This window comes from Physella acuta, unplaced genomic scaffold, assembly GCF_028476545.2.
Source record: "Physella acuta isolate Inbredline_101_S28 unplaced genomic scaffold, ASM2847654v3 ptg001040l, whole genome shotgun sequence".
In the NCBI taxonomy this organism is placed as follows: Eukaryota; Metazoa; Mollusca; class Gastropoda; family Physidae; genus Physella; species Physella acuta.
This window is the reverse complement of record NW_026732557.1, coordinates 526,711-578,680: the sequence shown is the minus strand read 5'-3', so window position 1 is coordinate 578,680 and position 51,970 is coordinate 526,711. Positions and strand designations below refer to the sequence as shown.

The 51,970-nt window shown below is 37.4% G+C and overlaps 4 protein-coding genes across 4 annotated transcripts; 3 read left to right on the top strand and 1 right to left on the bottom strand.

Annotated features, from left to right (window-relative positions):
- Nucleotides 1-1,869: 1,869 nt before the first annotated feature.
- LOC131954925 (conserved regulator of innate immunity protein 3-like) lies at nucleotides 1,870-2,418 on the top strand (the record flags this gene model as incomplete). The annotated part of the gene is made up of 2 exons (XM_059318772.1): nucleotides 1,870-1,985; nucleotides 2,019-2,418. Coding segments are annotated over 2 exons (516 nt in total), but the record flags the coding sequence as incomplete, so codon positions are not given.
- A 2,349-nt stretch (nucleotides 2,419-4,767) lies between these two features.
- LOC131954924 (solute carrier family 40 member 1) lies at nucleotides 4,768-13,764 on the top strand. Its single transcript, XM_059318771.1, has 10 exons — nucleotides 4,768-4,846; nucleotides 6,417-6,576; nucleotides 6,785-7,006; nucleotides 9,028-9,243; nucleotides 9,768-9,862; nucleotides 10,482-10,659; nucleotides 11,060-11,211; nucleotides 11,894-12,221; nucleotides 13,234-13,296; nucleotides 13,498-13,764. The coding sequence occupies exons 2-10, from the start codon at nucleotides 6,426-6,428 to the stop codon at nucleotides 13,755-13,757; spliced, it is 1,665 nt and encodes a 554-aa protein (XP_059174754.1). The 5' UTR covers nucleotides 4,768-4,846; nucleotides 6,417-6,425; the 3' UTR covers nucleotides 13,758-13,764.
- An 874-nt stretch (nucleotides 13,765-14,638) lies between these two features.
- Nucleotides 14,639-28,009, bottom strand: LOC131954923 (synaptic vesicular amine transporter). Its single transcript, XM_059318769.1, has 15 exons — nucleotides 27,850-28,009; nucleotides 26,480-26,741; nucleotides 25,098-25,156; nucleotides 24,711-24,794; nucleotides 23,848-23,940; nucleotides 22,257-22,321; nucleotides 21,870-21,933; nucleotides 21,438-21,533; nucleotides 19,992-20,070; nucleotides 19,495-19,546; nucleotides 19,212-19,275; nucleotides 18,634-18,753; nucleotides 16,259-16,325; nucleotides 15,667-15,754; nucleotides 14,639-14,746 (listed from the first exon to the last, which is right to left on the bottom strand). The coding sequence occupies exons 1-15, from the start codon at nucleotides 28,007-28,009 to the stop codon at nucleotides 14,639-14,641; spliced, it is 1,461 nt and encodes a 486-aa protein (XP_059174752.1).
- A 3,049-nt stretch (nucleotides 28,010-31,058) lies between these two features.
- Nucleotides 31,059-51,474, top strand: LOC131954922 (BTB/POZ domain-containing protein 16-like). The gene is made up of 20 exons (XM_059318768.1): nucleotides 31,059-31,362; nucleotides 33,336-33,402; nucleotides 34,272-34,559; nucleotides 37,142-37,145; nucleotides 37,352-37,502; nucleotides 38,152-38,258; nucleotides 38,396-38,416; nucleotides 38,899-39,058; nucleotides 39,805-39,959; nucleotides 40,610-40,724; nucleotides 41,462-41,531; nucleotides 42,316-42,378; nucleotides 42,622-42,689; nucleotides 44,495-44,614; nucleotides 45,596-45,687; nucleotides 45,972-46,054; nucleotides 46,863-46,940; nucleotides 49,886-49,990; nucleotides 50,892-51,080; nucleotides 51,364-51,474. Exons 1-20 carry the CDS (start codon nucleotides 31,274-31,276, stop codon nucleotides 51,430-51,432), a joined length of 2,094 nt encoding a protein of 697 aa, XP_059174751.1. The 5' UTR covers nucleotides 31,059-31,273; the 3' UTR covers nucleotides 51,433-51,474.
- The last annotated feature ends 496 nt before the right edge of the window (nucleotides 51,475-51,970 follow it).

The window sequence follows — 51,970 nt, the reverse complement described above, 5'->3', positions numbered from 1 at the left end:
TGTTTTTTAAAGGGGGTGGGGGGAAGCCCCCCCCCCCCCCCACCCCACCCCCGAAGAGCTGCATGGAAGAAACTCTGAATGTGAAGGTCAACAGTACCGCTTCTTTTAGCATTAAACAAATCTAATGAGTAAATAAAAAAATTAAGGAAAAAAAAGCGAAACAAATACATATTTAAAAGTTGTTTGGCCTTACTTCAATATTCTGCTAAATAGGTGTGTAATTTCTTTTAATTAAATCAGTGGCGGAACTAGAAATCAAAGGCTCCCCCGCAAAGAAAAAACTAGGGCCCCCTAATATATATATATATATATATATATATATATATATATATATATATATATATATAGGAGGCCATATATATATATATATATATATATATATATATTTATATATATATAATCTATATCCAGAGCAATTTAGTCTACTTCCTTGGAATATATAACCATTCTGAGAGAACAAATCAGAAAAAATTTAGTCCAAACTTATTTTGAGCAAAGCGAGTGACATACACATGCTGGTCAAAAATATATAAAGACGTTAGCTTGATTCGTGAATGGTTTCTCGCGTTATGTTTTTTTTTTCATTTTTGGCTTTTTTAATATCAATTTTGAAAAAAATGATTTTTTATATTATACTATTGTATAGTACGTCTTATTTAAGTAACAATTCAGAGAATCAATTGCTTTGTAATATACATAGTACAAAACTATTTAAATGAGCTTCGTGGGCATCCCTGTTTTAAAGAAGGGCAGTAAGTCATGGAAGTAGTGTGAATGTTTGCGTACCTTTCAAACTATAGCTCTTGTAGATTTTAAAATATTTTTCTACGCAACAATCTCTGCTATAGTAGACCTGTTTTTTTTTTTTTCTGTTTTTTTTACAAAACCACTTTCAAGATGCATGAAAAACATAATTTTTTGGTCGGAACTGGGCCCCTAAACGTCCTGGGCCCCCCCCCCCCCCCCGCATTGCGGGGGTCTGGCGGTATGGTAGTTCCGCCCCCTGATTTAAATACAATTGCATCATGAAAAACATTTCCCTTGACTAATGACATTATTGATCGATTATCTTAGTGAATATTAAAAGAATAGTTTTTTTTCTCCTTGCGCATGAATTTCTACAAGAATTTTTAAACCCCATAAAAATGCTCCCTCTTCAACCCTCTGAAGTTTCAAATACTACCTTCCCGCGCAAAACCGTATCATATAAAAAATTTTCAAATAATAATTGTTTTCTCATGAATTTTATATAATCAAGGGAGACAATCCAATACTATGTTAAAAATTATAATAATTTAAAACAAAGACATTTAAGTTTAGCAAGAAAAGTAATTTATATAACATGTTTCTTATTTTACTTAGCATTAATATTTATAATTTTATACACATGTTTGACTTGTATCCATTTAGTTTGTTTTCAGATTTATAATTTGATTCTAATTTAAATAGTCAACGGTAAGCTTTTTGAACACTAGGCCCACTTAATTTTGAGAGATCCTTTACTAGTTATAATAGCTTAGGATCGCTTTAGAAGCATTTTCATTTCAAGAGGAATGGAACTTAAACAATTATGGCAAAAGCATTGAAATTCGCATCTTATACCTCAAAAGTGTTAGCTAATGGAAGTGCTTAAATACTCTCACTTCAAAAAAAACACCTGTTACTCCATTGAAGCAATGTATTTCAAAAAAATAACAGCAGCGTTTCTGAAAATCTATCTGCATCTTCAAGGGCATACAGCACGCTTTCATCAGTTATAAGGCCAGCCTTTCATTCGAAAGGATGCTGCTGTCCTATGTGCTCTAAGACTGGTGTTGCACCTTTCAGTACAGAAGTGGACAAAAATTTTTCCAAATTTTTTGACAAAAGAAAATTGAATACGAACAGTCTAAAGGAAGTACCAGCCTGCCGAAGATTCTAGGATTTGAAATTGTTGCAAACGGAGGTGATGTCACTTTAACAAAAACAAGTGGGAAAGAAAAATTGTAGTGAAACTGAATGTTAATGGTGCTATGGACTGTGTCATGGTCAGAGAATCCCACTGATAAAGAAAATGATCCACCTCAAATGATCTGTAGACCACCCTTTGATATTGAGATCAGTAAGGGGGATGGGAAAAAGTTGGTGATTGAGTGTTCTTTTGCTCAAAATGATAGCTCATACATCGATGAGGAGGCATCTTATGACAAGAGCAGAGAAACAGACCAAATAGATGATAAGTTCGAGATTCGTGAAATTTCTTTCCAAGATGAGGGATCTACAGATGGAGGGTACACTGTTTCAGCCTCAACAATGGATGCTGAGCTCTTTGACCTGCTGATCGATATGCTGGATGAGTGTGGCATCAATGATGAGTTTATTGTCTACTTGGTAGACAACTGCACAGCTTATGAGAACAGCTTATATACGAGAAAGTAAAAATCAATCATTAACAATTAATGAAACCTAGCGAGTGCAGCAGTCACCTATCAGATCAATCCCCACCCAGACGGCAGCTGGGGTGTGCTCCGGACACCAGCACCGCCGTAACAGCTCCGTGACCCTGTACTGCGGTGTGAAAAATGACCCGTCACTTGATACCTGGGAGGTGAATTATACCTTTGTCCACAGGTGAGAAATCTTCTAGGTCATATTAACATTAAGCCACTCTACCTGGTAAGCCTTGTAGTGTATGCATTGTTCAAGGGAGACAAGACAGAATATACTTCATTACGATATTAAAAAAAAAGCCACAGTCTTCGCTTTTTAGCTAGAGAACGCTACAGAACAAAATAGACCAAGAAGTTAGTGTTAGTCTAAACTAAGACCTCGATTTTTGTCAACAACAAAGCCGCAACTTTTGTTAATGTGATGAAGTCAAAAAGTGACACGTAGATGACAAACAGACAGACAGACTAACAGTGGACTAAGACCCGGTCCGTATTGCGGCGTAATGGAGCAGTCTGGTAAAGTGCAAAGTCTGCCGTCCAACTCAGGTATTATTTTGTTTGTAGGCCTATTTATACTGTTTGTTTCGTTTCATTAGATTTATTTATAATATTCAACATATTTTACAAATACAGCTTTAAGTATTTATTTTATGAAAGATTTTAAATATATATGTATTATTATTTAGTGATTTCAAATAAAATATGTGTCAAAAATTGTTGTCGACATTTGGGTTAGTATAAAACATAAATTTGATGTAGATTTCTTAAAATGCTCAATCTACTGAAGTGAAATTCAATTTAAATCGAGCGACTGCGCTATCTTTTTACTTTCTCGTATATACGAAGTATAGAGAAAGTCTTGTAACCGTGCAAAAAAAAAAATCGAGATTTTTTACAAATCTCGACGTTTTACACCTCACTGATACGGAAAAACGTAATTTTGCAATCTTGTCCGTATGTCTGTGTGTCTGTCTGTCTGTCTGTCTGTCCGTGTGTAAACACGATAACTTGAGTACCGTTACAGCTAGGTTGATGAAATTTCATATATAAGTATTTTATCAAAATCGTAGATCCGTATCTTTTGAGCGATTTCCGATAACCGGAAGTGGTACTTTTCCTACTTTGAATTTTTCAAAAGCCTATAACTTGAGTACTATTTCAGATAGATAAATGAAATTTGATATGTAAGTAAAAGATCTAATTCTCTACCTTCTGTTAAATTTTGAGTAATTTCCGTTGACTGGAAGTAGTACTTTACGCTACTTCCGATTTCTCAAAAAACTAATGTAAATTTTAAAAGTACTAATAATATTGCGCACTATTATGCGCTTTTTTATTTGGCGTTCACTTGGTGTGCAATTAATTTGTCTACGAGATTTTATTCTATTTTTAAAACTTTAAGTATTTAAAATGGATTAAAAATCATGTCTATAGCCCGAGTTCCCATCCCCTGTTATTTTATATAAGAATATTCGAGAAAGTTTAGGGGAGATCACTCCCGGTTTATTTATTTTCAATTGAAGTTTTATATAAATCTTGAGACTGCGCTATCTTTTATCAATTGAAGTTTTATGTATATCTAGCGACTGCATTGGCTTAGCGAGGTCGGGTGTCACCCGGTGCGGCACTTAATGCTGTCACCCCCCAGAGGCGTAGCGACCCTTCCTGGGGAGAAATTTTCGATTTGCACCCCCCCCCCCCCTCAAACTTTCGATTTGCACCTCTTAAAAGACTATTTAACACTCGAATTAATCACTTAATTAAGTGGAATTATCATTTTTCTCTATATATTTTGCTATTTTTTTTGCCTTGGTGTTAACCCCTAAATGGTGTCACCCGGTGCGGTCCGCACCCCCCCCCCCCCCCGCCTCCCCCCCACCCCCCCCCCCCCTCGCTACGCCTCTGAGCGACTGCGCTATCTTTATCAATTGACGTTTTATATAAATCTAGAGACTGCGCTACCTTTTATAAATTGAAGTTTTATGTATATCTAGAGACTGCGCTTTTATCAATTGAAGTTTTATATAAATCTAGAGATTGCGCTTTTATCAATAGAAGTTTTATATATATCTAGCGGCTACGCTATCTTTATCAATAAAAGTTTTATGTATATCTAGAGACTGCGCTTTTATCAATTGAAGTTTTATATAAATCTAGAGACTGCGCTATCTTTTATCAATTGAAGTTTTATGTATATCTAGAGACTGCGCTATCTTTTATCAATTGAAGTTTTATACAAATCTAGAGTCTACGCTATCTTTTATCAATTGAAATTTCATATAAATCTAGACACTGTGCTATTTTTTTATCAATTAAAGTTTCATATAAATCTAGCGACTGTTTTATCTCCAACTTGGACATCATGGCTGTCTGGTCCACGGTTTTCAGTGTACAGCTGTCAGTTCCTGTCATCTTGGGTGAGTGTCACTTATGTGTGTGTCAATAGTTCTTCGCGCGTGTCATTTGTCTGTTACAGGTGTCTTATTCAATGGTGTGTCGTTTGTGTATCAAAGGTGTGTTACTGTCGTGTTGCTGGTGTGTCACTCAGTGGTGTGTTACCCTGCAGATTCAGGAAGTTTGACGACACATTTTTTCATTCTAAAACGTATTGTGTGAAATTTTAGCCGTTATTTATTTTACTTTTTTTTTTTAACGGGGACGGAATGGTCTAGCGGTAGAGAGCTGGACTTCTAACCCGTGTGTCTCGAGTTCGACCCGGGTTCTAGTCAGTAGACCGTCCCTGAGTCCACCCAACTATGATGGGTACCTAACTCACGTTAGGGAAAGTAAAGGCGGCTGGGCATAGTGCCGACCACACTATCCCCCCCATATATCGAGGTCAAAGAAACAAGCGAACTCTACTTCACTTGCCCTATAGACCGTCAGATATGAAAAGGGAACTTTTACTTTTTATTTAAAACAAGTTAATTAAAAAGTCTAGTGACATTTAAGCGCAATTTCCTTATGTTATCTAAAAATAGCTCTGTCGTAGCGTAAATCAAGAGCAGGGTTAGTAAGACCATTGGTTAAAATACATGTTTTATTTACAATATAGTTACATGACTAAAAACCATTGCGCGCCTAGCTACTGAACGTGATGACGCAGCCATTGAACGTGATTGCGCCGCTATTGAACGTGATGACGCGTGTGGTGTGGTTGGAAAAAATGCCTACTAATTCGGTCAAAATTTTAATTAATTCAAAATTTTTTTTTGTGACCGAACGAAAGGATATTTTTGAAAACTTTCTTCGGCAATATTGTTCTAAATTATGGCAGGAATCGATTGGTACATGTTTCAAGTCGCTAAGTTGTCTGGTTGCCGAGATATGGACCAAAAACTGATTTTTTTCGAGGTTTTTTGGCTTTTCCGGGAAATCCATGAAAGAAACCCGGAATTTTTATGGCCTATGCTCATCCTCGTAACTTACTTAACATAATTGCTTTTGGAACTAGTCATCGATATTGCTTCGTTGAGGAGGAGATACGACTTAAAGCTGCGGACACACATTCATACATTCATACATCCATCCATTCATCCATCCAGAAATGACGGGTTAATAAACGCAATTCTCCAGAATGGAAATTGCGCTAAAAATAAAAAAATAAAAAGTAATTGTATATCGTAATAGAAATTGACCAATAAGCCCAATGGGGTCGAGCCAAATAAGAGAAACGGTGCTGTTTTAAAAAATTGCAATCTTTAGGGGGTTTGGGTGGTAGGCTCAGTAGGCTGTAGTGTACATCATGTTATAGGGGTGAGGGTGTCTGGCTTTTTGTGACGATGTGTGACGATGGGCATTTGGGGATGTAAATATCGTTTGAAAAGGTGTAACATCGTTTATGCATCGCCTCTTACACGTGCGGCCATTATATTTATCCATGAACGGGTGTGAATTTCAAAAGCTAAAACGTAGGCTATTGCAAGTGTATTTGCTAAAATTGCCAAACATGGAAGTTGAATATTTTTTACTTAATCTTTGTATCAGTCAGGTCGAATGTGGTCTTTTTTCATGGGGCTTTACCTAGCCTCTATATCCGCGGAGTCCACTCAACCTAGCGCTACCTACGGATTAGCAAGAGGTGGCGCTGTTCTACTATGTGGAGCTTTTATTGGCGACTGGGTCGACGTCACGCCTAGGTTAAAAGGTAATACTAAATTACAGTACTCGGTGTTACTTACTTGAAAACGTTGTTGCTGCTTTTCTTTTTTTTTTTTCTTTTTGAAATTATTAGATTTGAACAAATGCGTGCGAAATTAAATTTAAAAAAAAAACATTTAAATATTGTCGAACAAATTAAAAAAAAAAATATTTGTAAATTAAATGTAGCTGTGGTTAAAATGTATCCTGAACAGCTGCGACCATGATCATGATTCTCCAGAATGTGTTGGTGATGGCGTGTTCTGGCACCATCCTGATCACGGCCCTGTGTGGGGGCAGGGAGATGCTGTACCACGTGTACGTCCCCGTGGTCTGTCTGTCCGTGCTGTCCCGCCTCATGAAGGAGGGGCGGGTCCTGGTGGTGGAGAGGGACTGGGTGGTGGAGCTGTGTTCTAGGGAGGAGCATCATCTGGCAGGTGAGACAGTTATTGTGTGTGTGTGGGGGGGGGGGGGGGGGGGGCTGGGGGGTGGAGCATCACCTGGCAGGTGAGACATTTACTGTGTGGGGGGGGGCTGGGTGGTGGAGCTGTGCTCTAGTGAGGAGCATCATCTGGCAGGTGAGACAGTTACTGTGTGTATGGGCTGGGTGGTGGAGCATCATCTGGCAGGTGAGACAGTTACTGTGGGGGGGGGGGGACTGGGTGGTGGAGCTGTGCTCTAGGGAGGAGCATCATCTGGCAGGTGAGACAGTTACAGTGTGGGGGGGGGCTGGGTGGTGGAGCTGTGCTCTAGTGAGGAGCATCACATGGCAGGTGAGGCAGTTACTGTGTGTATGGGCTGGGTGGTGGAGCATCATCTGGCAGGTGAGACAGTTACTGTGGGGTGGGGGGGGCTGGGTGGTGGAGCTGTGCTCTAGGGAGGAGCATCATCTGGCAGGTGAGACAGTTACTGTGTGTATGGGCTGGGTGGTGGAGCATCATCTGGCAGGTGAGACTGTTACTGTGGGGGGGGGGGGTGGTGGAGCTGTGTTCTAGGGAGGAGCATCATCTGGCAGGTGAGACATTTACTGTGTGGGGGGGGGGCTGGGTGGTGGAGCTGTGTTCTAGGGAGGAGCATCATCTGGCAGGTGAGACAGTTACTGTGTGTATGGGCTGGGTGGTGGAGCATCATCTGGCAGGTGAGACAGTTACTGTGGGGGGGGGACTGGGTGGTGGAGCTGTGCTCTAGTGAGGAGCATCATCTGGCAGGTGAGACAGTTACAGTGTGGGGGGGGGCTGGGTGGTGGAGCTGTGCTCTAGTGAGGAGCATCACATGGCAGGTGAGGCAGTTACTGTGTGTATGGGCTGGGTGGTGGAGCATCATCTGGCAGGTGAGACAGTTACTGTGGGGTGGGGGGGGGGCTGGGTGGTGGAGCTGTGCTCTAGGGAGGAGCATCATCTGGCAGGTGAGACAGTTACTGTGTGTATGGGCTGGGTGGTGGAGCATCATCTGGCAGGTGAGACAGTTACTGTGGGGTGGGGGGGCTGGGTGGTGGAGCTGTGCTCTAGGGAGGAGCATCATCTGGCAGGTGAGACAGTTACTGTGTGTATGGGCTGGGTGGTGGAGCATCATCTGGCAGGTGAGACAGTTACTGTGGGGGGGGGGACTGGGTGTTGGAGCTGTGCTCTAGTGAGGAGCATCACATGGCAGGTGAGGCAGTTACTGTGTGTATGGGCTGGGTGGTGGAGCATCATCTGGCAGGTGAGACAGTTACTGTGGGGTGGGGGGGGGGGGGGGGCTGGGTGGTGGAGCTGTGCTCTAGTGAGGAGCATCACATGGCAGGTGAGGCAGTTACTGTGTGTATGGGCTGGGTGGTGGAGCATCATCTGGCAGGTGAGACAGTTACTGTGTGTATGGGCTGGGTGGTGGAGCATCATCTGGCATGTGAGACAGTTACTGTGGGGGGGGGGGGGGAGGACTGGGTGTTGGAGCTGTGCTCTAGGGAGGAGCATCACCTGGCAGGTGAGACATTTAGACATTTACTGTATGTGTGTGTGTGGGGGGGGGGGGGCTGTGCCCTAGGGAGGAGCATCATCTGCAGAGTTTCTTCCAGGCATCTCTTCGGGGGGGGGGGGGGGGCTTTTTACCGCCCCCCCCCCCCCCCCCGAACGAAATGAAATTTATATAATTTATATAGAAAATATATACTTGTAACAGTGTCCGCCCCCCCCCCCGAAAATTTCAAGTGCCCCCCGGAGAAAAAAGTCTGGAAGAAACACTGATCATCTGGCAGGTGAGTGGGCGGGAGTGGGGGTGGTTGTGGTGCTAATCTGTAGAGAGGAGTGTCACCTAAAAAATTACAAGTAAAAAATGTGCTGGTTTTCCATTACACCAACCTCTAAAAACACCTTCGTTGGCTTGCAGTTATATACCACTAAAGTGATCACTTTTCTTTTTTTTTAGAACGGACTAACAGTAGTTAATTTTAAAACACATGACTTAAAACTTTTGGTTGTAGTTATGACGTCATCCTTCCGTCGTATCGATCTCCTGACCAAGATGCTGGCGCCAATTGTGACGGGTCACGTGATGGGGTACGCTGGCATCAACATGGGGTGTGTGTTGATCATCGTCTGGACCTCAGTGTCCCTTGGGGTGGAATATTACCTCATCAGGCGAGTCTACAGCCTCGTTCCCGTCTTGATGGAGAAGAAAAACATTGCTGGCAGTATGGGTAAGCCTTGAGCAAATAAATACCTTCTTAAAATATGAAGTTCATTATTCTTTGTTCTTAATTGTAATATCGTAGGGGATTTTCCCCAAAGCTATTAAGTATTTCGAGCCAACATGTTATGCGCCAGATGGCCCGTTGACTCTGACTTGATCATGATTTTCTTTCTGGGTGAGCTTTCATAACCTGTGTCAAAATTGGACAATCTACAAGGCAGTTTAATTTTGGAGTTGTCGCCCCTAGATAAGTTGCTGTACCCAGCTATTGAGCCTCATCTGTTGGTAGTTCAAATTCGGGAATTTTGGAGTTGAAAACCATGAACAAATGTCAGGCTATATTTGCCTAGGATTGGAACTCGGTGTGTCGTTAACCGAAAGACCAATTCAATGTGTTAAAACTTTAAACTTCATTAAGTTCAATTTATGAACGGAGAGCTTATGGAAGTATATAGACCAAACAATAATTATTTTTAAAAGAAACCTAATCAGGCAACAACTCCAGCTCACGGAAATTGACTTCTTCAACAGGTTTAAATGGTGAGAAGAACCACAGTTTGTTAAATACAGATTTGACGTCTTTGGAGGAAGAAGACACATCATCCAGGGATCTGGCACAAACCAGGGTAAAATATAGACCTACATCTGCTTTTGTAGGGACATGGTGTTTTTTAAACGTAGCTCAATGAACAGATTTGCCAGATTGGGATTATTTGTAAAATAGGGTTCGTTTATTTAAAAAAAAATTACAACAGTTAGTTTAGACATACCCAGAGTACAATAGACATACTTGAGAGTACAGTAGAAATACATGTGGGTGCAAAAGATATTCCTGAGGCTACAATAGACACACCTGATGGTAAAATGAACGTATCTCATGGTACAATAGACATACATGATTGTGCATTAGGCATACCTGTGGGTACAATAGACATATCTGTGGGCATAATAGACATCTGTACATACATTCGACACACCTGAGATTACAATACCTAAAAGTACGTTGACAACATGTTATATAGGAATATCACTAAAATCATGTACCGCGTAATAACCATTACGCAACTGGTTCCCCCCCCCCCCCCCTACAAATGTCACTCAAAGTGAGCAAGAGGGAGCAGAACCATATAATACCATTTTATTCCCCAATGTTTGGCTAAATCTCTCTCTCTAATCGTGATCGTTTTCTAATGTACTGATTCAACTAACCATTCTGTAACATTATCTCTATCAACTATTTGCCAGAATGGAAAAGCTGTACCCAAGTGCAAATGCGCTGATGGCGTCACCAAACGAATTTTCGCCCAGTTTCTTGTACTGTATCGCGGGTTCAAAACTTACGTGGCATATGACGTCGTCTTCGCCGGACTGGCTTTAGCATCACTTTATCTCACCGTGCTTGGTTTTGATGAGATAACCATTGGTGAGTTATGTGATGAGATAACAATTAAAGAGTTATTTAGTTAAATTATCGATTAGAGAGCTCGTGTAGAGTTAGACTTGAAGATGTAGGCATACATTTTAGAGAGGAATATGATACAGAAACGTAAACTCTAATGCCACAAAAATTGTAGGCTCGAGTCCCTCAAACTAGAGTCGACTCAGCTCTAATAGGTACCTGATTCTTGTCGTGGAAAGTAACAGTGGACATGGTGCTGACCACACACTCCCTTCACATAACGAGGTCAGAATCTACTTTATCCGCTTTGTAAACCTGCAAATATAGAAGGGTGCCGTATTTGTTTTTTACTTAGATTAGTTGTGAATCAAATTTAAACACAGAGACCACACCGTTGAATCTCAACAGCTTTGCTCTGTCACAGGTTACGCCACATCACAAGGCTTGGACGAGTCTCTGCTAGGCACCCTGATGGGCGTGGGCGCAGGTTTTGGTATCATCGCCACCTTCACATACCCCTACATAGTCAGGAGGGTGGGGCTACCCTACACGGGCGTCATGGCGCTAGGTTTGCAGGTATGAAGTAGTTTCATTTTACACCTTTCAGTGTGTATAAAAGTAGTGCTAATATGTTTCAGTTACCTTGGTATGTATGTAAAGGGATAGAGTGGTCAGTGTTCTTTGCGCTTGTCGCATTTATCTTTCCCTAACGCAAGTCAGATACCCATTAGAGTTGGGTGGACTCATGGACATCTTATACATTTAAGCGCTGGATCCGAATTCGAGAATTCGACCACGCCGTCACACTAGGTTTGAATAAGGCACGGTTCATTTTGTTTATATTTATTTAGAAATAAGACAAAATGAATCATTAAAGAGGTCGTCTTGGTCTAGTCGGTGAAGCTCACGCTTGCTAAAACGAAAAGTCCCGAGTTCGAACCCCTAGGTCAATAAGGTTCGGTAGCTGGGGACAGCAACCCATCTAGGAGAGACAACTACAAAATCAAACAACTGCTGCCTTGTAGTTTGTTCTTGGGTGGACAAAGGTTCAGAAAGCAATTCTAAAAATTAAAGCAGGCTGACATCGGAGTCTACGGTCTATATGATGCATAACATGTTGTCACGTATCACTTAACTGTGTTGGAGGAAATCACTTCCAACATTACAATTAAGAGCGAAGAAGTAGAATATCATTACATTTATTATTACAGCTAACGAACTTCTTTGGTCAGTGTACCGACCCGCATGTCTGTTTTAGGTCTTGTGTTTAACCTTGTGCGTCATTGCCGTCTGGCTACCCGGAAGTCCTTTCGATCTCACTTTGGAAACCAACATAGACAAAAACACGGAACTGAACTCTTCTGATACAAGATACAACTCTTCCAGTACCGTGTACATCAAGCCAATACATACATATATCAATACAAGCAATGTATCAGTGGACTACCCAATGGATATCTTAGGGAATTCGACATCTCTGAATGTTAGCGCGCTCAACGCTGAGAGAAACATCACGCGGACATACAGAACAGAGGCAACTGTATCTATCTGGGTCATGATGGCTGGGGTGGTACTTGCACGGTTTGGTAAGTTGTTTTTTTTTTTAAATTTAAATCTATAATAATTGGCATATTAGGTATAATCATTTTAGAAAGCTGTTTATATCAAAAGGGGACTTCTGTTAAGAACAAATGACGAAAAGAATAGCGCATTTTGTTTAAGTAAATCATACCAGAACTGCTTATGAATAACTAATTAGTAGCATAAAGGCTTTAGCTTTGCTCTGAAATTGTAAATACTGTTCTTCCCTGAATGGCTGGCATAACTGCCACTCACTTCATGCAAATGGCTTAACTTTTACACGATCCATGTAGGTCTTTGGACGGCTGACTTAATTATAACTCAATTCATGTGGGTCTTTAGCAAATAACTCCGAGGCGTAGCGACCCTTCCCGGCGCCTGGGGACAAACTTTCAATTTGGCGCCCCCCCCCCCCCCCCCCCCCCCCCCGGAGACAAACTTTCAATTTGCCCCCCCCGTCCCCAATATTTTTTATATTTATAATGCAAAACTGCAGCTAATATGTGCTTTTAATTTTTTTCCAACCCATTTGGGCGCCCCTAGAGTCGGCGCTCAGGGACAAATGTACCTCCGCCCCCCCCCCCCTCGTTACGCTTCTGAAATGACTTAACCATAACACGATCCATTTTGGTCTTTGGACGGCAGACTTAAATTTAGTTTTTTCAGGTCTATGGACGACTGACTTAACATTAAACTCCACAGGTCTATGGACGGCTGACTTTAAACTCCACAGGTCTATGGACGGCTGACTTGACTTTAAACTCCACAGGTCTATGGACGGCTGACTTTAAACTCCACAGGTCTATAGACGGTTGACTTTAAACTCCACAGGTCTATGGACGGCTGACTTTAAACTCCTCAGGTCTATGGACGGCTGACTTTAAACTCCACAGGTCTATGGACGGCTGACTTTAAACTCCACAGTTCTATGGACGGCTGACTTTAAACTCCACAGGTCTATGGACGGCTGACTTTAAACTCCACAGGTCTATGGACGGATGACTTTAAACTCAACAGGTCTATGGACGGCTGACTTGACCATCACACAGGTCTATGGACGGCTGACTTTAAACTCCACAGGTCTATGGGCGGCTGACTTGACTTTAAACTCCACAGGTCTATGGACGGCTGACTTTAAACTCCACAGGTCTATGGGCGGCTGACTTGACTTTAAACTCCACAGGTCTATGGACGGCTGACTTGACTTTAAACTCCACAGGTCTATGGACGGCTGACTTTCAACTCCACAGGTCTATGGACGGCTGACTTTAAACTCCACAGGTCTATGGACGGCTGACTTGACCATCACACAGATCTACTTGGACGCCGTGGCACCGACACAGCGTGGGATCGTCAACGGGGTGCAGGGGTCACTGAACCAGCTGATGGACCTGGTCAAGTACGGCCTGGTCCACGCGGCGCCCCACCCCCACCAGTTCGGCCTGCTGACCCTCGTCTCCTACACCTTCATCCTCACAGGCTGGGCCCTGGTGTGTCTGTACGCACTCAAAGCAGCCAGGCGCCGGAAATCCGGTTATTAGTCACTGGGACGTGTATGTGTGTGTATGTGGGGGAGGGGGGGGAGATTTTCTTGCAAACTCACATTTTTTTATCTACCAACTGTATATTAACACCCATATTTTCATTGTCAACGTTGTATCAGGCATACATCATCGGTCTTGGTCTGCTAAGTGTCACTGTAGCTAAGCCTACTCACATAAGGGTATTTGTAATTAAAGTCCAAAACCCTACCCCCATCCACCCTCCTGGCAAAGCACGTAGAAATGTAAGAGTAAGAAATAAAATGTTATGTTAAAATACCCTGTTGATTTTTTGTGAGTCTCTGACGTGTTACTCGCCATGTTTCGTTACTTTTTGCTATGTATGGTTCCCTTAGTTCCAATCGATAAAATACAGTATGATCACAGAAACCAACGAAAAACACAGTTATCCAGCAAGAGAGAGTTTTAATTCGTTAGTCTATCAAATATGTCTTTAGTTTTTGCACAAGTTGTGATGAATACATTTGCGCATGTTTCGTTAAATTTTTAAAGAGTTCTGAGATTTTGAAAATCATCAAAAAATTAGTCCTTTAAAACAGTAAATTTTTTTTTCTTCGTTACACTAAAATTTGTCTTCGGTCAGGTAGTTAGGATTAAAAATTTATTTTTTTAAGACAAAGAATAATAATTTTGTAAAATTAAACTCTAATTAAAATTCGAGTTTAAAAAACGCCCTCCGTTGATAAACGTGAATTGTCTGATCGAAGTGATTCACGTTTTTCTCATCATTAACAACATAATGCTGTATGTAAAGTCAACGGAAGGTAAATATTTCTTGTGTTGTGTTCAATGTCATCAAACAGTAACAACATAATGCCGTAGGTCTAGTCAATGGAAGGTAAATATTTTTTGTGATGTGTTCAATCCTCGTCATCAAAGAGTCTCCCATAAGAGAAACACGCCTCGTCAGCCTCTACAGGTTCCTGTGTGTACGGCTTGTCTTTTCTTGAGCTTTTACTCAGAGACACCTGTGGTGGACATTTTTAAATGGCGTTATGTTATATAGTTGTCATATTCTGTTTACTGTTATGTTAACTTTAAAGGATTAAGCAAGAATTTCGTGGGACTGTAGGCCCTACCATTTTAGAAAAAAATTTTCATCGAATGTGATGACTCTGAGTTGGCGATATTTTTCGATAAAATGAATTAAAACATTTGCTAAATCGGGGAATTTAAACCTTTTTTATACGTGATACCAACAAGTTATTAACGTAATCATTAATATTTAGTCTAGAGAAGATGATTAGCTCTGATCAGACAAGATGGATAACTTCAACAAAACAAGTGGGGTAAATCTAACAAGACAAGAGGGATAAATCCAAAAAACAAATGGGATAACTCCAACAAAACAAGAGGGATAACTCCAACATGACAAGAGGGATAACTCAAACATGACAAGAGGGATAACTCAAACATGACAAGAGCGATAACTCCGACAAGACAGATAAAGCCAACAGGTCAAGAGAGATAACTCCAATAAGACAAGTGGGATAACTCCAACAAAAAAAGTGACATAACTACAACTAAACAAGTGGCATATCTATAACCAAACAAGTGGCATAACTCTAACCAAACAAGAGGCATAACTCTAACCAAACAAGAGGCATAACTCCAACATGACAAGAGAGATAACTCCAACATGACAAGAGGGATAACTCCAACATGACAAGAGAGATAACTCCAACATGACAAGAGGGATAACTAAAACAAGACAAGAGGGACACAAACCAAAAGACAAGAGAAATCCACCAATAAGACAAGAAAGACAGGCGACTCAATAAGACACTAACCAAAAGACAGCAGGAAACATTTAAACAATGGACAATGCTAGACGACAAATGAGACAATGGTAGGTGACAAGAAGGACAACTCCAGACAACCAACTCACATCCTCACTGTGGCCTGTTGGAGCTCTCTTGAGTATGTAGCACAGGGGAGAGAACAAGATGTTGATGATAGCCATTCCCCGCATCAGCCTGTGGAAACATAGGACACACATTTGAAACAAGAGATACGATACGGTGATGAACTCAAAACACGAATAATTTTGGTATCATTTCGAAACGTTCTAAAAAAAGAATAATTACATTAATTTAAATATAAACCTTGAAAGCAAACAACACTAATTCAGTATAACAATAAAATTATAATTTTTCTTTTAAAAGCTGTAGCAATATGTTCATTTGTTAATATAAAGAAATTGAAAGCGTTTGAGTTAAATTATAAAAAGTCCAAAGAATATATGGCAAAGACAGGCGTCCCTTCAATAGATAAACTATTATTAAGATCTAAGAAATACTTGTGCAAGTTAAAAATGTTATCTAGCACAGTTGTAGCATTAAAAAAGATTTTAGTTTATCCTTTGCTTGGCAGTAAACAGTTATGTAGGAATGAGCCATGCTATGACAGAATCCAGCATACAAAAAGCATATTTTTTCTTCTTACGTGTACCAAAATAATACAGCCATAGTTTCACATACTGATTGTATTGACACAATGGGTCTCTTTTGAACTTTGGAAGTTCCTTTGAAAGACCTATTTTGTCTTCTATTAATTACAAGCCAGTCTTTAATTCCAAGGGTAATATTGTGGCGGCTATGGTATGGAACAGACAGTTTGACAGGAATGTAGACAGAACAGTTATGTCACACAACTGGCTTGATGGAAAGCTAGCTACAGAATTGTAGTAAGTTGTGCTTTACTTTTTTTTTAATACATTGTATAACGTCTTTAAAAAAGTCGAAAGAAAAATTTACCAAGGAAATCCGATAGATTTCACAATCAGCCCAGCAGTGAGTGGACCTGGGATGGACATCGCAAGAAAGAAAATATTTTATTAGAGTTTTCATGCTTGTTATAGAATACAGAGTGCTATTCTTGTTACAATGCATTCCTGGCATGTATTACAAGTACCCATTTTTAAACCTGGAGATATCGCAACTCGGCCACCCAACCTCAAACCACTCCACACGCAACTCTCAACTCAACCTATACTGTCAACCCAACCACAACCAAATCTTCACATTCAACATCCACCCTCAACCCTTAGCCTCAACCGAACCTGCACTCTCAACCCCCAACCTTAACCCAAAATACACTCTTCCTAATTGTTCCCCTCCCTACTTGGTACCCTCCCTACTAGGTACCCTCCATACTTGTCCCCTCCCTACTTGGTCCCCTCCCTACTTGGTACCCTCCCTACTTGGTACCCTCCATACTTGTCCCCTCCCTACTTGGTACCCTCCCTACTTGGTACCCTCCATACTTGTCCCCTCCCTACTTGGTACCCTCCCTACTTGGTACCCTCCATACTTGTCCCCTCCCTACTTGGTACCCTCCCTACTTGGTACCCTCCATACTTGTCCCCTCCCTACTTGGTCCCCTCCCTACTTGGTACCCTCCATACTTGTCCCCTCCCTACTTGGTACCCTCCCTACTTGGTACCCTCCCTACTTGGTACCCTCCCTACTTGGTACCCTCCATACTTGTCCCCTCCCTACTTGGTACCCTCCCTACTTGGTACCCTCCCTACTTGGTACCCTCCCTACTTGGTACCCTCCATACTTGTCCCCTCCCTACTTGGTACCCTCCCTACTTGGTACCCTCCATACTTGGTACCCTCCATACTTGTCCCCTCCCTACTTGGTACCCTCCCTACTTGGTACCCTCCATACTTGTCCCCTCCCTACTTGGTACCCTCCCTACTTGGTACCCTCCATACTTGTCCCCTCCCTACTTGGTCCCCTCCCTACTTGGTCCCCTCCCTACTTGGTACCCTCCATACTTGTCCCCTCCCTACTTGGTACCCTCCCTACTTGGTACCCTCCATACTTGTCCCCTCCCTACTTGGTACCCTCCCTACTTGGTACCCTCCATACTTGTCCCCTCCCTACTTGGTACCCTCCATACTTGTCCCCTCCCTACTTGGTACCCTCCATACTTGTCCCCTCCCTACTTGGTACCCTCCCTACTTGGTACCCTCCATACTTGTCCCCTCCCTACTTGGTCCCCTCCCTACTTGGTCCCCTCCCTACTTGGTACCCTCCATACTTGTCCCCTCCCTACTTGGTACCCTCCCTACTTGGTACCCTTCATACTTGTCCCCTCCCTACTTGGTACCCTCCCTACTTGGTACCCTCCATACTTGTCCCCTCCCTACTTGGTACCCTCCATACTTGTCCCCTCCCTACTTGGTCCCCTCCCTACTTGGTACCCTCCCTACTTGGTACCCTCCATACTTGTCCCCTTCCCATTTTGCCCCCTCCCCCTAATCGTTCCTTCTACTTGTTCACCTCCTTAATTGTTCTTCAGCCTACTTGTCTCCCTCCCTACTTGTTCACCTCCCTTGTTTACCTTCCCACTTGTTCCCCTCCCTATCTGTTTCCCTCCCTACTTGTTCCCCTCCCTACTTGTTCCCCTCCCTACCAGTCCCCCCCTACATGTTCCCCTCCCCACCTGTTCCCCTCCCTACTTGTTTCCCTCCCTACTTGTTCCCCTCCCTACCAGTCCCCCCTACCTGTTCCCCTCCCCACCTGTTCCCCTCCCCACCTGTTCCCCACCTGTTCCCCTCCCTACTTGTTCCCCTCCCTACTTGTTCCCCTCCCTACCAGTCCCCCCCTACCTGTTCCCCTCCCCACCTGTTCCCCTCCCCACCTGTTCCCCTCCCCACCTGTTCCCCTCCCTACCTGTTCCCATCCCCACCTGTTCCCCTCCCTACATGTTCCCCTCCCTACCTGTTCCCCTCCCCACCTGTTCCCCTCCCTACATGTTCCCCTCCCTACCTGTTCCCCTCCCCACCTGTTCCCCTCCCCACCTGTTCCCCCCCTACCTGTTCCCCTCCCCAACCCTCCCTTACCCACAGAGTAGGCCAAGCAGACAGCCAGCTGGGCGATGGCGTAGACACACCCGTAGAACGCCTCGTGACGTACATCAACAAGTAGGGCTAGGAGAGGCATGATGGCGGAGTCAGTTATACCTGAAATATGGGGGCGGAGTCAGTTATACCTGAAATATGGGGGCGGCGTCAGTTATACCTGAAATATGGGGGCGGAGTCAGTTATACCTGAAATGTAGGGGTGAAGTCAGTTATACCTGATATATGGTGGGTGGAGTCAGTTATTTTCTAACTATAGAAACTGAGTGACTGAGTTTGCTATAAGTAAATTTTGTGGGTGGGGCAGATGAGTGAATAATTTATGGCATATAATGGGTGGTGTCAGTCATTTCTAAAATATAGACTCAGTGGTTCAGTTAAACAGAAAGAAAATATGGGGGACGGAGTAGAGTAAGTAATATATGAACAAGGTGGAGGGCGTTAAACTCACGCGCCCACACACAAACTCCCCACCCCTCCTCCCACACACACACAAAATCACTGCTCACACGCAATAAAAAAAACCACCCACACACTCACTCCCCCACACGTTCTCTTACCCAGGCCTAGACCGAGGCCAAAATGAGGTAGAATTAACTGCGGAACTGCTGTGGCGAACGGAAGCTGAAATTAAATAACAATTGACAAGAAGTTAGTTCATTGTTAAAGGGCGTCAATGCTAATCCATTTTCGTTGAGTTAATCAAGATTTAAATAAAAATCTCTTCGAACATCTTAACACTCCAAGGATGGCTATCATTAAACAGCTATAAATAGAGGTCAAATTTTTATTTATTAACTTTTTTAAAGCTATTTTAGGCCTGGCAAAAAGGCTGTGACTTACACAGAACTGGCATAGCGCTATGAGCAGCATACAGGCTAATGAACATGACCATCTGTAGGAGAAAACGAAAAAAAATTCTTGGGCCATTTTTAGGTTTTGGGTGTGTGGTGGGGGGGGGGTGAGGCGTCGTTTTAAACAAAATATCATTTGAGTTGAGAAATAAGAATTCAGTCTTTTAAAAAAAATTCCATTATATTTGCTTCTTCTGACCAGAGTTTCTTCTGTGTACCTCTTCCGGGGGGGGGGGCTTTGCTCCGAATAAAGTCTAACGCCCCCCACCCCCATCAAACGAAATGGAATTAATATAAAAAATAAATACTTTTAACAGTGTCCGACAACCCCCCCCCCCCTCCGGAAATTTTAGTCCCCCTCCCCCCCCCCCCTGAAAAATTCAAGTGCTCCCCCCCTCCCCCCCCCCCCCCCCCCACCGGTGATAAGGAACACTGGTTCAGACCGGACGCATGTTAAAACGTCGTTCCCTAGTTACACCCACTTACCTTCCAATGTTTCTGGCCACCACACCGAAACAGTTCGTCCCTATGAAGTAGCCGATGCTATCCGGTAGAAAGATCAGACCTGGGGTTTGAAGAACAATTTTTAAAAATTGGAGAGTTCTTCATAAAAAGATAAATAAATAACAGACTCGTCTTAAAACGGTGTCACAACATCCCACCCATAACATTTTTTAATTCACATGAAGTGATGGGTCGTTTTTGTTTTAAAACACCTCATTATAACAACTTACAATTGCTTGTATCACCCCCCGCTCCCAGTGGGTCATAACGTTACATAGGCCAGTACTCCCCCTCTACCCTCACCCTGGGTGTTTAGAGTCATTTAGGGTAATCCCCTACAGATAACACTAAATCTAGCTAAAGTATTACGTACCAAACAGGTTTTTACATGTTGGTCATATTTTCAGAAAATTCTAATGTTAGAAAGGTGTTTAAAACGTATGGGAAAGTCAACTCTCAATAGGTTGGCGAAATACACTACGTCGTCAGCAGGTGTCGATACGGGGTTATACCCAACACCTGTCACCACCTGCCACCATTGCCACCACATGTCACTAACTGACAACACCTATCACTACCCGACACCATCTGTCACTAGCGGACACCACCAGTTACTACCTGACAACATCTGTCACAACCTGTCACAACCTGTCACAACCTGACAACACCTGTCACTACCTGACAACACCTGTCACAACCTGTCAACACCTGTCACTACCTGACAACACCTGTCACAACCTGTCACAACCTGTCACAACCTGACAACACCTGTCACTACCTGACAACATCTGTCACAACCTGTCACAACCTGTCACAACCTGTCACAACCTGTCAACACCTGTCACTACCTGACAACACCTGTCACAACCTGTCACAACCTGTCACAACCTGTCACAACCTGACAACACCTGTCACTACCTGACAACATCTGTCACAACCTGTCACAACCTGTCACAACCTGACAACACCTGTCACTACCTGACAACACCTGTCACAACCTGTCACAACCTGACAACACCTGTCACTACCTGACAACACCTGTCACAACCTGTCACAACCTGTCACAACCTGACAACACCTGTCACTACCTGACAACACCTGTCACAACCTGTCACACCTGTCACAACCTGTCAACACCTGTCACTACCTGACAACACCTGTCACTACCTGACAACACCTGTCACAACCTGTCACAACCTGTCACAACCTGTCACAACCTGACAACACCTGTCACTACCTGACAACACCTGTCACAACCTGTCACAACCTGTCACAACCTGTCACAACCTGTCACAACCTGTCAACACCTGTCACTACCTGACAACACCTGTCACTACCTGACAACACCTGTCACAACCTGTCACAACCTGACAAGACCTGTCACTACCGGACAACACCTGTCACAACCTAACAACACATGTCACTCACCCAGTTCCCAGTTCTTGACGTGCATAGTGCTCATGGCCCAGAGCGGTACGGTCGGTTCTAGAACTGACATGGACATAGTGGTCAGCATCACCACACCTGGGGCATGCAGGTAATGGCATCATAAACAGGAAATATGAGAGACATAATCCACAGGTAATACAGGTAAGTAATGCTATACAACACAAGCCAGCTCAAACTCACTCAATTACTTTTTTTTCGCATACAGATAGGGTGGTATAACTAGCCTAAAGAAATGTCACACAAAACAATATTGAAAAGGTGGCTAATTCATCAAATGTTTTGATTTTTTCCTCCTACTTTGGATGCATATACTACAGCAACACAACAAGCAGAAAACACGTTAACATAAATAAACGACATATTGACACCCCACCCCGTCCCCACGTGTCACACCATCCCACCATAAAGTACCTGTAGCTATGATGATGTAACGATCCCTCAACAAAACATGAAGGGGAGTGATTTCTGCTTGAGTCTGAAAAAAAAAACACATTGTAGTTTCTTTTTAGGTTTAAAATTGCACAGTAGCTTTTGCTAATGATTTCCAATGTGTATTAATGAAGCCAACAATCTATACATTCATTCACTCTTTATATTCAGACACTCTATCGTATGCATGTGAACCAGTTGAGGCATGTATACAAGAGGCTTGTAATATACAAGTGTGAAAGTACTCACTTCTTTATGGGGCTGCACACCAAACACAAACCACTGCAGAGCTTAAAAATAGTTTATGACAAGTTGAAAAATAGTAGGCCTATATGATAAGTTGATTTATTCTGAACTAAAAGATATTACAAAAATTAAAGTGCCCTGTAAGACGAGATAGTCTATGGGGCGGGGGAAGTACGGTTCATCTTTTCCTGTACATTGACATAGGGTGTGTCAGCATTATGCCAGTTGTCTTTACATTTAAATATTTGTGCCAACAAGCTATTTTTTATGTTGGGTCAGTGATATATTGTCACGATAGTTCAGTTGGAAAATGGCTGCTAAAGTAAGTAGATAAAACAGATTGAAACGTTGAGTTAAACGAAACAATTAACGATGTTTCCATGAATCAATTTTCAGGATTTTATTTTAAACTCATGAACTATATAGGCTTAGTTTTAAAACAGCAGGTGTAATCCATAACCTTATCCATTCTAAGGAGAGGAGATGAGCCAAACGAAAGAATAATTAAGAGCTGGGGACGCTCTCTCCATCTTTAAACCCGTGGTTCTTAACCTTTTGGTGGTACCTACACCACTAGATTCGTATGCGCATTCACAGAACTCTTCTTATACTCTATCGTCCGCACTGACTAAATCCGATCGTGATTTATTTGAGACAGATGTGCGTCTTGATTTTCGCCGAACTCCTGACATTGACTCATCGAGCCCCTGGGGTTCGATCGAACCACTGCTTTAGATAATGACGGGGGAGGATACCAATATTGAGGATCCAACTACATTTCCTCACAGCTAAGCGATAATATCTCCCCTGTCGTTACAAATGCTGAGACCACAATTAAAAAACCAAAACAAAAAGCTGAGAACAAATTAAGACGACGTTCATCATTAACCTACCGACGTCCAGTAGTATCACCCCACCTATGTGAGAACAAATTAAGACGACGTTCATCATTAACCTACCTACGTCCAGTAGTATCACCCCACCAAGTATCAGGAACACTGCCGTCTTGCCAACAAAGGAGTACATCACTCCACCAAACGGGTAGCCTACTGCAGATATCCAGCGGAAAAGAGATTTGAAAATCGTAGGTTTTTTAATACGTTTTTTTTTCTTTTTTTTTCTTTAGATTTAAATCGTTCGTTTCATCACACTTTGAAAATTTTAATTATAAATTGCTATAACAAAATTAAATTTGTATCAACGTATTTTAAGACGTATTAAAAAAGTAAAGTTCCCCTTTAAAACCTAACGATCCATAGGTCAGATGAATAAGAGTTCATGTTTCTTGACCTCGGCATATAATGCGTGGTGTGGTCAGCAATTAGCCCAGCTGCCTTTACATTACCTACCCCGAGTCAGTTACCCATCAGAACTGGACGGACTCAATGACGTTCTACAGTTACAAGTCCGAACCAAGAACCGAACCCGATACCTTTTGAGTAGCAGTCGAGCGCATGTTTGCGATGTATACAGAGATTTTTCAACCAAGAAAAATCCAATTTAACGTCGGGAGGGGGGGTCGAGACTTGGGGGGGGGGGGGTCATTTTAGGCGCCGTGTGTCGTCTTATAGGGCTGGGCTGGTGTACCCCAAACTCTATATTAATTAGTTTGAGAACTTAAAGGTTTTTTTGCCGGAATATACGTTTATTACAGTCTATGTTTTCACTTGATATGCCGGAATATACGTTTATTCCACTCCATGTTTTGACTTACTCAGAACACCGAAGGCTCCACCTCCCATGGCAATGCCCATAGATCTGCTCCGGCTTTTGTCGTCTTGATATCGTCGAGCTACGATACTCATACCTACACCAAACACAAGGTAGCTGTTAGCAAACTTTCAAATCAATTATATTAAATAAGGTTTAATCTATCAGAATTTGCTATTTTTAAACGATTTATGACGTTTTTCTCAAATTTCGGGTGTTTTGGTTTGATGAAAATTAAACAAATGAAATATTTACCAAAAAATTAAAAAAATAAGGCTTCATTATTTAAACGTGTCTTCAAAATAAATATAATAAATATAGGAAATTAACAACAAAAAAAGTAGCAAAACACATTATTTAGTTAATCAACTTTTGAGCCATATCGGTGATCATTATTTTTGAAGAAAAAAACTGTTTAATTTCAAATTTAAATAAGATATAGGCCTAATAATTCGATTTTTATCTTTCAGCCGGTATCGTTACGTTAAGCCCTGCCATAATCTTAATCCTGACCCAGAGGCGTAGCGAGGGTGGGGGGGGGGGGGGCGGGGGAGATATATGTCCCCGGGTGCCGACCTTAGGGGGGGGGGGCGCCAAAATGGGTAGGAAAAACAAATTGAAAGTTTGAGGAGGGGGGTGCAAATCAAAAGTTCGAGGGGGGGGGGGCGGGTACAAATGAAAAAAGTTCGAGGGGGGGGGGTGCAAATCGACAGTTTGTCCCTGGGCGCCGGGAAGGGTCGCTACGCCTCTGTCCTGACCCTAACCTCAACAGCTACAGCCGGCTGTAAACTTTATTTCGGGTTTGATTAGCCAGTTCAACTTTTTAAGCAGATGAGAATGTCACTACCATATCAAAGTTGGGAATACCTGCAATAACAGTAGCAGCAGATCCCAGGCCTTGAAGAGATCTTGCAACCAGCAAGGGGATGTAACTCTCCGCAAAAGCAAACACTGAACACAAATTAAAATAAGATTAAAAGAAAGAAATAACAATTCAACATATGTATATGTACCCTTGAATACTTTTTTAAAAAATATGAAGAAAAAAAAAAACCTGTGATATTATTTTTAAAATTTCCAGTTAACAGTCACATGTCGATTGTAATGGTACCAGAAACGCTTGAGCGTTTTTTTGGAAAAATGTTTTAGTAAGTTCTATTACAAATTAAATACGGTAGAGGGGAAAAGTCAACGCACGCCCCCCCCCCACACACACACACACTGCTTGTGTCCAATGGCTATCCATATACTTACCTAAGGAAGATATAAATAACACAATAGATCCACCAAACAGTAGGATAGGATAGCCGACCCTAAGAAAACAGAAACCTCACATGAATAGTTGGAGTTGAAAGGTTAACATATTTTGATTTTGTGTTTTTTGTTTCATTTCTTGAGTACGTGTTACCTTTGTAGACCTAATGGTCAATAGGGAGGAGGATGTAGAGTTCACCTGTTTCTGTGAGCTCTGCATGCACATTAACAAAGTGGTCAGTATCCCGCGTTGACAACTTTTCTTCATAAGCTTGAATTATGAATCCATTAGATCAGAGTTGGATGGACTAAGGTACGCCCTAAAGTTCAGGTACCCATCAGAGCTGGGTGGACTCAGGTTTCTCCTGTTTGGCGTTCTATGAAATGCTCAGAGAGTGTAATTGACTGGGGGAGGGGGGGGAGTCCTAGCCCCCTATATGAGTAGATGGTTATTACAGATGGACACATATTGTAGACAAATGTTGAGAAAGTGCAATAAATGGAAATATTAATACACGAAAGTATTAGTATAGGCCTTACATATGTACGGTGTGGATAATATTGACATCTATACAGAAAAGATAACATTCAGAAAGATAATACAATAGAAAGAATAATATAGAGAAAAGATATAATATAGAAAAAGGATAATATAAAGAAAGAATAATTTAGAGATAGGGGTCATCCATAAATGACGTCACGCTTTTTTTGACGATTTTTAAACATCGATATTTTTCCAAAATCTTGTCTGAGATATGTCAAAATAGAGTATTTTAATCAATTCCTATTATAATTTATTAAAACTGTTTTCTAAAACGCGAAATAACGTCTAAAATTCGTTTTCTAACATTTCCTATCTATAAAGCAAAAGTGTGACGTCGCACCATATGAACCCCCCCCTACCCCTCATCACACATCGTCACAAAATTACCGACCCCCCCTCCCCCCTACCAGTGTGACGTAATTTATGGACGACCCCATAGTATAAATATATCATTTAAAGGAAGAATATTATAAAGAAATGATTATATAAAGAAATAATATTTTGAAGAAAGGATAATATAAAGAAGGATAATGTAAATAAAGGATAATAAAGGATAATATAAAGGATAATATAAGGGATAATATAAAGGATAATATAAAGGATAATATAAAGGATAATATAAGGGATAATATAAAGGATAATATAAAGGATAATATAAAGGATAATATAAAGAAGGATAATGTAAATAAAGGACAATAAAGGATAAAATAAAGGATAATATAAAGAATAATAAAGGATAATATAAAGGGTAATATAAGGATAATAAAGGGAAATATAAAGGATAATATATAGGATAATATAAAGGATAATATACTTATTGCAAAGTGGCCCAACAAACGGATTGGCGAAGAGTTGAACGATGGCCTTGGAGGCCAACAGCCACCCCACTCTGGCGTTCTCACTGTAGGCCATCGAGGTCAAGGAGAATCGTGGATGGCCAGACGAGTCGTTGGCCATGGCCGGGCCTAGCAGGGTCGTGTTTAGGTTTATGTAGGGGTCGCTGCTGTTCTGGTTTGGTAGAAACCTTGTCGAGGTCAAGTTGTTGTGGGTGTAGAACTCTTCTTTGTCAAGACGAATCAGAAACGCCGGGATTATAGGCACTAAAGGGGGAAAATAGCAGAACTCTAAACAGCGAAAATTTGGGTTAGTTCCCATGTTACGAACACTGAAACAAAAAGACGAGTAGAAATCACCACCAAAATAGGGTTAGTTCCCATGTTATGGGCACTAAAAGAAAAAACCCAATTAGAATTCAGTGCCATCAAAGAAAGCTTAGTTCCCATGTTATGGTCACTGAAAGGAAAAAAAAACAAAAAGAAATCAACACCACCAAAACAGGGTTAGTTTAAAATGCACGAAACGTAAGAAACTGAAATAAAAAATCCACGGTAAAAATTTAAACCTAAATTTGTTTGAGATGCATACATCACAGCTTAAAAGAAAACTATAATATACTTTCCAATGTGTACAGTTATTTCGCACGTTAACCCTGTACTTTCATGTTATCATTCTTCATCTTCGTTCATAATTTAAATTTTGGAAAGGATTTTCTCCAACACAATTCAGTATTCTGTTTCATTTTTTATGCGCCATATAAGCGTGAACTTGCTTCCAGAGCATTTTTCCAACCAAGAACAAATTACTTGGCAGCAGTTTTTTTTTGTGGAGTTTTCTTTCCTAGATAGGTTGCTATCATCTACCCGGGGGTTCGAACTCGGGACTTTTTGGTATAGCAGCCAAGAGCGTTACTCACCCAACCACGCTGACCCACGTTATCATCCAAAAACTAACAACACACAGCTGTGGATAACAAAATATGATACTAGACTAAAACACAGAGACGGAAAGTATTCATTGATATACAAAGCAGAGGGGCAGTAAAGAGGGTGGTAACATAATGAGTGCGCCACCTTAGAAAGGGCACCGCCGTAAGTAAGTCGACTGTTTTCAGATGTACAGCGCCCTACGTAAGATGGTAACATAAACTTAAAGGAGCGCGGCGCCTTAAGGGTGCGGCAAAAGTACAGTCTTAAGTTAGTTTTAAAAACAAAAACATTAAAGGGGAGACATATTGAAGACTTGCCGCGTGCAGAAAAAAACATCAATGCAAGGTCCTTAACAAAATGTTTATAATTTTCGGTACGTGGTATTTTTTGTAAACTGCTCTACTAAAATATGTGATGAAGCGGGAATCAGGTCAACACTCACCGACTGACGTCAGCAGAAGGTTATCCAACATGTTGGTCAGAAACACGATGACCAGCGCCACACTGTCCAGGTCCTTGACCTTCTCCCTCATCGGCTGCAGGAGCTCGTGACAGTTGAGCACGCGGTACCAAACGTGCAGCAGCATTTTCAAACACGACATTTTGTCGTCCCGGACAAATTGTCTCTAGTCAGGAGACAAGAGTTAGACTGGCACTGTAATGCTGGCTATATCTCAGTACATTTTAGCACCTACCTATGTTATTTAGTACCTACATTCTATTCAATACACAAAGCATTATATATATATATATATATATATATATATATATATATATATATATATATATATATATATATATATATATACTGTTAAAAAGCTATTGAAATTAATGTAATGCGCGAGTGTAGCATGATGCAATCATTATACAGACTATTATATTACAAGAACTATTGCGGCCAAATTGATTATGAATGAAATAATTCGCAACAACGTTAAATTATAATCCCTCAATAAAACAATAAATAAAGCACATATCTAACAGTACACGACGCTCACACCATATCCTAGAAAGAAAGCGTTCTTTGTCGACAGCCACCAAAAAAAACATCCGAGAAATCCGTCTATGGAAACAAGATTATCTTTACTGGGCTTTAAACACGGCAAGCGACGAACATTGAGGGAACACTGAAGGAACATTGGGGGGAACATCGAAGGAACATTGGAGAAGCGGGCTAATGAAGTTGTCGAGGCTAACACTGGCCACGGGAATCGGAAGGTGGAGCTGATTGGTTTGCGAGAAATTGGGGAGATTCGATACATGATTACACGTCTCCATTCTGCAGGTTCGATTTGTTGCGGGTCAGTGGTTTGTCAAATTTTTGGGGAAGTAGAAGCGTAGGAAGGGATGGTGATCGGGATGGGTGTGAGAGTGATGGAAATAAAGCGAAAAAAGGTGGAGAGAGATTATATATATATATATATATATATATATATATATATATATATATATATATATATATATATATATATATATATATATATATATATATATATATCGCTGGATGTTTGTAAGATGATATTTTTTCTGTGAGAAGTTTTGTCACATACATTATTAGCTCACAATTGAAGCCGCACATTAACTTCACATACCAGCAAACTACATCTACTGTGGATACAGATTAAAGATTTGTGTGTAATGTTGCGCAAACCTAGCTGTATGTTTGGCAGTCTTAAGTAAACTGAACAAAGAAGCTTGACTGGTTGACGGTATACCTTTGAACAGATGGCGAGATGCCATCATAAAAAAAAAAATACAGACGTCATCATGCGACATAAAGCATGACCAGATGACATCACGCAACAAAAATGACACGCTGATGACATCACACAAATTAAATGACAACCAGATGACATCACGCAATATAAATGACAACCAGATGACATATCTTAGCTTTCAATACTAATTCTTTAAATGGTCTCTAGTCAGGAGACAAGAGCTAGACTGTCACCGTGATGCTGGCTATATCTCAATACATATTTGCACCTACCTATGTTATTTAGTATAGACAGTTGTGATATAAATAACAACATTATTAGTACAGCGACGTCTTTTTAATAGCTTTTTTTTATGTGACGTCTTGCTTTTTTGACGATTTTACCCCCCCCCCACCCCCCGCCACCCTCACATCGTTACAAAAAGCTACCCTCCCCCGTTCCATAAATGACGTCACATCTTAACTACCCCCACCGCGTTAAAATTGCAATTTACTTTTTTTTCAAACATTGATTTTTTAAAAAAATATTGAATGAACATGGTCAACATAGATTTGGCCTATATTAATTTATTTCTATTACAATTTAGGAAAAACATTACCAGTTTCTAACAGGGGCGGAACTACAGTGCCGCCAGACCCCGCAATGCGGGGGGGGGGGGGCCCAAGCCATTTAGGGGCCCAGAGCCGACCATAATAAAAAAAATTATAGTAAAAAAAAGTAAATTTTCTTTCATTTTTGACTTGATGGTTGTTTTGTAAAAAATTACCGTAGCTGCGGTTGGATTATCTTTATTCTATAGACACCACCCCACGCTCTTGTATCTTCTTTTTCCCTTTGTTTTTAAACAACTTTGAAAGCCGAGTCTTTCTCCTACAATTAAACTTATCAGAGACAAACACATGTTCAAACCACTTCCATGACTTATTTCCCTTTTTTAAAAATAGTCAAATAGGGGTGATCATAAGCTCCTTTTAACAGATTTGTACTAAACAAATTAAAAAGCAATTACTTCTCTTAATTATTTTTTTTATAAGTAATTACTAAAGAATAATATTGTATAAACAGGAAATGTATTGAAATGTATTAAATAAATAATATTTAAAACATTAATAATATAACTACAAAAAAAAACATAAAAATAAACATAACACGAGACACCATTACTTATACAAAGCTTTTATGTTTTATATTATTTTGACCGACCAGTTGCTATGAGGGCTTCTATCGAAAATTAATTGAAACTGATTTTTCACAAAACACGCTATTGCACTTACACACATGACATGATGTTGAACATTTTTTAAATTGATGTTTTTCAAATCCTGAACAGGACAGCAACGAGTATCCTATGTTCGTATTATGTTATTGTATATGTATATATATATATATGGGCCTAAAAAAATTTTTTGCGGGGTGGCCCTTTTTTTCTAGTTCCGCCACTGGTTTCTAACATTACTTTTTTTAAATTCAAAAGTGTGACGCCTCACTGTTTGAACCATCCCTCCCTCGACATCACACATCGTCACAAATTACGCCCCTATCCCCCCCCCCCCCCTCATTTATAGACGGCCCTTAAGTTGATTAATGATACTGTTAGATTCGCTCGCCCCTGTTATGAGAGAGACGCACATGATAATATTAATAGATAATATAAGGCTCTATCTTTTCCGCATTATCACTGTCCGACTTAATTAGCCTCTATTTAAATTAATAAAATGCATTTATTTATAAAGAGAAATTTCAATTTTAATGTTTAATAGTAGACAGTAATTGAATGTAATAGGCTAAACTTTTTTTTTTAAATAGTAAAATTAACTTTATAAAATATTTGTTTCATTAGAATTCCCTTTACCTATTTACTATTTAGCCTAATTAATAAACGGCTAGATGTACATCAAGTACTTAGCAACGCAAGTAAATAGATTTCTAGTACTAGAATAATGATATCTAAAAGTTATAACATAGATCGATAATGATCCAAAACATAGAAACAAGTTATGAAGAATTTGTAAAATAATAGCAACAGTTTTATTTAGCCTAATTTACAAAATAAAATAAAATAATACGTCCATTTAACACTTTATACTCTTACGAAACTAAAAAAAAATAATTCTACTATTAATAACATAGTAACGAGCTAGCGTCAAAATGGCCGACGATGCCAAAAAAAATAAAGATGCCGCGAATTTACCAAATTTGCCACCGAGACCACCAAATACTGCGCTGATGTATTCTAGGTAATTTAATTTATGCTTTCAGATGTGTTTATTTTTCAAAAAAATATTTTTGATCTACTTATAATTACTCATACACGTATTCCAACAATAACTTATATTATAAAACAAATAGTAATCTATAGTTATTATAGTATAGTCTATCGTTTTGGGCTTTAGGTACGCAAAATCAGCCGCGGCTAGTAATGTGTGACAAAGTTGCCTCATTGTTAAGGCTTTAACAGAAGTATATTGTGATATATTTGTGTCAAATATTATAAGTAATTGAATAATAAACCAAAACAATGGCTAAATATATCAATATTTTTAACTTTAACAGCAGTGTTTAAACTACAGCAGTGTTTGCGAGTAATATTTGCTATATATTATATAAACAGCAGCCATTTGTAAAAAAGAGTGGCTTCCCATAAATCTCCTGCTATAAGTTTACCAAAAAAAAACGTAAACAAGATGGCAGCTGAAGTAAACGAGCTTTGTTGCTTATTGAAAACGTCGCTAGTCTTTACTTATTACTGAAAAGTTTTAATCCAATTGTTTAATAACAGGTAGGCCTACATGAATGAAACTTTGAAACATTTTTTTAACTTTCAAAACATATTTTCCTTAAAATGTGAAATAATTACTAAATTTTAATAAAGAGCCTTCATTTCACATTACTATGCCTCGGCCGATTGTGTGTACCTTAAGCGATAGATTATCAACAAATATAATGCTAGGGCAGGCGACCCTACAATCAGTGTTTCTTCCAGGCTTTTATCTCCGGGAGGTTGGGGGAACTTAATATTTTCGGGGGGGGGGGAGGGGGGTGCACTACATTTTCCGGGGGGGGGGGGGGGGTGGGGCACTGGTAAAAGTATTTGTTTTCTATATATTTTCCATTTCATTTGGGGGGGGGGGGGGGGGCATTATACGTGGCTACAATCAGTACAATGCCACCATTCCCCAATGAGTCCAATGATGATTTTGGACTGTTCCCAAATGACTGAGGAATATATTATATTTTGTATATACTAAACAACTGACAAAATTATAATGAGCTATAAGTATTAGTTATTATAAAAAATACTATTGACAATCATTCTAAAATTAGAAATAAGCCTCAAAGTTTAAGTTTAGAGTGACTTGACATGGCTGTTTGGTATATCAACTTTCAATTTTATGTTTATAAATAATTAATATATATTCAATCTTGTTTGTAAAAATGGCATTAATTTTCTATTGTATCAAGTAGGCCTACATGATGATTAAAATAAGGATTTTATAATAGCTAGCTAATTAAAATTTAGCTAAGTTTGTAAGTTTGTTCCTTTGAAAGAAAAATAAAAGGACTAAATTTGTATGCTTCTTGTCATCAAATAAATACATATAGGCCTGCAATTTAACGAATCATTAAGTGTAAAATATTTCTTTATCTAGTTAGAAGTGACCATGATATTTACATTGTAGGATGCCTTTATGATTCTATTAATTAAAAAAGAATCAATTAACCAAACCAGGAAATGAAAAGGAGCTAGGACAGACTTAGCTGGCATAGAGATAACATTGTTGGCTAAATAACATTTAGCATACGTTTAATAAAATAGCATTTTGTTGCTTTTCAATCCTGGTAACTTTTAGCTATATAATTAATTCCTAAATCTTTCTCAATCTGTATCAATAGTTACTTTATTCTTTTCAATGGGAATAGCCTGTGTAGCACACATCTAAGAGGCCATAATGCTGTAAATTACTGGCCATAATCATCTATCCTAGTCCACAAAGCCTAAGTAGCCCACCTTTATATACCTGATTTACTATTTATTTATTTTAAAAAAATTTGTTTTGATTCATGGCTGATATTGGCCTAGCAATTTTATACTACAGAGTTATGTCTTTCATGAGAGAAAAATTATAACATAGAAATGTATTACATATAAAAAATCAATCTAGTATATTTCATCATCTGGAAAATAATAGTTTCTAATTTTTTAATAAAGGTATTTACAAGAGGCTCCATACAAGGCCCTGGTTGGAGTTGTTGTGGATGCTAAAAAAACAGAAAAGGTTGGTTTTTTTTAAACTATTTGTTGTGAATTCAACTCATGTGAATTTCTTTCAATAATACATTAAACATAACTAGAACATTCTAAGTCACTACTTGGAACTTGATCCCCCAGGCTGGCTGCCATATAGGTAGAGACTTTATGAGAATTTTACCATATATTGAGTTAGTCTAAAAAAGAGACACAGAAGCAAAAATTGTCAAGTGGTTGACAATTTCTGTACCCTACTCTTGTTATGGCAATGAGCTTTGAAAGCACAAGACAGTGTACACATTTAGAAACACTTCTGTAAAAGGAATTTTACAATTTTTTAAGTTAATTGTACTGATACATTCTGAATTACATTAGAGAATCGCTTTTAATATGTGCCTTAAACTGATGGTTTCATCTAGTAAACCCTTTAAAAATCACGCTTTTTAAACTGAATAATGTTTTTAAAAAAACCAGGGTATGTAACTATGCAAAAGGGAGAAATCTCAATGCCTAAATATAATGTGAGCTAAATCCTTTACATCACATGTGTAGCATAATTTGAGAAAGTCCAAAGAGACTTTAAAACATTATGCTATAAAAACTAAAATTGTTTTTGAATTATAACATTTAATATGCATCTTTTTAAAATGTGTTCTTAATTGTGTTTTTTTTTTAAAAGGGAGGGGTTGTGGATACATTTAGATCTAAAAGTGAATGGCAGGTAGTTTTGTAGAGTTTTCAGCTCAATCGAGAGAGAATGGGTGGGAGGCATCATTTTAAATGTGCTTATTCTAATTTAAATTTTAATTTTATTTCAAACAAATCGTGCATAGACAGCCCTTAACTAGTATATCATTAAACAAAAAGTGAAAATAATGGACTTGGCTAAAATTCTAGTTCACAGAGTTGCCACGGCACCGCGTGAGGCGCCAGGCAGGGACAACCAACCGCTGGCGCTTTTCAGATTCCCTGTACAGCGACATGCTAGGGACGACCCAGGCCCTGAAATCTGTCAACATGCCCTTCAGCCAAAACCTGATCAACAACATCCTTGGTACGTACCCAACCTGTAACCCCAACTTACTGTCTTGCAAAGACTTTGCGTACATGAATGATCGCCAGTGGAGCCTGCTGAGAAAAGTTTCCAAACCAACTGCTAAAATAGATGATGAAGAGGGACAGATTTAGAAACATTATCCAGCCTTTCTTACCGTGAATTTTGTACATTTTCATCAACACAACGTGATTTTTTGTTTACATTTTTATCATGGTTTTATACCTTTAAAGAAAAGTGTATGAACAGTATGTAATTGTAATAAAAAAAGGAAGAAGTCATATACATAATGTTATAAGCTAATAGAAGATCTAGAGGCTGCCTTTAAAAAACAATTAAATGTTTAAAAACAATTATTATAGCAGAATTTAAATACCAGAATATAATCACAGTTTAATAGTAATGCAATGATAATAGTATATGCTTGGTGGTTTATTTGTATGTTGCTATAAAAGTAATTATTTTATTTAATTTTTTCTTTTAAAACTAGGAATAGATACATTTTAAAATGTATGGCTGTAAAATTTAGCATCAATATAATATTCTACAGATCAATTAATTTTTTTTTTAAATTTTGATACAAAAGTTTGTAAGCCATATTGAAAACACTGTGTTTGTATTTTTTATTATATATTTTCAAGACACTGTATTGTAGGTTTCTCCACAACAGCATTATTATAATTCAAATTCAAATCAAGAGAAGCTGTAGACTTGTCGATGACCCGAGCAGTTAAATAATCTCTGGCTCTGAACTCAATACAGCAACATAGATACTTGATTCCAACCTGGTGTTAACTGTTCATATGACTTGCAAATTTGCACTAACTTTGCTTCTATGCTATATAAGTTACTGGTCTGACACTTTAGTAAATACAGTTTTCTTTAAACAATTAATGCTATGTTTTTTTCACACATGTTCATCTGATGTGTTATTATTTTTTTCTTTCTCATTTCTTATTCATAATTTATATTTTAGCATGGTGGCCCATGAGAGCCTATATTTCTCTTTTTCATTTAGCCATTAATTTTAATAAGGCAATTTTTTAAATTTTTTGGTCTGATTGTTTTATATTTGGAACCAATTGAATACAGAAAATATAAATGTCATAGAGCTGATTGATCAAGCTCAGCAATTGGGATATAGTGGCCACTAAATTATGTGAAATCAATATGCTGCTGCATCTCAAATTGCTTTTCTATATTTTCTATTATGATAATATTATAGTGTATATAATCATTTATTAAAAAATCTGTAAAACATCACCACCTTCTTCTGTTCTTGTGCTAAATTTTTTAAAAATATTATTATCTTTAGAAATTGTTGTGAATTTAATACTTTATAAAATGTTATGTTCTTGTTATGACTTATGTTCTACATTTTTCAGCAATAAATAAGTTCCTTATAAGAGTAATCTGTGTGATGTAATTCTCTTAAACCACTTAATAAGAAGCCACTTGATTAGAATTAAATAGATTATTTAGTCAACAGGCCTAAACATGACACTAAATGAAGCTATGGAGCTTAGACAAGGAGTTGCTACTAGTCTAGATCTAGGTATTATATAAAAACTAAAGGCCTACCTAGTTCTGTATGCCTAAAAAAAGCAACTCAACAATGTAGTAAAGAACAAGAAAATGAGAACTCAACTCACAGAAAAGGTTGCCCTTGGTTTAAATAATGTAGAAGAAGATATAAGCTACCTAAGAGTTATGAGTGACTTATGTTTTTACTTGGAGATTACACAATGGATACATTAAACAATGTAGTATCAAACTGGAGGTATATTTTTTTGCTTATGTTGATTGTAATAGTCCTACATGCTAGAAATTTGTAACAATGTTATATAGGCTTCTGCTAGCAATATCATGCATGCTACACAGATTTCTTTTATATTTTTTCTACATTTTTTTTAGTTTTCTAGATAAGCTTAAGCTTTTCTAAATCTGAAATCTGCATTGCCCAACAATATCAAACCCCTACCCTAATTGTAAACCTGCACTAAATGCTAAACCTATGTTTTCTCTGTCTTAAGTTTAACTAGAAAGTACCACATTGATAACTTTTTACTTCTTGTTTTATTTCGTTGTTTTTAGAACTTGCATCAAATTCGTATTGATCTTTTTATTTTTAACAAATATGTATATAGTAGCCTGAAATCTCAGTTGCTAGTAGATCTAGTATTTAAAATTATATCTTCATTTATCTACTTGATATTAACAAAAAATAGTTTTTAATCATTATTTTATATTGAATTTCAGCCAAAATAGTTTCTTCTACTTTTTATTTTCATTTTCTTAAATCACTTATTTTTAAAATAGTTTTTTCCTTACTTTTTTATTTATTAATGCACTTATATTCTCCAATTAGTTTTTAATAATGACCTCTCTTGCCAATTATATTTATTGCTTGGCTGTTTTGTATTTTATTACACTTATTTTTACAATTTAAGAAGCTATTTGCTTTGTAAAATATTTTTTGTTTTGTTTTGCTTGAAACCTTTTATTATTTATTTATTATTTATTTTATTATATAATAGTTAGAGGTAGATATTGTAATATGTGTAGTCTAAATCTCTTCTATATGTCTAGGTATTGTTTTATCTATACTATCTCTTTATACATTAATTACTTATATTTAAAAAAATAATACTGTTTAAGCTCCTTTAAGAACTAAAATTTTTAAAATCAGATTTCTATTCAAATATTATTATAGAACAGTAATGGCTTCTTCATGTTTATCACTGAAAAAAACAACTGACAGGGTAATAAAAAAAAATGTAGCTATATCTTGGAGCATCTTAATTTAGTGTTAAAGTTTAAATATCATTATTAGATGTTAGTCAATTTATTTATAACCATCTGCTCCATTGTTTGCATTGTAAAAGGAAAATTGTAAACCCATTACAAGTCTAAAACTTTTCAGAATCTCTTCATTGCCCACCACTTGATGAGAAGTACATCTCTAAATCTGAAAGTCGGCTTGTCTCTAAATCTGCTCCAGTTGAACAGGTCACAAGACAACACCCACTACAGCGATCCTTCTCAGAATTTAATCCTTCTAAAGATACCAAAGTGTAAGTATAGATTTGTTTTATATGAAATTAAATGATTAAATAACTTATTTTTGCTATTAAGATAATGGTGGGATGGCATGGTGGAGTGGTAGAGTTTACAGGGCTGGCGCTACCTATAAGGCGAACTAGGCGGTACTTGAAATTTCTGGGGGGGGGGGGGGGGTGCAGACACTATTAAAAGTATAAATTTTCTATATAAATTTCAATTTGTTTGAGGCGGGTGAGGCGGTAGACTTTCTTCGGGGTGGCTATATATATATATATATAGCCACCCCGAAGAAGTTCTCATATATAGATATATATATGGGGGTCCGAAAAAAAATTGCAGGAGGGGGGGGGGGGGGCGTTTTAATAAGTTTTTGCCTAGGGCACTAAATAACCTGGCACCAGCACTGAGAGTTTATAACTGTTAACCCAAAAGTCTCGAGTTCAGATCTTGAGCATAAGTAGGACGTCCTTGAGTCCACCCAGTGCTGATGGGTACCTGACTCATTAGAGAAACAAAGGTGGCTGGGCATATTTTAATTATTAGAATTTTCCAATATTAAAACCAACCAATTCCTAGTTAAAAAAAAACAACTTTAAAATGTTTCTAACAGCCATCAGAATAATCTGAGTAACAAAAAATAATCTAAAATGTTTCTAACAGCCATCAGAAGAACCTTAAGAAAAAATTACCCAAACACCCAGCTACAGACTCAAACAACCAAATATTTAAAGCTGACCCTAGGAGCAGCTTGAACTACCTGAGACCAGGTAAAAGAAGTGCCCACATTTATTTTTATTTGGTGTTTACTTCCCTTTAGTTTAATAAAATAATGAAATTATTGAAGGTACGTACTCTTTGTATTGTTATATTGTTTATTTATCTTTGATATTATTCACTTTTTCAGGGATGGCTCATAAAAAACATGGTATGTATTTTATCAACTTATCCAAAATGTTTTGACTAAAATGTTATAAAAAATATTTTTAGATTATAGTTTAGAGACATTTCTTTTTAGGAAATTACTTTTAATTTATGTTAGTTTAGAGACATTTCTTTTTAGGAAATTACTTTTAATTTATGTTAGTTTAGAGATATTCAAGAGTTTTCTCAAAGTTTAACACCTGTCACACTGTTACAATTTTTTAGTTATAAAAAACAATGGTTAAATTAAATGAAAGTCTTGAATAAATAAACATTTACATTGTTTTAGTTATTTTTTTTTTAAAGTTTTTAAAAATTATTTTTACAATGTTTTACATAAAAAACAATGGTAAAATTAAATTGTACGATACTTAAGCTTTTATTTTTTAGTGAAAAATAAAAGGGTACAGTTAAAGTGTTAAATAACTTTGAAGATTTAGTAAAAATACAATAATAAAATAAAATTATAGAACTCTTCATCTCCAGATGTTTTACTGAGATCACTAGGCTTAAGTTGGGAGCTGCATTCCTCACACATATACAAGGCCAATGCTCTAGCCCAGCTGTTGATGGAGCATGATGGTGGAGAGAACATGGACACATACATAGAGTCATCAAACTTTACAAATACCAACAGCTTTCAGAGGTGAGATAAATCTTTTATTTAACAGCTTTCAGAGGTGAGATGAATGTTTTTTTAACAGTTTTCATTTATCATTTAAATTTTAAGGAAATAGCTTATTCTTTTTTACCTTTAATAACTTTAACTTTACATAAAACTTAAGATGCTTAGAGGTATACTTCAATGTATATCCAATTTTGTTAAACTTTAATAAAAAGGAACAATGACCTCACATTAACCTCACTGATATTAAATTTAGCTAACATCACTGACCAGTTCAATAGTCACTTCAAATAATGGCTTCATTAAATAGATTTGTAGCTTGGAACAGGAAAGCATAGAAGATTTTGGTTTAGACCCTATGCTCCACAAGGAGTAAAGAAGACTAAGTCTAACGCCTAGGTTTATTTAAATAGCCTACTTTACAACAGCTAAATTCTAAAGAGCAGTGATTCTTAACGTTTTTGGTGGTTTTGGACCCCACCAGTTTGAAACGCACATTCAACGAACCCTTCTTAATGCTTCAATTGCCTGCATTAAATAAATCGGTCATGAATCATATGAACAGAGTATGTTTTGACCTCCATCAAACTCCTCTGACTGACTCACCACATCCCTTGGGTTCACTCAAACCTAGGTCAAGAACCATTGGTATAATGTTCTCATTTGAATTGATCCATGTTCTGTCAAATGTTTCAAAAATCAGAATACTTCTAGCTAAGAGAAACTAACTGTAGGTATTCATTGGAGTCAAAATTTAACTTCCACAGCATAGAGTCTGATTGTGAGGATCTTAAAAAAACTGATCCCGGCTCTAAGCAGACCATGAGTTTTCTTGGACAACTAGGTGGTGTTCCAGAAACTTCTAGGAAGGAAGTGGCTGAGATTTATCTGGACATTGATGATCCTATGGTTACACCAAGAGGTTCTTATGTTTCATTACTTAGTGCACTGTTTTTGTACTCTATTAAGGTCTAAACAGGAAAATAGCATTTTGGCTTATTTATAAATTGAGATGAAATTTGAATTGTAGAAAAATAAGACAGAATTACTTCAGCACCTATTATTTGAGTTAAGCTATGTTATATGATTTGTGGCACAGGTATGGGGGGGGGGGGGAGGAAGAATAGACCCTAAGAGGACTCTCAAAATGAAAGTTGTCTTACATTAAGCTCCATCCGTTGGCTACAGTATGTTGGTGTGGCTTTGTTTTTACAATTTTAAAATGTTGAATTCATAAAATAAACATTAATTTAATCTAAAAATTGTTATGGAACATATATATGATAGATGAATAAATATAAGTATGTATAGGTATGTAGAATACTGTACATGTATGACTTTCAAAATTTTGAAATAGAAAGCAACACAACTGTGCATCACCAACAACTATAGCTTATTGTAAGACAAGTGTTATGGTGTCATAACACCATAGACCCCTCCTGCCCAACCCCCCTCCCCTGTTTGTCAGTATTACTGTAGTATTTTCCTTTTATAATTACTGTTCAGTGAGCCTAGTTTTAAAATAAATCATCATCATCTCTTAACAATTTGATGCCTACATTTTTCTAACAGCAATGGCCATAGCACTGAGCAGCCTGTACAACTCATCTCTGGTGATTTCTAGCTCTGATATCCCAGGGGTCCTTGCTGCAGGGGTGGCATTAGATTTTACACAGCTCGTAAAGAAGTAAGTCAGATATGCGGATGGCACCACCGAGTTAGCTAAATCGAAGTGGGGGCCCACTAATTAAGTCAGAAACATGTGGTACCCACTTAGTATGTCAGATATGCATATGGGACCTCTGAGTTACCTTAATAGAATTAGTGCAGAAACATATAGGTACCCTTTAAGATCATGCTTATGGGACCACTAATTTAGCTAGATAGAATTAGGGACCCACTAATTAAGTCAGAAACATATAGGTACCCATTAAGAACATGCATATGGGACGAATTAGCTAGATAGAAGAAGGGACCCACTAAGAAGGTCAGAAATATATTGTGACCCAGTGACAATGTTAGTTGAGATTTGTAGGGACAGACTTAGTCAAGCAATTGTTTTATTGAATTTCTATTTTCTACTTGCTTGTGGCAAATACATTTAAATTATTAATTAGAGAAAAACATAAAATCATTAATTAATACTTTAAAGCTATCTGTATGGTAGTAATGAACTTGGTAAAAAGATAACACAAGTTAGTTGCTTTTTTGTTTGTACACAAAGTATTGGTTGAATGTGGCGTGTTGGTTAAATTTATATTACAATATTTAATGTAGGTACACTGTTAGAGGATGGAGTGGTGGGGTGGGAGAGCCTATGATTGCTTGCTGGAAAGCCACAGTGAGGCTTGTTAATTTAAACATGTTGGAGGAAATCTACGCTAGCATTACAAATAAGACTGAAAAAATGTTTTAAAATTTTAGATGTCAACATTTGATGTTGAATTCTGTTGGGTACAAGACTGTATGCCAGTATCATGCAGCTGCAGCTAAGGTAGATACTTGACACAGTGTGTTGTTTGATATTTGATAGTGTGTTGTTGGTTTATTGACACAGTGTGTTGTTTGTTTATTAACACAGTGTGTTGTTTGTTTATTGACACAGTGTGTTGTTTGATTTTTGATAGTGTGTTGTTTGTTTATTGACACAGTGTGTTGCTTGTTTATTGATATAGTGTGTTGTTTGTTAGTGAGATAAGGGGGTCACCCATATATAACATAATTCTTTTCTGCAATGTTTTTTCCCCACATTCCCATAGTCACATATCAATCATCACAAATAATAAGACCCCTTCCATCACTGACAATCCACATTATCCAAACCTCTCTTCCAAATTACACTTTTGCTTTTTCAAATAGATATTTATAGTATTGATTGAAATGGGACAAAATAAGATATAAATTATTATTTAAATTTAAGAAGAAATAAGTGCAAAAACCCAGTTTTAAAAACTTTTCCTAATGCCAAAATTTGGTCTCTTTTTTAACCCATTCTCTGAATCACAAGTCTCACAAGTTAATTTATTGTGTTATGTATTATTAGGTTGATATCTTGTATTATGTATGATTATGTTGTTACCTTACATTGATATACACCTATTGTGTTGTGTATCAATATGTTGATATCTTGAATTATGTATGATTATGTAGATATGTTGCATATCATTATGTTGATAAGGTGTGTTATGTATCATTATATTGATACATTGTGTTGTGAATAATTATGTTGGTACCTTATGTTATGTATTATTATACTAATAACTTGCATTATGTTTTAGCATGATCTATCAGATGTCATCAATCTTTGTGAAAATTGGCTTTTTCTAAACTTAATTCCCCAAGTAAGGCACTCTACTTTGGTTTCATAGAAATGACATTAGCCTAATCTAAGTCAAATATTCACACCTATTTAGTTGAAATTATCATTATGAAAATTCATATTATGATACAATGATTTTTTTCTGATAATTTATTTTATCTGAAGCTCCTATTACCAGTGCTTTCCATTTGGTTCTCTTTATTTAAAACAGATATAAACAATTTATAAATTAATTACAATTATTAAAATTTGAATCTAATTTTAGCTGTCTCAGTACATTCAACTAAGGGAGATCAACTGTGATCTGCTGCAGAGTATAATCAAATCTAGCAGGTAATTTAATCAAATCTAGCAGGTAATTTAATCAAATCTAGCAGGTAATTTGATCAAATCTAGCAGGTAATTTAATCAAATCTAGCAGGTAATTTAATCAAATCTAGCAGGTAATTTAATCAAATCAAGCAGGTAATTTGATCAAATCTAGCAGGTAATTTGATCAAATCTAGCAGGTAATTTAATCAAATCTAGCAGGTAATTTAATCAAATCTAGCAGGTAATTTAATCAAATCTAGCAGGTAATTTGATCAAATCAAGCAGGTAATTTGATCAAATCTAGCAGGTAATTTAATCAAATCTAGCAGGTAATTTAATCAAATCTAGCAGGTAATTTAATCAAATCTAGCAGGTAATTTAATCAAATCAAGCAGGTAATTTGATCAAATCAAGCAGGTAATTTGATCAAATCTAGCAGGTAATTTAATCAAATCTAGCAGGTAATTTAAGCAAATCAAGCAGGTAATTTGATCAAATCTAGCAGGTAATTTAATCAAATCAAGCAGGTAATTTAATCAAATCAAGCAGGTAATTTGATCAAATCTAGCAGGTAATTTAATCAAATCTAGCAGGTAATTAAATCAAATCTAGCAGGTAATTTAATCAAATCAAGCAGGTAATTTGATCAAATCTAGCAGGTAATTTAATCAAATCTAGCAGGTAATTTAATCAAATCTAGCAGGTAATTTGATCAAATCTAGCAGGTAATTTAATCAAATCTAGCAGGTAATTTAATCAAATCTAGCAGGTAATTTAATCAAATCAAGCAGGTAATTTGATCAAATCTAGAAGGTACTTTAATCAAATCTAGCAGGTAATTTAATCAAATCTAGCAGGTAATTTAATCAAATCTAGCAGGTAATTTAATCAAATCTAGCAGGTAATTTAATCAAATCTAGCAGGTAATTTGATCAAACCTAGCAGGTAATTTAATCAAATCTAGCAGGTAATTTAATCAAATCTAGCAGGTAATTTAATCAAATCTAGCAGGTAATTTAATCAAATCTAGCAGGTAATTTGATCAAATCAAGCAGGTAATTTGATCAAATCTAGCAGGTAATTTAATCAAATCTAGCAGGTAATTTAAGCAAATCAAGCAGGTAATTTGATCAAATCTAGCAGGTAATTTAATCAAATCAAGCAGGTAATTTAATCAAATCTAGCAGGTAATTTGATCAAATCTAGCAGGTAATTTAATCAAATCTAGCAGGTAATTTAATCAAATCAAGCAGGTAATTTGATCAAATCAAGCAGGTAATTTGATCAAATCTAGCAGGTAATTTAATCAAATCCAGCAGGTAATTTAATCAAATCTAGCAGGTAATTTAATCAAATCTAGCAGGTAATTAAATCAAATCTAGCAGGTAATTTAATCAAATCAAGCAGGTAATTTGATCAAATCTAGCAGGTAATTTAATCAAATCTAGCAGGTAATTTAATCAAATCTAGCAGGTAATTTAATCAAATCTAGCAGGTAATTTAATAAAATCTAGCAGGCAATTTAATCAAATCTAGCAGGTAATTAATCAAATCTAGCAGATAATGTAATAAAGTCCAGCAACATATTCAATCATGTCTAACAGGTAATTTAGTTAATTCTAGATTCTTATTTAATTACTTATTTCGGGTAATCAACTCAATTCTTTCAGGTAATTTACCCAGGTCTAAGTCATTACTTTTATCCTCCACCATGCTACTGTAAGTTAAAATAAGCAACTTCAGATAATAAAACTTCAGATAGTAAAATGATTTGTGGTATTTAACAATCTACATTAACAAAATTTATTTGATCTGTTTTGACCTAGACTGTTCACATTTAATGAGTACAGTGTGTACAAGTGCCTGGCCATGTGGTTGTTCCTTGTTCTCAATCCTCATGTCCACCAGATGCCCCAGTACAGCACTGTTGTTGCTTATTTCAACAGGTAAAACTGTACAGCACTGTTGTTGCTTATTTCAACAGATAAAATGACGAGAGCATTGCACATCTTATCTTTGAATAAATTGTCTTGCCAGATCAATTAAGATTCTGCATGCCACTTGCAATAGCACCCTTTCATGACTTGTGATAAATGAGTAGATGAATTAGAGTTAATCTGTTTCTGTGATAAGGGCATGATGAAGGACTGTGCATGGTCAGCATGATGTTCTGCTGAGTTTACTTTCCCTGACTCAGGTACTAATTAGAGCTGGGTGAACTCAGGGACACCCTAGATGGGCCTCCATGAGCTGGTGAGGTGAACTGAAGACTTTAGGATTCACTCTACTGCTAGACCATGTCTTCCTGCATTCAAATGTAACAAAGTTATTACCATGTGATATTAAATTGGTAATTTTCAAAAATATCTTTTCTTTCTGAAAAATGTTAACTTTTAGAGCTATTATTTAGTAATTTGAGTAAAAAATATAAACCCTTCTTTGATTGTTTCATAAAGCATTCACCTTACTTGCCTGTGACTTACCTAGTAATTCAAGTAGAGTTAATTTGCTTTGTGTTGGTAAAATAAACAAACAAGTCAGTTAATGATGCAAGTTTGGCGGGCAGGATGGTATTGTATGATCCTAGCAAACTCTTTTAGTCCTGGAGCTAATTCATAGCTAGCAGTTTAGCAACATGGAGTTTATAATATCCTGGTACCATACATGTTTTGTTGATTCAGCTTCCCTAAGGCATCACTTAGTGTAGCACCATGGAGTTTATAATATCTTGGTACCATACACATTTTGTTGTTGCAGCTTCCCTAAGGCATCACTTCTTGAAGCTTAGCACCATAGTCTTTATACAATATACTTGTAACACTGATATTTTGTTGTTGCAGCTTCCCTAAGGCATCACTTAGAACTAGTATTGTAGCACCTTAGTATTTATACTCTATACTTGTAACACTGATATTTTGTTGTTGCAGCTTCCCTAAGACCTGCTCCTATCTAGAGACGGAGGAGGGAGAACCATTCACAGCCTTGTTTTCTTATATTAGACTTTGTGGGATCATCAACAGTAAGTTTCAAAAGTTAAATCTGATCCATTTTTTCCCCTCCACGGTTATATGTGATGTTTTGTTATTTATTATTTACTTGCAGTATACTCATAATTGTCAAATTATTATTTAAATATTTAAAAAAATAATTGCAACTTTCTAGCTAGTGTTTATGAAATTATTTGTTTAATTCTTAAATAGTTTTATTTTAAAGCCAGTGTTTATGAAATTATTTTAACATTTTAAAGCCATTCTTAATAAAAAGATTTTGTTTGACATTGCAACAAATAACTTTGTTTTAAAGCCAGTGAGATCCATGAGATGCAGCTAATGAACATCATGCCCCAGATCTGGCTGGTTGACCTACTCTCACAGCACTACAGGGCGGTACGTCTGTTGCTGTCTATATTACCTTATGCATGTTGTCCTATTATAGTTGCATTAGAGAAGTCTGCATGTTGCTGTCTATATTACCTTATGCATGTTGTCCTATTCAAATTGCCTCAGAGAAGTATATATGTTTTTTATCTACATTAAACAATACATGTTAGCCTACCATGAAAATTGCTGTCTGTTTTTTTTATCTAAATTAAACAATGTTTGTTAGCCTACCATAACAATTGCTTAGAGAAGTACATCTGTTTTTTACCTAAACTACACAATACATGTTAGCCTACCGTGAAAATTGCTTTAGAGGAGTACGTCTGTTGTTATCTAAATTAAATGATGCTTTTTAGCCTACCATTTAAAGTATCTTTAGAGCAATATGTTTTTTCTTTCAAAGATTAAATTATGCATCTTATTCTACCAGAAAATATAGCTATAGATCAGCACATTTTTTTCTATCTAAAATTAAACAGTTAAATAACCTTAAGGAGAGGGCCATTAGACTGGCATGCAAAATAATATAAGATTCCTCTTTAGATCTAGTCACCATTGGCCAGGTGAAGTAGTATTCATATGTTCTTGATGTTGGCATACGAAGGGATGATGTTAAGCTAACATGCATGATTAATTTTTATTCTTCTAATTTTTTTGAGAGTTTAATTTTTTTAAATGCTTTTATTTTATTGTACACCAATATCTCTCCACTGTCAGTACATTTGTAGACATTTTATTTGAATAGTTTTTATAATAATTTTTTTTAAAATTGTGTTTCACTGTGATTGCTAATAGTTTACAAATATTTCATCAGCTTCACTGTGGGGGTGATATGGCAGGAATGAAACAATTTGACTGTGCCTCAATCAGGCAGGGCTTTGTGATAGATGAAGTAAGGACTCAAATCTCCTAAAAAGTTAACATTTCTTTCATCTATATATATAAAGCAAAGTGGTCAAGTGCCCGATAGGGCACTTCCCGGCGCCGCAGGCGCGTCAAATTTGGCACGATGGTGCCTTGGGGCAATAGAACACGAGGGCCGGTGACGGTTGGCGGAAAAGTCCACGGAGAGGGGGTCAAAACTGACCTCGACTGACCGGCGCCTTATATGAGCTCTATTACGAAAAAAAATTTCCTCCGACGACCCCCCTTGAAATTTTGTGAGGTGGTAGGAGAACGCCTTGGGGTGTCACAAAAAACTCGCCATGTCCGGGAAAATTCGTTAAATGGGTCAAAACTGACCAATCTTATTTCCCTATATAATCTTTGTATTTTATGGGAAAAACAGAGGGTGATTTCAAAACGGATTTGAGGGCACTTACCCTCTTTACATCTGGCTAATTTTTTGCATGCTCTTAGGTAAATGGCTTGACCTTTAGGGAAAACTGTCGGTTTCACTCAAAGCCCTCGACGGGGGCTAAAAAGTGACCGCGAGTGAAATTCTCTTTATATGAGCTCTATTACGAAAAAAAATTTCCTCCGACGACCCCCCTTGAAATTTTGTGAGGTGGTAGGAGAACGCCTTGGGGTGTCACAAAAAACTCGCCATGTCCGGGAAAATTCGTTAAATGGGTCAAAACTGACCAGTCGTATTTCCTTATATAATCTTTGTATTTTATGGGAAAAACAGAGGGTGATTTTAAAACGGATTTGAGGGCAATTACCCTCTTTACATCTGGCTAATTTTTTGCATGCTCTTAGGTAAATGGCTTGACCTTTAGGGAAAACTGTCGGTTTCACTCAAAGCCCTCGACGGGGGCTAAAAAGTGACCGCGAGTGAAATTCTCTTTATATGAGCTCTATTACGAAAAAAAATTTCCTCCGACGACCCCCCTTGAAATTTTGTGAGGTGGTAGGAGAACGCCTTGGGGTGTCACAAAAAACTCGCCATGTCCGGGAAAATTCGTTAAATGGGTCAAAACTGACCAGTCGTATTTCCCTATATAATCTTTGTATTTTATGGGAAAAACAGAGGGTGATTTCAAAACGGATTTGATGGCACTTACCGTCTTTACATCTGGCTAATTTTTTGCATGCTCTTAGGTAAATGGCCTGACCTTTAGGGTAAACTGTCGGTTTTACTCAAAGCCCTCGACGGGGGCTAAAAAGTGACCGCGAGTGAAATTCTCTTTATATGAGCTCTATTACGAAAAAAAAATTCCTCCGACGACCCCCCTTGAAATTTTGTGAGGTGGTAGGAGAACGCCTTGGGGTGTCACAAAAAACTCGCCATGTCCGGGAAAATTCGTTAAATGGGTCAAAACTGACCAGTCGTATTTCCCTATATAATCTTTGTATTTTATGGGAAAAACAGAGGGTGATTTCAAAACGGATTTGATGGCACTTACCGTCTTTACATCTGGCTAATTTTTTGCATGCTCTTAGGTAAATGGCCTGACCTTTAGGGTAAACTGTCGGTTTTACTCAAAGCCCTCGACGGGGGCTAAAAAGTGACCGCGAGTGAAATTCTCTTTATATGAGCTCTATTACGAAAAAAAAATTCCTCCGACGACCCCCCTTGAAATTTTGTGAGGTGGTAGGAGAACGCCTTGGGGTGTCACAAAAAACTCGCCATGTCCGGGAAAATTCGTTAAATGGGTCAAAACTGACCAGTCGTATTTCCCTATATAATCTTTGTATTTTATGGGAAAAACAGAGGGTGATTTCAAAACGGATTTGATGGCACTTACCGTCTTTACATCTGGCTAATTTTTTGCATGCTCTTAGGTAAATGGCCTGACCTTTAGGGTAAACTGTCGGTTTTACTCAAAGCCCTCGACGGGGGCTAAAAAGTGACCGCGAGTGAAATTCTCTTTATATGAGCTCTATTACGAAAAAAAATTCCTCCGACGACCCCCCTTGAAATTTTGTGAGGTGGTAGGAGAACGCCTTGGGGTGTCACAAAAAACTCGCCATGTCCGGGAAAATTCGTTAAATGGGTCAAAACTGACCAGTCGTATTTCCCTATATAATCTTTGTATTTTATGGGAAAAACAGAGGGTGATTTCAAAACGGATTTGATGGCACTTACCGTCTTTACATCTGGCTAATTTTTTGTATACACCTCTATAGATGACTACGCCGTATGGAAAAACTGTTGATCTGACTTAAAGCCCTCTAAGAGGGCTAAAAATGACCGCGAGTGAAATTCTCATTATACGAGATTTGTTCATTTGGTCTATGAACAGGGGAGGTAACTTTTTAATGTAGGCCTAATAATTTTTAAATATTTTGTATACTCTTTTCAAGAAAAAAACAAAAATCAAAAAGTATAGCATTGTTTTAAATAAATATTTTGTTATAAATTAAGTTTTGCATTGTACTGAAATTGTAAAAATTAATTGCGAAAGTAATTTATTATAATATTTGATTGATACTATTAACAAACCCCTTGCAGTTCTAATTACCGTGCGAGTAATAAGTTTGCGAATATTCCATCAATATTTGGGAGACATGTAACTCAACTGTAGCCTATAAATTTAGGCCCTAAGCATTTAACATAGCAGCCAATCACCTATTAATTAATCATTCAATTCCTCAATTTTTTTGAAAACCTAAGCGAAGCTAGGCAGTATGCCTAGTTATAATATAAAATAGATGAAATTAGTACTATAATCTTCTAAAAAGTTAATATTTCTTTAATTGTTATTTATAATAGATGAAATTAGTAATATAATATAAAAAAGTTAACATTTTTTATTGTAGTTACAAATTGCCCATATTTTATTTTTTTAAATATATTTTTATTATGATAGTATAAAAATAGATATTTTGAGAATGTAAGTAGGGCTGATTTATTAATGTTTTAATGCTACTTGTTGTATTATTTATTAAAAGGGCATTAACTACCACTCTGAGCTTCTCTCCCTGTATGGGTTTCATTTTGAGCTGAATGCCATCAAGAGTGATATGGAGAACAGCACATTCCAGTTTTATTTACAGGTAGTTGCATGTGTGCATTTCCTTGAATTAACAATACAGCATTGAGGAAAAGAGTAGGTTGTATAAAAAAAGAGTGTCTTGTTTTATTATTTTCATTGTGTTTACATTTTAAACTTAAAAAAAATATTTACTATCTTGTATAGAACTTGTTTCTGACACAAGTTCTCTGTTTTTGTCACTACTTTCTTAAATCAGTTTTAGTTACCAAGCTTTGTTTTTTTTTTGTTTTTTTTTTAAATTTTGTCTAATGTGGTTTTTACTTTAAGATTTAGAATAAACTCAGTTTAGATAACCTAATGAATCAACATATCTCAATGCTACATTTTAAAAAAAAATCTGTCTACATAAGCTAAAGCCAGTGACAAAACTGCTGATTTTTAACTAGTCTTAAAATACTTTCTCACAGCCCTCAGATGCCCTAAATAACTGACCTTACTGTTGATAGATTATCAAGTAGTCTTTAAATATTTCCTCATTGTCCACAAAGGCTTATCCAACTGACCAACTGTTAATATTTAATGAAGAATTTAAGAATATTATCTTATTGTCTACAAAGGCTTATCCAACTGACCAACTGTTAATATTTAATGAAGAATTTAAGAATATTATCTCATTGTCCACAGAGGCTTATCAAACTGACCAACTGTTAATATTTAATGAAGAATTTAAGAATAGTATCTCATTGTCCACAGGGGCTTATCCAACTGACCAACTGTTAATATTTAATGAAGAATTTAAGAATATTATCTTATTGTCTACATAGGCTTATCCAACTGACCAACTGTTAATATTTAATGAAGAATTTAAGAATATTATCTCATTGTCCACATAGGCTTATCAAACTGACCAACTGTTAATATTTAATGAAGAATTTTAAAAAATATTACCTCATTGTCCACAGAGGCTAAAACCAAGTGACCCTATCCTGGGCTTCCACCAGTATGAGAGGAACACCTTCTCCCTGAGGTCTGAGCGAGACGTCCACTACATGATTACAGTAGAGTTCCTGAGTGAGGGGAACCTGTGTGTGGAAACTACCGGAATCTTGACTCAGAAATTTGGACTGGGTAAAAAATCCAGCAAAAGTCAGGTCACTGGAGTTCATTTTATCATTACAAAATAATTAATCAGACAAATTATAGTTTTTAAATAGCTGTTTTAATGTAGTATCATAGTTTTAAATGCAGTTTATACTTTTTTAAGCATCAAATTAAAAGTTAACTTACAGGGCTGTTCTGTAATTATTTTTATTTAAAGTTAAAATAATGCTCAAAATTACTATTATTAAACAAATATTAAATATAAAGTAGAGCATAATCAAAATTGTAGTGTAGGTCTAATTTCCTCTAATAAAAACATCTCCTTATTTCCAGGTTTTGTCAATCAGCATGATAAACAAACCTTTGTTTGTTTCCTACAAGATTTTCTTCCCACCTTCATAGACAACTCTTCACATACAGTTGTTGCTTCCCCTGATAGACATGGCATTCTGTCAGCATGAAACAGCAATTTTTTGTTTTGTTTCATAATTCAGGTGTTTCAATCAAGATTAGCACTCAGTTGTCATTTAATTATAATTAATAGAGATAATAAGTTTCATATGGACTCATGTGTAAGAGAAAAATTTTACATTTCAATCTCAAATTAGTAGTCTCATGGTATTGTTCATAACACAGTGTTTATAGAAATATTTTTTTTAAATGGTCATGGGATAGGCTATATGTGTATACATTCATACACACACATATATATATATATATATATATATATATATATATATATATATATATATATATATATATATATATATATATGCACACACACAATAGTATGCATGAAGTCAAACGTTTTAATAAGTACTTTTATCACATGTGTGTTATAATTCTATTAAAATTTAAAGCATTTTTCTTTAAAGAAAATTTAGAAAATTTTCATATAATGAAAATATGATTTATGCTTTATTTTGCGTGGACTTAACCG

Coding starts and splice junctions, on each gene's coding strand:
- LOC131954924 (XM_059318771.1), top strand. CDS start 6,426: ATGTGGTCTTTTTTCATGGGGCTTTACCTAGCCTCTATATCCGCGGAG. Junction 6,577..6,784: donor CGTCACGCCTAGGTTAAAAG/GTAATACTAAAT, acceptor TATCCTGAACAG/CTGCGACCATGATCATGATT. Junction 9,244..9,767: donor AAACATTGCTGGCAGTATGG/GTAAGCCTTGAG, acceptor CTTCTTCAACAG/GTTTAAATGGTGAGAAGAAC.
- LOC131954923 (XM_059318769.1), bottom strand. CDS start 28,009: ATGTCGTGTTTGAAAATGCTGCTGCACGTTTGGTACCGCGTGCTCAAC. Junction 19,547..19,991: donor GTGGCCAGAAACATTGGAAG/GTAAGTGGGTGT, acceptor TTTCTCCTACAG/ATGGTCATGTTCATTAGCCT. Junction 18,754..19,211: donor TGGCCTCGGTCTAGGCCTGG/GTAAGAGAACGT, acceptor CCCATATTTCAG/GTATAACTGACTCCGCCATC.
- LOC131954922 (XM_059318768.1), top strand. CDS start 31,274: ATGGCCGACGATGCCAAAAAAAATAAAGATGCCGCGAATTTACCAAAT. Junction 44,615..45,595: donor GTTGTTGCTTATTTCAACAG/GTAAAACTGTAC, acceptor TTGTTGTTGCAG/CTTCCCTAAGACCTGCTCCT. Junction 49,991..50,891: donor CATTCCAGTTTTATTTACAG/GTAGTTGCATGT, acceptor CATTGTCCACAG/AGGCTAAAACCAAGTGACCC.